This window comes from Mesoplodon mirus, assembly GCF_964341445.2.
Source record: "Mesoplodon mirus genome assembly, contig: SUPER_14_unloc_3, whole genome shotgun sequence".
NCBI classification, from domain to species: domain Eukaryota; kingdom Metazoa; phylum Chordata; class Mammalia; order Artiodactyla; family Ziphiidae; genus Mesoplodon; species Mesoplodon mirus.
The window spans coordinates 315925-388013 of NW_028295758.1; the positions used below are offsets into that span (position 1 = coordinate 315925).

The 72089-nt window shown below is 43.1% G+C and overlaps 1 protein-coding gene and 1 pseudogene across 2 annotated transcripts; both read left to right on the top strand.

Annotated features, from left to right (window-relative positions):
- Positions 1-2034: 2034 nt before the first annotated feature.
- Positions 2035-33970, top strand: LOC309816149 (protein FAM170A-like; the record flags this gene model as incomplete). Its single annotated transcript, XM_082646807.1, has 3 exons — positions 2035-2104; positions 5395-6163; positions 33952-33970. 3 exons carry the CDS (start codon positions 2035-2037, stop codon positions 33968-33970), a joined length of 858 nt encoding a protein of 285 aa, XP_082502933.1.
- Positions 33971-37772: 3802 nt separating this feature from the next.
- On the top strand, positions 37773-46380 carry LOC309816150 (protein FAM170A-like; annotated as a pseudogene). The gene is made up of 3 exons: positions 37773-37842; positions 41136-41824; positions 46376-46380. The product of its transcript is annotated as a protein FAM170A-like (transcript).
- Positions 46381-72089: the final 25709 nt, after the last annotated feature.

Consider the following 72089-nt stretch of genomic DNA (forward strand, 5'->3'; position numbering starts at 1 on the left):
CCATCCCCTGGCGACTGTGGTTCACATCAGTGGAGTACCAAAGGCAATAACCAAGTAACAGACACAAGAGTGTATGAAGAAGAAGAGATTCTGATAAGGCTTTCTGTGACAGTGTGGGCCAAGTCGGCTCTATATGGCTGGTATCACGTGAATTATGAGCAGCCTTAGGGGAGAAGTGCTCAGAAGGCAGAGCCTGGCTCTCGAGAGGCTCTGCGTGCTCACAGCCCACTCCAAGGCCTCAGTTACAGCTTCGACCCCCAATATCTCTCCCTCTGCCTGCTCACAGTTTTTGAAGTCTTCTTTCCTCCACATTTCTCTTGAGAGGTGGAGGAGGAAGATGAGCTTCAGGCCAGCTCAGACTCCCCTGGGATCCCAGCAGGATGCCTATCATTAACCTCCCACCTTCTAGGAAGCTCCTAAGATTTTCACATTTGGGGCAGTTCTCATTTCAGCTGTGCTTCAAATTGCTGGCTGGAGACGGCCTGTTGGAAGGTGGCTAAAAGCAAGTAGCAATCCTTCGGGCAGCCTGGCCCTTCTCGACTGTCAGTCATCTTCAGGGATATTCTGGGAAATGTTGTTTGTTCTAGAGAAGGGAGGGAAACAATCCAATTGTCCAATAATGCTTGAATGGAAAATAAATGATGCTATATGCATGTGATCACATAATATCAAACAGTCAAAAATCAAAGACCTAGATCTCTATGGATTCACGTGGATAAATCTTGAAAACATAATATTGATTGAAAGAAAATAAGATAAAGAATGTTAGATTGTGATAACAGGTATGTAAGTGTTAAAATATTTAAATCAATTCAACATATTGCTTCTATATATATAGATGCAAGAAAATAAACTTTATCCAAAGAACACATTATTTACATTTAATATGCTCATTTATCTAGGAGACCCAAAAGAACCCACAGATAAACTAGCAGGAACTAATAAGACGGTTCAACAAGGCACACACATACAAGATCAATAAATTTTAAAAGCCAATCAGGCTCCTCTACACTGGCGATAACAAATTAGAAACTATAAAAGAAAATAAGAAAAAAAGATCTAAAAATTGTCACAAGAGCCGTATAAATTATTTAGAGCTAAGCATACATAGAAGGCAATATAACTAACAAACTGAGTACGAACAGTTAAACTCTGCCCAACCCAAGGTTAGGAAAAGACTGTTGTTACTTTATGAGAACAGACCCTCTTCTTAAGGAGCAGATCAGTAAGTGAGAGTGAATCAAAGAAACACAGCATTTGAAAAGTCAGCTAGTCCAAGCCTCTTGATCGCACATACAGAAGCTGAAGCCCAGATAGGTTGAGTTACTTGCTAAAGGGCCCAATGTCCTGACTCAAGGACTAGCATTTTTCACTCAGTCACAAGACACAATCAAATGCAGTACCTTGGAAAGAGATGGGGAAAAAATGAAGAAATCAATTATATAGTTCCTCATCTTTAAGTACAGAAATAGCCGTGACAAAATTACACGTATTGAGGGAAAATTGAAGTGCAGAGTTTAAAATGTCAATAATCCACAGGGAAACTGGAGACCATTTAAAACATTCATATTAAATCTCTCTAGAAAAGACATTAAAAGATCTCCAATCAAAATGTGAATTTTATAATAGACATGGTATGATACAATTTATAATAGATATGGTAGGAACCTTTCCCTTTCACGGGAAAGCTTCGGCTGGGAAAAAGGAATTGTTCTTGAAAATGGGGCCTGTGCTATTGCAGACACTGTGCTCAACCTAGGTCCACCGAATGCTCTGATGTCATCACTGAGGTCACAGAATTCCACTGTGAGCCTGGCAACCTTGCAAACATAACAGCCCTGGTGAGCACTAGGCACTACTGCTGGTTCACCAAGTGGTACAAGTTTTTCAGCCATTTAGGAGACTTGACTATTTTTGTTTGTATTGAATCATTTCAACGGATTGCCCAAGAGCCAAGAAGGGCCAACCTGTAGGGAAGAGGAGGAGTTGGACATCTCTTGAGGCATCTTCTAAGGGAGACTTCTAGTTGGTACGATGGAACGGCGACAAAAGAGGAAACATCTGGAAAATGAAGAGTCCCAGGAAACTGCCGAGAACGGAGGAGGTATGTGGGGGGCAACTTGTCTGGGGCACATGGGTTTCTGCCAAACTGAAGCTTCTCTAGGAAGCGGGGGACTGAGAACGTGTCACCTGTGAAGCAGGGAGCGAGAGACCTTGTCTCACTGATGCTGCCGTATCTATCCGGAGGGTCCCTGTGGTGTGAGACGGCACAGAACGGCCAGATGCCCCCTGGGAGATGGGAGGTCAGCTCCGCTGGTCTGAGGACTCTCTCCTGGGGCAGCCGGGCCTGGAGCTTTGTCGGACTCACAGCAGGCTGCATCCTGCTTGCACAGACCTAGAGGTGCAGCTTTTCTCAGTCCCCGATTTCTCTCTTATGCTCTTGGATCTTTCCTAGGGGTCATGAGGTGGGGGATGTGAAGGATGCAAGGATGCTGAGAGAGACCCATGAGTTGCTTGGCCTCTTTTACCAAAGTGGAAAGAGAAGCCCCATGAGTTGAAGGCCCTGTTGAAAAATATCTTGACAAGTGGAATGTACTTTGAAAGAAGATTGTTTGTCTAGGGATGGTGTCATATTGAAAGCAAGGAGGTTTTATTCTTTCAACAGGAAGAATTTCCCAAAGGAGATCAAGGGAAGGGAAGGGTTTTCCAGAGACTGAGACCGCGTGAGCGGGGGTGAGAAATGGCCTCAGTGTCCTGCGGGGAGCTCTGAGAGCCACGGGCCACGTGGTGCCTGCGTGCATTAAATGTAGGCGAGTAGCTTGCCCTGGGAGAGGGGTGGTCACCCCAGAGCTCCAGCTAGAGGCCTCTGCCCCAGATTAGAGCCCAGTAGCTCCTACCAGGCCCAGGGCCCTGGAGACTGTAGGATGGGCCCTGGGAATGGAGCTCTAGACAGCAGGCAGATTTCCAGGCAGTGGCTGGGACAGGCTGGGGAAGGCAATGACTGCCCCTGACCATTCAGAATATTTTGCCCTATGTTCCTGTGTGTGTGTGTGTGTGTGTGTGTGTGTGTGTGTGTGTGTGTGTGTGGTAGTTCAGAGAAGAGCGAGATGAATGGGGGTAGAGAGCTTACCAGATATAAAGTCTGCGTGGTAAAGTTCTTGTCACCCTGCCTGGACCTGGCTGACACTCGGTGTACGTAAGAGTGTATACAGAATTCTTGTTAGGGTTGTTTTATGAGACAGTAACTCATACACCCATGTACACTCTGATGCAGCAAAAATATCACACACCCCACATATAACTTCCTTAGTAAACCACACACAGCACATGGAGGTATATACACGCATCCCTCCTATACTACGTTCTCATACAACCCACCTGTATCACAATCCTCTCCTCCAACACCAAACGCTGGAGATGAGATATGTATATAGACACACACACTATATATATAGGACACACACACACACGCACACACACAGAGTATATACATGTATCTCCTCAACTCTTGCACAAACACAACTAACTTCAGCCATCACTAAATACCTCTATAAGAACCTGTCACGTGTCATACACACCACACTTATAACACATTCTTGAGTAATGCCAGACCCGCTTTGTACAAACCACAGTAAACCACAGTCTCAGTAACCCATGTCAGGATTGCCAGAGAAAATATGGGCTATCCAGTTCAATTTGAATTCCAGATAAACAACAAGTAATTTTTCAGTATCCGTATGTCCCACATATTGTATGGGCTATACTTACACTAAAACTAAGTCAGGCCACATACTGCATGGGAATACTTACACTAAAAGATTATTCTGGGTTTATCTGAAACTGAAATTTAACTGGGTGCCTTGTATTCTTGTTCGCTAAGTCTGGCAACCCTTATATACTTACCACCAGCTGATGTATTATATATTTATTGTAGTTTTGTTTAGTGTGTGTCTTCCCCTACTAGAATGTGCAGCATTACCAAAGACTACAACAATGGAAGAGTGCCGGATACACAGGAGTAGCTGCTTACTGAATCTTGGTGAATGAATGAATGAACACACACCATAAATACAAGCCACACCATGTAATGAGGAAACGTTACATGTCCCAGAATTCCTGACTTGTGAACAGAAACCATGCACACAAAGGCCACAGACACAGATAGACACGTCTGCACTGTGCTTCCCATGCCAACCCCACACTTACCACAGACTTAACTGATACACATCACTCACTCTTCCCACACACTCACAGTCACCACCGAGGCCTACATTACCAACTAGACAGTGAGAGAATAAGTATTGATTGGAATTAAATCCTGGAGGATCCACTGGGAACCACACTCTCAACTGTGTGTATTCACTGCACCTGACACGTGTCACACACTCAGTAAATATTTGTGGACAGAGGAATGATGAACCCACCCTGAGCCTTTCATTCCTCCCTCAGGAATCTCGAAGTCACAAGAGGATCCCCCTCGGCTTGGATCCACTGTGGTGGCCCAAGGCTGCAGCCCAGGGGCAGTGGAGGTCTCCTCTGCCTCTAAATACTTCTTCTGTACTTCTACTCTGCGCAAGCTCAGCTACGCTGGTAAGGGCGTGGGGCTCCTCAGGTGACGGGGTGCTTGGCTGTGAAGCAGGAGGCACACAGATCCCAGGGAGGCTGAGAGGAAATCCAGGGTCATCAGAGGTGATGAGGGCTCTGTGGAGGAGCCTGGGCAGGATGGCTGAGCTGTTCCGAGGGCGTGGATGCCAGCTGAGTCTGGGGGTGTGTGTGTGAATACTGCTACTACCATGGTGGGGAAGTCAAGGAGCAGGGGCCGGAAAGGTCTGGGCTTGAGGTGGAGGGAAGAGGGACCAGATTAAGCATCTTCAGAGGAAAATGTAGGCTTTGTCTTTGCCTTTGCTTCCAGAGAAGGACAGAGTTCTGCATCATACACCTCCAGCCTGAGAGCAGGACCATCCAGCTCAGGTGCACACAGCTCACACATACACGCGCCCTCCAGGCACAGCCCTTCTCAGTGCACATCAACCCCAAGCACGTGCTCCACAGTACTCTCCTGCACCACAGCCCCATTCCACAAGGAATGCACCACCGATATTCCCAAACTCACACTCCTCATCGTACACGCATCCAGCCGCATCCCTCACATACTACAGCCCTCACCACCATACTCCACACCCCTGTGTACAGACACCGCTCCAGTATACCCCCCCACGCACATGAAAAGCCCACAGATGACACCACATACACCACTCCGTCCTACGGCCAACGGACACCAAGCTCACGACATTGCTATGTCGTGCCAATGTCCCTCTCTCGTCTACCACACCTGCTCCCTCAGCTTCCGGCATGGCCCATGCATGTTATTATGATTTTAATTTCCTTTTTCAGGAATCCGGAGATTTCATCGAGACACTGCCCAGCCTAGACCACCCCTAGCCCAGGATCAGGAAGAAGGAGAGACCGCTTCCCCATCACACTGTGTCTCCTCCTCACCCTCTTCACCCTGTAAGAACTATCTGCACCCAGACAAAGAGGAAAGGGGCATGAAAATATACTACATGCAGGTACAAGTGAACAAGGGTGTCGCTGTCTCCTGGAAGACAAAGAAACCCTTGGAGTTGCCTGAAAAGCAGCTGAGGATAGAAGAATTGACCCTTCCTGAGGATGTGTGCACAGTAGCCACGGACACTTCTTCTGATGTGTCCACCGAAAGCCTCCTGTCTGACAGTGAGCCCACTGGGGAGGAGAAAGAGTATGAGGAAAGGGCAGAGCCAGGCAGCCCATCAGGGCCACCTGCCGTCGAGGAGAGACCCAGCGCCAAGACAGCGGACTGGATGCTGACCATGGAGACCGGCTTCAGGTGCATGGCCTGCTGCCGGGTCTTCCCCACCTTGGGGATCCTCCAGCAGCACGTGAAGGGCGGCGTCCTGCAGGGCTTCAGCTGCCGTGCCTTTCATCTCACCATGGCCCAGCGGATGGGCAATGTGGAATCCGAGAGCACCCCTGAGGAAGAGGACGAGGAGGAGGAGGAGGAGAACGAGGAGGAGGAGGAGGAGGAGGAGGAGGAGGAGGAGAAGGAGGTAGAGAAGCAAGAAGAAAAGGAGAATGAGGGAGAGCAGCCCACGGGGGAAGGCCCCAGCCCAAAGAGACCCCGCAGGCAGGGTCTTTTCTCTCCTTTGAGTTCCAAACAGCAACTGAGATTCATGGGACAGAAGATCCTGGAAGACGGTGTGGCCGTCCCTTGGAAGAGGTAAGGCTTGAGGCTGGCAGTCTTCTGAGCCTATGTCACGAGGGCCCAGAGGAGTCTAAGGGAAGGGGCCGCACACATGTGCTGGTTTACCTAATGGCTCTGCAGTTGCATCAAATGGGACACACCCAGCACTAACAAAGGCATTGACCTCTGTTGACGTAAACAAGAAGGTGGAGCCTTTTCCTAGGAGTTTTCTCAGGGTCTGCACGATGGACCTCAACTCTTAGAGGACGTACTGCCAGCAGCTCCTTCTCGGCAGAGAGAGCCAGGAGTGGTCTCAAGAGAGGACAGGGGCCCTTGCAGGACCAGAACTTTGAGGTCTGAGAGCCTTGGGCCTGAGCCGAGATCTCACCCGGACCACTGGACCTAGCCTTCTGTGACAAAGGGGAATATGAAAGAGAGTCACGTGGAAATGAGGTTCCCCGAGATATGGAAGTCTTCCAGAACCTTCGTTGCGTGGTAGTAGATCTGGAGCCAAGCTCACTGTGGTGTGTGTGGCTCTGAGCATTAAGGCAATGCTGGAGTGTAACCCTGACCAGCAGAGCTTGGAGTGCTTCTTGTCTCTTCCTGTTCTACCTCATTTGTTTTATCCCTTCCAGGGAGAAGAAAGGACCCTCGGGAGAGTAGCAGACAGAATGCCGTGGTCTGAAGGAGGATGAAGGGACCGGCACTCAGTCTAACATCATATGACAATAGAAGCGTCCTATGCAATAAAGGGCATTTTCCAAACCTTTCCTGGAGCTTTTATTTAAGGACATTTTTCTATCTATGCATCTATCTGTCATCTACATCTGTATCTTTCAAGGTTTGTGAACAAGCTTTCACATAAGCACTAGAGACGTCCGCCAGCATTTTCCAGAAGAGGCCTGCAAATTGCTGGGGACTCCTCACAAATAGGGAACGGCCACAACCCCTGCCACACAGACTATGCGCGTGGCCCTCCTGACGTACTCCCACTCTCTCTCTGAATTTCCCAACGTCTGAGATGAGGGTGCTGGCTGGAGGCAATGATCACGTGCAGGCTGAATCTTCTCCAGATTCTGATTCTCTTCCTGGGCATATCGTCCTCAAGCACAGTCTCCATGTCCCTGGCCACACTGATCTCTCTCCTTCAGTCCTTCCCTCCCTCCCTCTCCTGCCTCCCAGTGCAGAGAATACTTTTTTGCATTTGAGACGACATTTATTTTTGGTTCACAGAATTCTCACCTGTTCTACTGTGGCCTCCGTTGTGAACATTCCAAAGCTGAGACTTTTCTGTTTTTCTCCCTCATTTCTGCTGAGTCTTTACCTTCCTAATGCAGTGAACTCACAGTGCCTAGCTGACTGGATGGGGAAAAAGATCCAGGGAGCAAAGAGAAATAATAAAAGAATATATCAGTTAATTTTTCATAGTGTTATCCAACTACATATTTTTAAAATTTTGGAATAATATTAGGAATCTTCTCTTTATAAAAAACTGAATTATCGGGCTTCCCTGGTGGAGCAGTGGTTAAGAATATGCCTGCGAATGCAGGGGTCATGGGTTCGAGCCCTGGTCTGGGAACATCCCACGTGCCACGGAGTAACTAAGCCCGCGTGCCACAACTACTGAGCCTGCGCTCTAGAGCCCGTGTGCCACATCAACCGAGCCCACGTGCCACAACTACGGAAGCCTGCGTGCCTAGAGCCCATGCTCCGCAACAAGAGAAGCCACTGCAATGAGAAGCCCGTGCACCACAGCCAAGAGGAGCCCCCGCTCACTGCAACTAGAGAACGCCCGCTAGCAGCAACAGAGACCCAATGCAGCCCCAAATAAACTAATTAATTTTTAAAAATTGAATTAGTTTCAAGGGTACAATGTATAAAAGTACAATAAAAGCCCCCCTTCATAACCCCCCAACCCCACTCTCAAGATGGAATCGATATGCTGTGATACAAGTTATAGTCGTAGTACTACTCCTCCTCCCACCACATCCGAAATCCTCTGAGCCAGGTGCAGCAGCTTCCTTTCACAATGCTAGGACCCGCCACAAGACACATGATAATCCCTTTGGACATTTCAAGGAGCGGCACCAAGGGAACAGTACCGGGGAAATGCCACTGACAGCTCAGAATATCCATGGCATTTCTAGAGCCTCGGCACTGCTCTCACTCTGGTAATCAAGGTCCAAAAAGCACGTCAGAGAGTGTTCATATTTGTAAACAAGCTCCACCTTTGAAACACAATCTGCATAGAACCACATATACAAGCCTGCACATTGGATGAAGCCAACGTCTCCTCCATGATTGACCTTCTGACCACCTTATTGTCTCCTCAACCATAAAAGGTCAACTTCAGACTCACGACCTTGCCTTGTCACCAGAAACATCCAAGCTTGGATCAGTCTTTGTAAGAGCAGATATTTGCTCTCTGAACTATTAGAGACTTGTCACATACACAGAAGTAAAACAGGATTGTTTCTATCTACCTGGGGACCTGGAGTCTTTCACATTGCTCCTGTTAAAACTCTCAGAGCACCAAAACTTTACCTACAAAGGGTTCAAGCTATGACACTCCCAATTTTCACAAACCTCCTCATCTCTTGTGAGTCACCTGCAGCCAATTCCAGGAATTGGAAACATGGTTGTGAGGATGAAACTGACTTTGGGGCTCCCCTTGGATATGGTCTTCCAGACTTACCAAAAGGCCATTAAGAGGACGGTTTACCCCACCTCAGGGAAACCCGAGGCAGTACTTGCAGTCAAGGGCTGGCCATGGCTTCTGAGCTACATCCAAAAAGAATTTCATACTGTACCTGGATCTGCTGATGCCATTTCTGACTGTCCGAGAGCCAGCATGTACCGTTCCTGAACTGCCTTCATTGTGGATCATCAGTAGGGCTGTCACCTTTACTAAATTAAAATACAGGATACCCAGTTAAACTTGAATTTCACATGAATAATAAGTCATCACCTTTAGTATAAGTAGATCCTATGTACTATTTGGGGCATACTTACGTTAAAAATGTACTCGTTGTTTTTCTGACATTCATATTTAACTGAAGAGCCTATATTTTATCTGTCAACCCTACTCAGCAGAAATGATGGAGGCTTATAGATATCCAAGAGATGCCTCAGAGCATCCTCAGCTTTTATTTCTATGTCCTGGACAGTGAGCCCGAGCTTCCCACTCCCATTAATTGGCTATAATGGAGTATAGTCTCCATTTTAGAGGGTTTGCTACTTGTCATTGTTATTATCTTCCTCTCACAGCAGTGAGAGGCCCGCATATTGCAAAACAAACAAACAAACAAACAAACAAAAAGGAATAAGCTTGAATAATTCCTCCAAATCTCAGTGGTTTAAAACAACAAAGGTTCATTTCCCACTCGTTGTACATGCCCATCATGGGCTGCCTAGGAGTTCTGCTCTTCGTTTTCCTTATTCCTGCCCCCTGCTTGACAAAGCCACCTCTCTCAGTCATCTTTGTAGAGAGAAAGAATTCTGGAGCCTCACACTGGCAGTGTGAGTTCTCGCCCAAAAGTAACACACATTACTTCCACCCAAAATTGTTGACCACAATCTTATTTTTAGGGAAACCACTGCCCAAAACTGCCTGCCCTGACCAGGCCCGACAGTAACCACTTTCACGAGTTATCTTAAAACAGGAGGTCCTGGTAAGGAACGCGGAACTAACCAACTACCACCAACCGGAAGAATTAGGGAAAGGTCAAAAGGAGAGAGGAGACTCCTGTCCATATGTCCTACCAACCTCCCAGAATCCTTCTCTCTGGAACCTATCTTAGCTGAGCAATGTGTGCACCACCAGAAAGGATCCTGAGTCAGAATGACTGGCCGGAGACAACCCAGAAACTAACCCCATCACCATAAAACCTGAGACTGCGAGCCACATGGCAGAGCAGTTCTCCTGGGTTCCCTTCCCCTCCTGCTCTGCACCCGGACACCCCTTCCCAATAAAGTCTGTTGATTTGTCAGCACGTGTGTCTCCTCAGAAAATTCTTTTCTGAGTGGTAGGCAAGAGCCCACTCTTGGGCCCTGGAAGAGGTCCCTCTTCCTGCAACATTATCATGTGTCTCTCCATTTTCTAAACTCCTTAGGCGAAAGTAATTGTGAACAATACTACTGAATAGTACAGAAACCATACAGAAAAATTCTAATCCCTCCCTGTTAAATAGGAGACTTGACAAAACCACCAAGCTATGCATTCACAAAACTGGGTCTAGAACTCACATCTCTTAGGTCATGATTCAGAACCTTTTCCCACTATGCTATATGTTAGGATTTTTACACCAAGACAATGTAGTTGGGTTAATAATGCCTTTCATTTTTTGTTTTTGTTTTTTTTTTCATAAATGGATTCAGGAGGGAGGCTTTGGAAGCCCCTAAAACACTTGCCTTAACCTGAAAAGCAACTGGAAAATAATCCCACTGCCTTTTGAAATGTTTGACCTAGTAAAGATTAGATGTCTGCGAGGCTTTTATGTTCTGAATATAAGGAATAAAAAGGAAACAATCTTCCTAAGACTTTAGGAAACAGGCGGAAAAACTCTTGACTCCCACTTTGCTATTTTGATTAGCTCGTTGACACTTCAGTTCTTTGACTAATAGCAGTGGCAACAGCTGGAGTTTAGCCAAGATATAAGTATATATAATAGGGTGGCGGCCCCTGCAGAACCACATACCACTGTAAATGCTTTAGCTCAATCCTACTTGCTCATAGGTCTGTGCAAAGTAACAAATGGTTCTGAAACATTTATTCCAAATAGCTTTCTTATTATTACTTTAAAGATAACTTGGCTGCCAAATACTTGCTCCCTGGTGAAAAAGAATGCATATATGGGAGGAGGATTTATGTATCAAGATATGCTGCTTATTTCCCTCCTGCTGATACAATGCACATCTAATGAATTAGAGGTAATCTTCCTCTCTTCCCCAAATTGTAGATAAATGAGTATGTCGTTTCTCCCTCCCTTCAATTCATCCTGGTCATAGTTATTTTCTTTAAGAATATTATTCCCCTGCTTAAATCTTAAATGGCTTCCCAATGCGAGAAGAATAAAACCGAAAAGAGTCAACCGAACGTTCAAAGCCCCGTAGGGTTGAAGACCCTGCCGAGTTTTCCAGACTAAGCGTAACACTCACCTTCCCGCCTCCACTCAACTAGGCCAGACTTCCCTCCCTCCATCAGAGGACAGGCGCTTGCTCAACTCATTTCTTTCAAGAGTATAATTTTTCAAAGTACAAATTGTTTTTAAGTTCAATTAAAATCCCACTTTCTACAGGAAGCCCTTCCAGATATCCCAGTGAGAATGGACCACACATTTTCCCAGCATGTTAGTTGTACCTCTGTGATAACTCTTTTCACATCCTTCAATCGGCAGACTCTTAATGAATGCGTCTGATTTCCCCCACAACATAGAGTAGGAGCCCTTGGCAAGTAAGAGGCCATGATTCCTTATCTCTGGATTTTCCACATCTCCTTGCACTGAGTATGATCCCTAGCAGGACCCTGTGGGCTCCTGGGCACAAAGCCTGTATCGGTGTCCCCCATTTCTTGATTACAGGAAATGGCTTCATTCAGCCTCCATGACCTTCCCTGAGTTCCAAGGAGCAGGTTCAAACAGTTGCTAATTAGAGAAGGGAGGGGATGCGAGGCAAGGGAGGAATAGTCAAAAGAAACACTAGTGCAGCCTTCGGGCAGGGTCTTGGCTCCCCCTTAAGGGATACACATAACAATATCTTTGAGCTGTTTTGCAGATACTGAAACCCCCACTAGGTGGGAGAAGTTAATGGTGTGCTACCCACAAACACACAGACCCCAGAACCAGTTGGAACCGTAAGGTTGATGATGCTGACACCCACTTACCTCACCACCAACCAATCAGAGAAATGTCCATGAGCTGATCATGCTCTCCTCTTTGAACGATTACTATAAAACTCCTCACTACCCTCTCCAGGTCAGGGACACAGAGTTTTGAGGGCAATCGCCTGCTCTAGCCCCCTTTGCCTGGCAAAGCAATAAAGCTATTCTTTTCTACTTCACCCACAACTCTGTCTTGAGATTTAATTCAGTGTCAGGGTACGGAGGCCGGATTCGGCTTCAAGTATGAGCTCCCCTACTTGTTCCTCTATCCCGCAAAAAAAAAAAACAAAAGCTTAAATAAATTACCAAAGTACTGGATCTTCTTCCTCCCTAGGCAAAACAATGTCCTGACCAGTGGCCTCTCTTCCTTTTCCCCATACCAGCACAGGAATGCCATCTCTGCATTTATGCTTGCCTGTCACCATGTTCATGTAACTGAACAGAAGTGACAGCCCTCGGGCTTCCCTGGTGGCGCAGTGGTTGGGAGTCCGCCTGCCGATGCAGGGGACACGGGTTTGTGCCCCGGTCCGGGAGCATCCCGCATGCTGCGGAGCCGCTGGGCCCGTGAGCCATGGCCGCTGGGCCTGCACGTCCGGAGCCTGTGCTCCGCAAAGGGAGAGGCCACAACAGTGAGAGGCCCACATACCGCAAAAAAAAAAAAAAAAAAAAAAAAAAAAAAAATACTATACACCATGCCCAAATGAAATGAAGTGATGATGAAACATATGAAAATCAATCATTGTAATACAGCAAAATTAACAGAAGGAAAGACAAAACCACGTGATTATATCAACTGATGTAGAAAAAACATTTGACAAAAGTCTAATACCCTTTCCTGATAAAAACACAGTGAACTATTAATAGAAGGAAAGTACTTCAACATAATAAAAGCCATATATGAAAAACCAACAGCTAACATCATACTCGGCAGTGAAAGACTTAAAGCTTTTCCTCTAAGACCAGGAAGACGGAAAAGATACCCACTCTCATCACTACTATTCAACATAGTACTAAATGTCCTAGCCAGAGAAATCAGACACACAAAAAAATAAAATAAAAGGCATCCAAATTTGAAAGGAAGAAGTAAAATGATCTCTGTTTACAGATGACATATTAGGCACAAAAATTCCTAAAGATTACACACACACACACACACACACACACACACAAACAAACCTGCTGAACCCAAGAAATAATTTTAGCAAAGTTGCAGAATACAAAATTAACAAACACAATGCAGTTGCATTTTTATACATTAACAATGATCCATCTGAAAGAGAATTAAGAAAATAATCTCACTTACAGCAGCATCAAGAAGGAGAAAATGCTTAGGTATAAAATTAGCCAAGAAGGTGAAGAACTTGTACATTGAAAACTACAACACACTGCTTAAAGATATCAAGGAAGATTGTATTTGTATATAAATGGAAAGACATCCCATGCTCAAGGATTGGAATATCGTTAAAATGGCCACGCTACCCAAAGAAATCTACAAATTGAATGCAATTCCGATCAAAATCCCAGTAGCAGAAAAATATCTTATGATTCTTATGGAGCCTCAAGTAGCCATAACAATCTTGTAAAAGAACAAAGTTAGAAGCCTCACACTTCCTGATTTCACAACACAGTACAAAGCAACAGCAATCAAAGTGGTATGGTACTTGTAGAAAAACATTTAGACCAGTTTAACAGAGTAGAGAGCCTAGAAATTAACCCTTGCTTATATGGCCAAACGATATTTGACAAAGGTGCCAAAAATACACAATGGGGAAAACACAATCTCTTAAACAAATGATATTGGAAAACTGGATATCTACTTGCAAAAGAATAAATTAAAGAACGAAGTACAGGGGTTCCCTGTGGCGCAGTGGTTGAGAGTCCACCTGCCGATGCAGGGGACATGGGTTCGTTCCCCTGGTCCGGGACGATCCCACATGCCACGGAGCGGCTAGGCCCGTGAGCCATGGCCGCTGAGCCTGCGCGTGCGGAGCCTGTGCTCCACAACAGGACAGGCCACAACAATGAGAGGCCCGCGTACCGCAAAAAAAAAAAAAAAAAAAAAAAAGAAAGAAAGAAGTACAGGACCAAAACTATAAAACTCCTAGAAGCAAGCATAGGGTAAAAATTTTAGGACATTACATTTGGCAATAATTTCTGGGATACGATACTAAAAGCACATACAACAATGCAAAAGTAGACAAATAGGACTACATCAAATTTTAAAACTTCCATGCAGGTAAGGAAACAATCAACAGAATGACAAGGCAACCTATTGGAATGGGAAAAATATTTGAAAATCTTATGTCTAATGTGGGATTAATATCCAAAATATCTGAGGAACTTCCACAACTCAACAAAAAAACCCACAAATAACTGATTTTTTAAGTGCAAAGAACTTGAACAGACAAGTCTCCAGTGAAGATATACAAATGGCCAACAAGCACATGAAAAGATGCTCAACATCACTAAACTTAAGAGAAATGCAAATCAAGGCCACAATGAGACATTATCTCACACCCATTGGGATGGCCACTGTCAAAAGAACAGAAATAACAAGTGTTGGAGAGGACACGGAGAGGTTAGAACCCTGTGCCCTCTTGCTGGGAATGAGAAATGGTGCAGCCACTAGAGAAAATAGTACAGAAGTTCCTCAAAAAATTAAAAATAAAATTACCATATGATCCAGCAATCCCACTTCTGGGTTTATATGCAAAATAATTCAAAGCAGGATCTCAGAAATAAATCTGCACACTCTGCAACATTATTCACAATAGTCAGGAGGTGGAAGCAAACAAAATATTCCTTCACAGATGAATGGACATACAAACAATGAAATATTATACAGCCTTAAAAAAAAAGAAGGGAATCCTGTCAAATGCTACAACATGGATAAATCCTGAGGACATGATGCTAAGCAAAATAAGCCAGTCACAAAAGGACAAATACTGTATGATTCCTCTCATATGAAGTATGTAGAGTACTCAAAATCATAGAAACAGAAAGTAGAAAAGTGGTTGCCAAGGAAGGGCTGGAAGAAGGAGGGTGGGGGAATTAGTGTTTAATGGGTATCGAGTTTCAGTTCTGCAAGATGAAAAAGTTCTAGAAGTCTGTTGCACAACAATGTGAATACACTTAAAACACTAAACTGTATGCTTAAAATGACTTAGATGATAATCACTGTCATGTGTTTTTAGTACAATTTTTTAAATATATACTGACGTCTGAGTGCTAACCACAGAGAATATCATTTAATTTGTCTGGGATGCAGACTGGACACTGGGATTTTATTTTATTTTTTTTAATTTTTTTTTGCGGTACGCGGGCCTCTCGCTGTTGTGGCCTCTCCCGTTGCGGAGCACAGGCTCCAGAGGCACAGGCTCAGCGGCCATGGCTCACGGGCCCAGCCGCTCCATGGCATGTGGGATCTTCCCGGACCGGGGCACGAACCCGTGTCCCCTGCATCGGCAGGCGGACTCTCAACCACTGCGCCACCAAGGAAGCCCGACACTGGGAGTTTTTAAAGGCCTCCTGTAATTCATCAGTGCCATACAGGACCATGGGCCTAGTGTCACATGTTATGATTTTTCCAAGACAGGCTAAAATCAAGATTTTTATCTTTATTTGTAATGTTTATATAAACACTGCTGTTTTTTTTTTTAATGCTGGCAACTAATTTTTTAAATTCTGTGCAAACCAAACACACCACTCTTGCTGCCTCTTGGGCTACCGATCTCCAAGTTCCTTTCTAGCTTACAATGTCTGTGGATCAAAATTAAGTTTCCTGTGTCTCAGTAGGTGGCCTCCTTACCAGGGGACTCTCCTCTGGCTTTTGAATCTTCCTATGTGAAATACTCATCAATAAAATGGGTCACTATGCATAATGGGGTGTCCCAAGAAGTGTATCATGTATCATGGTTACAAGTCCTTGGCATGTGTGGGTTATCGTTTTGGTCAGTAAAGTCGATTGGAGGTTTCTGAACAACAATTTCAGGCAGAGAAACCTGGTTCTTTTGAGGGGGTGGGGGATGTTTGTTTATTTGATTTCCAGTTTGAGAGAACCCTGTAGTTTAAGCTGAATAGTACATGGATTCCTAAATACACTTACCATACAAAAGTTGAATTGCTTTCATGTAAGTAGGACTGGAGAAGTGGGAAGTGAATGACTGTAATTCATCTCCTGCCTTATAAACAGGCTTTTCTTTTTTTTTTCTTTTTGCGGTACGCGGGCCTCTCACTGTTGTGGCCTCTCCCGTTGCGGAGCACAGGCTCCGGACGCGCAGGCCCAGCGGCCATGGCTCACGGGCCCAGCCGCTCCGCGGCATATGGGATCCTCCCAGACCGGGGCACGAACCCGTATCCCCTGCATCGGCAGGCGGACTCTCAACCACTGCGCCACCAGGGAGGCCCAACAGGCTTTTCTGTCCTGAGCAAACTCGGCTCCACAGAGCCTCCATCCAGGTTCAAAGGGAAAGGTTCAAGGGCTGGAGGAGGGAAAGCAGTGAGCTGAACATCTTCATTCCCTGCTCCTGAGTAACCACTGCTCTTACCCACTGTACTGAGCTTCTACTTAAGCTTTTGTTAGAAAAGGGGTTCAAGTGCTTTAAAGAAAGAAGTTAAAAAAACCCTGACCTAGATGAGGCTATCTAGAATACTCATTAATTTTTCAGATAACACTAATAGAAAAGTAACTGCACAAATAGAAAATACAAGCACCAATGAACAGTGAATACATGGATGGAAAAGAAAGTGGAATTCTGAGGCTATCCAACAAACCAAATCATACGTTATTGTTTATAACACAACTTCAACCTAGAGAAAGCCTAAGTAAAAGCATGGGGATGTAAGGTCCCTTGCAGCCTGCCCACTCACCTTCCGCGTGGAGCAACACTCCAGGCTAGATTTTAGTGTCTGTGAGAGTGAAAAGCATGCTTAGCAGTGAGGTTAAGTAAAGGTCTATAACATGAATCTTGAGGAAAGAGTAAAATAACCAAGATTATTCTTTCAAGATAAAAACACTGTAAAAGATTGAATCTAAAAAGACAAAGGCTGCAGAAGCAGCCAAAGAAAAAAATAGGTAAATTGGACTATATCAAAATTTAAAACTTTTATGCATCCAACTTTTGTACTATCAACAAAGTGAAAAGGCAGCTCTTGGAATGAAACAAAATATTTGCAAATTATATGTCTGACAAAGGGTTAATATCAAGAATATAAACAGAACTCCTACAACTCAACAACAAAACAAACAAACAACTCAATTTAAAAATGGGCAAAGGACTTGAATAGGAATTTCTTCAAAGAAAATATACAAATATCTAATAAGCGCATGAAGAGATGGCTTTACATCTCTAATATTAGGGAAATACAAATCAAAACCACAGTGAGACACCACTTCCCATTCGTCAGAATGGTTATTATCCAAAAAACAGAAAATAACTATTGGTGAAGATGCGGAGAAATCGGAACACTTGTGCGCTGCTGGTGGGAATATAAAACAGTGCAACACTGTGGAAAGTAGTATGGCAGTTCCTCAAAAAATTAAAAATAGGATTACTATCTGATCCAACAATTCCACTTTTGGATATATACCCAAAAGAATTGAAAGCAAGGATGTGAAAAGATATTTGCCCAACCACATTCATAGCAGTAGTATTCACAATAGCCCAAAGGAGGAAACAACCCAATTGTGCATCAACGCACGCATGGATAAAGAAAATGTGGTGTACACCTAGCGTGAAGTATTATGCAACCTTAAAAAGGAAAGAAATTCTGACACATGCTACAACGTGGATGAACCTTGAAGATAGTATGTGAAGTGAAATAAGCCAGTCACAAAAGGACAAATACTGTATATTACCTCACCTATATACGATACCTAGAATAGTCAAATTCATAGAGACAGAAAGTAGAATGATAGTTGCCAGGGGCTGGGGGAAGGGAGGAAAGAGGAGTTATTGTTTAATGAGTACCGGGTTCCCATCTTACGAGATGAAAAATGTCCTCGAAGTGGACAGTAGTGATGGTTGCACAACAGTGTGAATGCCACTGAAGTGTATACCTTTTTATAAAATGGTTAAAATGGTAAATTACATGTTATGTATATTTTACCACAATGTTTTCAAACATTTTTTAAAAACAAAGACTATAAAATCATGAAAGCATGTTAGCCCACATGCCAAGTGAGTTTCATGAGATGCCAGCCACACGGACTTAATGTATTTCTTCTTTACAATATCATCCCACTTCATTTGATAGACATGAGAAGCTGTGATCCATCAGGGTGAACTCTGAGTGCACCTGCAATGGCAGGACTGGTCATAGGGACTGTGACTTAGGAAGGAAATCAATGGAAACATTAAAGAAAGCTTAGAAGGGCTGGTTGAACACAATGAGGTGAGCAGGAATACTGAAAACATTTCAGCCCAAAGGGATTTTAGTGAACCTGATGATTCTCGAACATTACTGGCAAGGCTACTTATAACAGACATCAAACTACTTATTATAACAGGGGAGATAAAAGTCAACTGGTACAGTTTGTGAGAATGAAGTCTTTAGACTACTAACAGGACAAAAGTGTAGACAGTAGGGATTGTTTATCAGACACTAAATGTAATACAGAGAGAAACTAAAGGATCTCATTCCAAAAACACATAAACTTGCCTCATGGATGCTGAAACAATCTTGCGGTTGGAGACAGCAATGATTTCACACATTTTACAATATTAGAAGGTCTGGCCCCCCTTCCTCTGGAAAAGTGAAGATGCTGATTTTTTTTTTCATCCTCTCTGCTTCAGATGGATCTGAGAAACTCAGACGTGTTTGGCATGACGTGTACCACCATTAAATATGCTTCAAGGAGTTACAATATCAACGGATAATGAATAACGTAAAATTAACCATGAATAAAAGACAGACCAAATTTGATACTTCCACGAATTGAGAACTAAGAGCAAATTCACAGCAAGTAAGAGAAAACTCCAACAAAGGAACCTGGAAAAAGCTCCAAAAGATTGAGTTATAACGTAAAAAAGAATTTTCAAGAAAACGTGTCAATTAAGCTTTTGGCAAGATTTAAGAGCAGAGGCAAAGCTCTCAAGTTCATGGTGGTGTTAGAGGATCCAATCCCCCTGCTGTGCCTGAGGTAGGCAGTGAAGGAAGAAGATAAAGACATGATGCTTCGTGGGAGCAGGAAGATACACAAAGAGCTGCCAATGAGCTCCATCAGCAAGTGGCCCCCCAGCCCACTGGCAGCACAATGGGAACCAGACACCTGCGCACAATGCCTGAAGCACACACCAGAAGGATGCTCTGCGTCCAGAGACATGCCAAGCTTCAGCGGCAAAGACCTCTCCAGGTGGGAAAAATGTAATTGACCTATGTGCTTTTCTTCTTTTTATTCCTCTTTTTATTGATGTCAGGTCACTGAATATTCATATCATAAAAGCTATGTTCCATTTCATAGAGATAGCCATTTCAGGGTTTGGGATTTAGACAAATGATCTACTTCACAACAACCATCCATAAGACCCACATCACTTTACTTCTCAGTATTCAACCTTCCTAAATCCTCCCAGATGGCTACATTTTACCAAAAGACGTCTCTCCATTCACAGGAGCAGGGCTTCATGGGGGAGCAATTGCTCACACTTTCTGTGACTCGCCAACCACGTTTCTTGTGAGTAAAGGTCACCACGGCTTAATAACACTTTCTGTGTAGAATACGGAGAGGAACACAATTGCATTTTATAATCAGATCTACGTTTGTCCTTGTGACATAGCAACAGAGGAGAATAAAACATTCACTGACTGTCAAGCCTCGAAAGATGACTTTAAATCACCCAGCTTTATGTTTCAGTGGCCTTTTTTATTGAAACATAATCAACTCATATTTGATGAAACAGACACAAGACTATGGGAAGAACAACGATTCCAAATGTGGAGAAGGTCTGGACTTCTTACTGTTTGTTATTTCAGTAATTTAAGCATTTTGAGATTCAGGTCTATGAAACTCCTTTCTAACCCAAGTCAAGGACTTGGTCTCTCTCCAAAGTTTTTTAAAGAAAACACGGATTGAAAGTCAATGCACATCAGTCATGTGGGGGAAAGGCGGCTTTTGTAGTGAGATATGGATCTGAATCTCAGCCTTATCACTTATTAGTTACATGACCTGACATTCGTGTCGTTACCTCTCTGAGCCTCAATTTTCTGTCTGTAACATGGTGCTGATAATGCTTACTTCTGCTGCTTGCTGAGGATATTAAATGGGGTAATGAATCAACATTACCTGGCACAGAGCCAGGGGCATGGTCAATGTTTTAAAAATTGAAGGTAAAAAGAGGTTAGGACATTTCTGGCTTCTATATGTGCTGAGGAGAAGGAAGAAGGTGGGGAGAGAAGGAAAGAAAAGAAGGAGTATCACAGCACAATGCACTGATACCCCTAAGATACGTCACTATCCTAACATCCTTTCTAACAGAAACACAGAATAGAATCGAAGACCCATCTTATGCAGCCAACTCATAAAGCAGGTATAGGACTCCCACCATAACATCAGGAGTCCAACGGGTTCCACTGTAATTAACTTGGATTTGTACTCAGACCATTCAGATGTGAGGATAAAATCATTTCTTAAATAAACTAAAGGGAACTTAAAGCTATCCCTCTACCCCCAGTCTCTACTGCAAGGGCTAAAGAATTTCCATATTCGTCTCCCTTTCCCACTCACTTCAGACATGCCATGTCCCATCAAGATGCAGTTATCCTACTTCCCTCTCTTCCGTCTCTGTTTGGGTGAAAAAAATCATCCATTCCTGTATTGGTTCAGTCTTTTGGACCATTTCTAACCGATTTTCTTCATATCTCATCACAGAATGATAACTTTAGGCAAGGCTTGAAGAGTAAACTGCAGCCAGCTAGCAAATTCAAAACAAGCCCAAGGTCAGCAGCACACCAGTGAGACCAGGGTTCATTACTTAAACGTTAGAATCATTTCACATGAAAATGAAAAGGGGGGTTAATCAGTTAATGAATCTGGCACAGCAGCATCCAGAGCGGCAGGGGAGGACAAAACACTGAATGAGTTCAGAAACCAAGGAGACATTATAAACAAAGAGGGCCATTGCCTACATGTCCCTGCTTCTCTCCTTAAGATCTGAATGTCCTTTGAATCCTAACATTTAAGAGTGCAACCCTTTCCAGCTCTGGGAGGCTTGAATGCCTCTAGTGAAATGCCAGCGTTAATGAGAGTCTAATATACCTTTCCACCTGCAGCACCTGTGCAGACAAATTGTACCAGGCTTCAGACAAGCTGAAAAGCCTCCGTGTGCTGTAGATGGAACAGCTGGTAGAGTCAGTGTTCATTTGCTGAATGGTTCCTGTAGTCCCAGCTTGAGCTGGATAGGAAACTCTACAAAGGTAGCTAACTCGGAGCTTCCACGCAAGAAACATCTGTCAACTCAACAACTTTGTGTGAGACGCCTGCCTTCTCGGCTGTGGCGAATGACGACAAAGACTGCCACCAGATAGACTGACAATGGTAGTCAACACGTCCTTTCTGAAGTGACACAGCAAGACTCCATCGCCACTAGCTCCAGTTTTGAAACAACATCTGGCACAGAACCAGGGTCATTTACCCACCCCCCTCCTTGGAATAAAATGAACACTTGGTTATTCACAATGCATTTGGTCCCCTTCCATTGAGAGGTATTTTAGCTACCTATTTGTTCTATCTATTGAGTTTATTCTGCATCATTGTATCTACTCTACAAAGCCTGTAAGCATTATTATCAAAAAGAAAGATGAAAAACACCTTTTCAGGAACAGAGTGGTAGAAACCTTCAAACCACCCAACTAACTTCAAAGCATTATCTAACTCCCAGAATTACCCCAGTGGGTACAAGCACATACTATGGAGAGAGTGTATTTTTCAATAAAATATTCCCTTTGTGGGCTGAAACATGCCCTATCTTCTTATGAAATTATTAGTTCGTTATTAAAATTCTTCAATTGAACTATTTCTTGAGATCTGTTCCTCTGCTGACTCATACCCGCTATCACTGATCCTAATCCCACCCTGTACCAGAGATTCTCAGTAAAAGGAAACGAGAAGATTGTACATACACAAAGCCTACGTTCACACCTTCTCTCCAAAACTAATACACCAATAAAGCCAATAAACCAGTTGAAAATCAACAAAGAGAAAAAGAGATCCTTCCATGCTCCATGCCCACCTGATCTCACATTGTCCTACTTCTACTCTCAGCTTTGTCTTCCATTTCTAGATCTTTTCCTACCTTTTGGGAAAATCTGAACTTATCTTCTGAATGAGAAAACTAAATGCCTTTAGTGAATACTCACCCCTACATCTTCCTTCACTACACAAACTTCATCATGCATTTTCAAGGCAAGCACCTTATCTGAGCTCCCCCTGACTCTCCACAATGAGGGAAGGGGACTGTCCAAAATTTCCCATCAGAATCAAGTTGGATGCAAACAAAGAGCCATCCGAACTTTAAGGCTACAATAGGTTGTTCTGAATTTCACTCTTTGAGGAAAAGCATTTCTTTAAATGATGGTCCTTTAAAATGTTAATCTATTGCCAATGTGCTTCAGCATCACTTTAGGGAAAATCAAATGACACTCTGTTTCCTATAGACACTTTACAGTCTACAAGCTGAGGTGATTAACGCTTGATATTCAGTACAACATGGTGGCCCAAAAGCTAATAAGAAGCTTATTATGAATGACTTCACAGCCTAAGACAGTAGCCTACAATTCCTTCCCATTACTGGTTCTGTCCTCCAAGTCTAATGAGTATTCCTGCACATAACTTTACACTTTGATTTTTTATCATTACCAAGCCATCAGACATGGATTAGGAGCAAAGTCAAAGTAATAGGAGGTTATATCCCAATATTATTTTTGAGCAACTAACAGTTCTCACTTGAATGAAATGAATTTTATTTTACACCAAACTCAATGATATAGCTGTCGTCTGGAACTTCAGTGCTATACTCTACTTCCTGGAAGTTTAGCTCATTGGATTCCTGGATTTCAGCACAGAAACCCTGAGTTCCACTCTTCAGGCCTGCCATTGAGTTACTATGTAATCATGCCTAAGTCATTTTTTGATTTGTTTGCTTTTTCTCCATTGGTAAAATGGCAATAATCCAAATTCTCCAAGCCAGGGACCTCATTTTAGGATTTATTTTTAAGCTATGTTTCTAGAAGCCCTAAAATTCTGCATAGTTGTTTCAGGTGTTACATACAAATAATTTAGTCCAAATTTTTTATTTTTAATGTATATTTTAACACTGTGGGAATATTCTAGGAGTCACTGACTCACAAGTGATATATATTAGGTTTTAACACATTTTGGTGAACCCCCTTGCAAGGCATGTCTGGTTAACTCATTCTTGTCTGCAAATCTCAGTGTAAGACTCCTACCAAATTTGTGTATATAAATGACCTTACTTTAAATATGTTAGTTATTAGTAAGTGTGTAGATTGGCCCTGGTCATTTTTTTAAAACAGCAGTACCTGCTTTGCTCTCATTTCTAAACATGTGTAATCAAGTCCTCATGTCTGTGAAAGCCTTTGTCAAAGCCTACATGCTAAACCAGTCCATATTGGGCATGTGCAGTACCTAGTCTTAGCATGCAACCTTTGGGCAATGAGGCAAGATGGTGCTAGTGGTATAGTGAGAAACTGCTAGAGCCAGGTTACAAGGGCTGCTTGATTAATGGCAGATTTTGCAATCATGTTGGGGAATCATGCTGGATTTTCAGGGTGACAAACAGTTTTCAGGATCCCAAAGGGTTAGATGAGACACCATTCTGGGTTTCATGCAACTGGATAGGACCTCAGAGAATGGAAAATCCATGTTCCTTGAACATCGCACAGACTGGCCTATTGGTACAATTGGCTAAGTACATATCATCTAAGTTTATCACGGTAAACTGTCCCTTCTCTAAGATTTATATAATAAGAGAATTCCGTTTTCCCCTATCAGTAACCCACTTCTACAATAACATGCCCCTCCAATTTCTATACCATGTAAAATTCAGACTCATCTACCTGGAACCCAGTCTTATCACATAATAGTCAATTACTCAATAACTAATTTCTAACAGATAATGTTTTAATATTACTTAGTTATAAATCTTTTAGTACTTATTAGAAGTTTTGTGTGCTTCTTCCCTGACTTTGATGCTTATGATAAGAAATACGAGGGCTTCCCTGGTGGCGCAGTGGTTGAGAGTCCACCTGCCGATGCAGGGGATGCGCATTTGTGCCCCAGTCTGGGAAGATCCCACATGCCGCAGAGCGGCTAGGCCCGTGAGCCATGGCCGCTGAGCCTGCGCGTCCAGAGCCTGTGCTCCGCAAAGGGAGAGGCCACAGCAGTGAGAGGCCCGTGTACCGCAAAATATAAAAATTAAAAAAAAAAAAATACAAGCAGTAGTTAGGCATTGTTGGTGATGCAATTTTGAAATGGGATTTCTTACTATACCTCCCATGGGTTTCTGGGTAAATAATAACTGCAGAGTGTCCTGAGAGCACACAGCAGTCCATTACCATTTTCAGCTACCTGCCTGTCAAATCAGTATTTTCATAATATAGTTTATACTTTGGAGTTCTAGAGAAAATTATATTTGTAAAAGGAATCAATCACTGGGGGGAAAAAAGTTTGAAAGCTGATATTTTGACGACACAACCGCTGGCGTCATTTGTAAATCAACCTGATAGATAAAACCAAAACATCCAACGTGTATTCCATGCTGTATTTTGTCTGAGTTATGAGTAGGCATACCCCCTGAGAGGGAGACTGCTTACTTCAGCCCAACTCAAAACACAGATGGAACAGCTCTCCAAAATCAATTATGCAGTCAATGCATGAAAATAGAAAAAGTAAGTTTTGTGGGGAGACAGAAAATTTGGGTTTCATCTGAATCAGAAAGAATACACAGAGGTCTCATGATGATACTATCATGTCACTGATATTTATTATAAATATTGGATGCCTCTGGCCTGGTTGTATATTTATGATAAGGAATTAAACCAGTTGTTAAATGCCGAGCTGTGATTACACATGGGTTCTGGTCCGATTCAATCTTTTCTTTTCTTTTCTTTTTTAACATCTTTATTGGGTTATACTTACTTTAAAATGGAGTGTTAGTTCATGCTTTATTAAAAAGTGAATCAGCTATATATATACATATATCACCATATCTCCTCCCTCTTGTGTCTCCCTCCCACTCTCCCTATCCCACCCCTCTAGGTGGTAACAAAGCACCGAGCTGATCTCCCTGTGCTATGCGGCCGCTTCCCACTAGCTATCTATTTCACATTTGGTAGTGTATATATGTCCATGCCACTCTCTCACTTCATCCCAGCTTACCCTTCCCACTCCCCGTGTCCTCAAGTCCATTCTCTACACCTGTGTCTTTATTCCTATCCTGCCCCTAGGTTCTTCAGAACCTTTGTTTTTTTTTAGATACCATATATACGTGTTAGCATAGGGTATTTATTTTTCTCTTTCAGACTTACTTCACTCTGTATAGCAGTCTCTAGCTCCATTCACCTCACTACAAATAACTCAATTTTGTTTCTTTTTATGGCTGAGTAGTATTCCATTGTATATATGTGCCACATCTTCTTTATCCATTCATCTATCGATGGACACATAGGTTGCTTCCATACCCTGGCTGTTGTAAATAGAGCTGCAATGAACATTGTGGCACATGACTCTTTTTGAATTATGGTTTTCTCAGGGTATATGCCCAGTAGTGGGATTGCTGAGTCGTATGGTAGCTCTATTTTTAGTTTTTTAAGGAACCTCCATACTGACCTCCATAGTGGCTGTATCAAGTTACATTCCCAACAACAGTGCAAGAGGCTTCCCTTTTCTCCACAGCCTCTGCAGCATTTACGGTTTGTAGATTTTTTGATGATGGCCATTCTGACTGGTGTGAGGTGATACCTCATTGTAGCTTTGATTTGCATTTCTCTAATGATTAGTGATGTTGAGCATTCTTTCATGTGTTTGTGGGCAATCTCTATATCTTCTTTGGAGAAATGTCTATTTAGGCCTTCTGCCCATTTTTGGATTGGGTTCTTTGTTTTTTTGATATTGAGTTGCATGAGATGTTTGTGAATTTTGGAGATTGATCCTTTGTCAGTTGCTTCGTTTGCAAATATTTCCTCCCATTCTGAGGGTGGTCTTTTCATCTTGTTTAGGGTTTCTTTTGATGTGCAAAAGCTTTTACGTTTCATTAGGTCCCATTTGTTTATTTTTATTTCCATTTCTCTAGGAGGTGGGTCAAAAAGGATCTTGCTGTGATTTATGTCATAGACTGTTCTGCCTATGTTTTCCTTGAAGAGTTTTATAGTGTCTGGCTGTATATTTAGGTCATTAATCCATTTTGACTTTCTTTTTCGTATGGTGTTAGGGAGTGTTCTAATTTCATTCTTTAACATGTAGCTGTCCAGTTTTCTCAGCACCACTTATAGAAGAGGCTCTCTTCTTTCCATTGTGTATTCTTGCCTCCTTTCTCAAAAATAAGGTGACCAAATGTGCGTGGCTTTATCTCCGGGCTTTCTGTCCTGTTCCACTGATCTATATTTCTGTTTTTGTGCCAGTACCATACTGTCTTGATTACTGTAGCTTTGTAGTATAGTATGAAGTCTGGGAGCCTGATTCCTCCAGCTCGTTTTTCTTTCTCAACATTGCTTTGGCTATTCAGGGTCTTTTGTGTTTCCATACAAATTGTGAAAATTTTTGTTCTAGTTCTGTGAAAAATGCCATTGCTAGTTTGATGGGAATTGCACTGAATCTGTAGATTGCTTTGGGTCGTATAGTCATTTTCACAATGTTGATTCTTCCAATCCAAGAACATGGTATTCCTCTCCATCTATTTGAATCATATTTCATTTCTTTCATCAGTGTCTTACACTTTTCTGCATACAGGTCTTTTGTCTCCTTAGGTAGGTTTATTCCTAGGTATTTTATTCTTTTTGTTGCCATGGTAAATGGGAGTGTTTCCTTCATTTCTCTTTCAGATTTTTCATCATTAGTGTACAGGAATGCAAGAGGTTTCTGCCCATTTTGTATCCTGCTACTTTACCAAATTCATTGATTAGCTCTAGTAGTTTTCTGGTAGCATCTTTAGGATTCTCTATGTAAAGTAGCATGTCATCTGCAAACAGTGACAGCTTTACTTCTTTTCCAATTTGGATTCCTTTTATTTCTTTTTCTCCTCTGATTGCTGCGGCTAAAACTTCCAAAACTATGTTGAATAATAGTGGTGAGAGTGGACAACCTTGTCTTGTTCCTGATCTTAGAGGAAAGGGTTTCAGTTTCTCACCATTGAGAACGATGTTAGCTATGGGTTTGTCATACATGGCCTTTATTATACTGAGGTAAGTTCCCTCTATGCCTAGTTTCTGGATGCTTTTTATCATAAATGGGTGTTGAATTTTGTCAAAAGCTTTTTCTGCATCTCTTGAGATGATCATATTGTTTTACTCCTTCAATTTGTTAATATGGTTTATCACAATGATTGATTTGCGTATATTAAAGAATCCTTGCATCCTGGGATAAACCCCACTTGATCGTGGTGTATGATCCTTTTAATGTGCTGCTGGATTCTGTTTGCTAGTATTTTGTTGAGGATTTTTTCATCTCTGTTCATCAATGATATTGGCCTGTAGTTTTCTATCAATGTGACATATTTGTCTGGTTTTGGTATCAGGGTGATGGTGGCCTTGTAGAATGAGTTTGGAAGTGTTGCTCCATCTGCTACATTTTGGGAGAGCTTGACAAGGAGACGTGTTAGCTCTTCTCTAAATGTTTGATAGAATTTGCCTGTGAAGCCATCTGGTCCTGGGCTTTTGTTTCTTGGAAGATTTTTAATCACAGTCTCAATTTCAGCACTTGTGATTGGTCTGTTTATATTTTCTATTCCTTCCTGGTTCGGTCTCGGAAGGTTATGCTTTTCTAATAATTTGTCCATTTCTTCCAGGTTGTCCATTTTATTGGCATAGAGTTGCTTGTAGTCATCTCTCACGATCCTTTGTATTTCTGCAGTGTCAGTTGTTACTTCTTCTTCATTTCTAACTGTTGATTTGCATCTTCTCCCTTTTTTTCCTGATGAGTCTGACTAATGGTTTATCAATTTGGCTTCTCTTCTCAAAGAACCGGCTTTTAGTTTTATTGATCTTTGCTACTGTTTCCTTCATTTCTTTTTTGTTTATTTCTGATGTGATCTTAATGATTTCTTTCCTTTTGCTAACTTTGGGTCTTTTTTTGTTTTTCTTTCTCTAATTGCTTTAGGTGTGAGGTTAGGTTGTTTATTTGAGATTTTTCCTGTTTCTTGAGGTAGGATTGTATTGCTATAAACTTCCCTCTTAGAACTGCAGTTGCTGCATCCCATAGGTTTTGGGTCATCATGTTTTCATTTCACATAACTGATGTGTCTTAGATGCTTAACATGAAAACAAATATTCTAAAATCAGCAGTGTCCTTTTGCTTTTTGTATCACTTCTATATTATATCATTATTTAAACAATACTGTAGCCAATTAATGTGCATAGGGAAAAATCAATCGACCATAAAGAAAGCTTAAGTTTTTCTATTATTTTATATCTTTTCATAGAAGGCAACTTGACAACTGTTTTCTCTCAAGAAAATGACTTCCTAGGGGTTCTCCCAGAATCAAACCCAGTCATAAACATTCCAGTTCAAATAGTTAATATGAGAAATGGAAGAAACGCCAATAGGAAAGTGAGATAGGGAAGAGAAGGCAAGCATTAAATACTGTGTTATAGCCAGGTAAGAGTGTGGAAAAGTGGAGGTAATCCACAGAGAAACTCTGGGAAACACAAGCTTCCAACTTGAAGGGCCAGGGAGCTGGGGCATTTAGATACCCACTCCCATCAGTCCTTGGTTGAGGACTGCTGCTGGGAAGCTATTAATTCCCCTCACTTCCTTCCTGCCATCTACACAGACAGAGCAGACTTCAACAGCTTCAGAAGTTCCTGGGCTGGAAAATGCCAAATAATGGCAATTGAAAGTTTGCCACATGCACAAAATGGTAGGGTCTAAGAAATATAGGAGGGACATTGAACAAATTGCCAATAGCAGGCAACCGGCAAATGCAAATTCAGAGGGCTTCACAAGTCATCTTAGCAATTAGAATAGATAATAAGAAACCTCTCTCAACAAGAGCCTGAGATGCACTATTCTTATCATTTGAATAATGAGTGCTGGTTTCCATTTATTAAACAGTTCTTATGTGCCAGGTACTGTACCAATGGCCCAACGTCCATGATCTCATTTAATGCCCACAACAATCTTATTAGTACATCACCAGTTTATAGAGGAGGAAGCTGGACTCAAAGGCATTAAGTAATTTACTGAAGTAACAGACACCAGCCCAGGTCTCTCAGTTGCCAAAATATTTTCTCTTTCTGCCTCCCACTGTTTTCAGCGTCCCTAGATGGACAGATATATTTTCTTTAGCTTGAGTATGTCATTAGCTCTGGAAATTCTATCTAAAAAACGTCACAGTCCGCCCCTTTCAGAGAAAGACCTGTGTCTTCATATCTTGGAAATTCCAGCCTGTGTACCAAACATGGAGAGACTTCCCACCTGGTGCCCCTGTCATCTCTGCCACGTGGACTTTTACGAGAGGCTCTCATTTGGTGCTCTGCACCTGCCCCATGGTGGTTAGCACTTTCAAAGAGCTGCAGGCTCCAGGAATCACAAAACCATCTCTGCTTCTATGTCCTTTCCCACCTGATTTCCATTTGCTCTGCCTGGTCATGATGGGAAGTTTCTTTTTTTGTAGCATCATTCCAGTCTGACTTTTCTTTCACCTCTTCACATTCCACATTCCATCAAGTGGCAATTTTATTCTACGATCACCAGTTAGAACTTTAAAATAGATTTTCAAAGAATATCTGACTGTTAGAACTTCAAATAGCTCAAATATAACCATTTTCTTCAATAAACCTAAATTGTAATCTCTTTTAAATAGTATTTTGAGCAAAATAATAATTCATGCTCACTTGTATTAGTCCCTTTTCACTCCTGAGTCTCCAAGTCATTCTTAAAACCTTCAAACTTTAAGTCCTCTAATGCTATCACAGCACACTTTTAATTACTGGTATCAAAAGAAAGGGACTATCATAGGGGAAAAGCCTTCTATGTTATTTTACCAGCTTAATTTCTACACAAAAGCTTTCAAGTAATCAACAAAAAGAAGAAATGCGAATCCAAATAAGCCACAAACTAGGAAGACAGTCCAAGAATGAACAATGAAGGTCAAATCCAAGTACAACAAACCCCATGGAGAATACTGATGTTTTGCTGCAGTGACATTTCATGGTTAATTGGTGGTTTGTTAAAGATTACATTTCCAAGATCAAAAAGAATAATGATAAAACACACTCAGACATGGAAAGCAAGGGCTCTATAAACAGTAGCTCTTTGGAAATTATAAATGGTACTAAATGACTAATGAGGAAGATAGAGAGCTTACCAATTCTCAGGGAATTTTGTAACTTTCAAACCACAGACTGTTGTGGGCAGGATTTGATCAAAGGTCTCTAGAGTACACTTTCATCCTCATGAGGTTGGGGTCAGGAAGAGGAGAAGGTAAAGAGGACCAGGAGCTATAAGGCTGTGACTTGGAAAGGCCTTTTGCAGTCATCTACTTCCAGCATCCTGCCCCAGAATTCCTCAAATTCCATGTTTTCCCATAAGCTGTTATTTCCATCCAGGTGTTACATGTACCAGACCCCTTTTCTACAGCAATGGCCCTTTCAGGTCTTGAGGGAATTTAAAATCATACAAAGAAAAATCTGCCTTGCAGAATCTTAGGAGATTTCACTGATTTCACATTGCTCTTAATGGAACGAAGGCATGGCATCATCTGCCTAGCCTCATATAAAAAAGGAGGAAAAAACCAAAAAACATTCATTGCCCCATTGAATCTGGTGCCCTACATAGTCCCATGTGTGACACTGGTCCCACACAGAAAAATTTGAGCTTACTGTCCACGCTGGTGCTCAGTTAAACCCACCCTATACACAGTCACCTAAGTGGCTTTTCTAGGACACAGTCTGATGGAGGCACTCCTCTGCCTTCACCTTCAATGAATCCCCATTGCTTACAGAACAAAGTCTAAATGACAGAGCCATGGCTCTCGTTCCAGCCATATCTCCTATCAACCCCCTTTCTCAGAGTTCATGCCCCAGCCATGCTGAAGAACATACAATATTCTCTTTATCTTAAGGATTTTGTACAGAGTGGTCCCTCTGCCTGAAACTTCCTTCCTTCCTTCCATCTTTGCCTGGGAAGGTCCTGGAAAATTGCTACTCACCCTGCTCATCTCCACTATCACTTCGTTCAAGAAGTCCCTCTGGGTCTCCCATTCCCAACCACCACAACTGGACTTAGTTAAATTTACCCTCCTGTTTACACCCACAAACACCTACTTCCTCTATCAAATGACTTATTTCCGATGTTGTAATTACCTATTTCTTTATCAGTCTCTCTGACTGAACTATACACTCCTTAAAGACCGAGAAGTTGTTTCCTTCACTATCGTATCACAAAACCTAACAGACTAACTGACACATGATAGGAACTCAGTAAATACGTGTTGGATGAATAAATGAATGAATGAACGAATGAACAACACACTAACCAGCTGTATGAGCTCAATCTCTAGTCCATGCCTCTGTCTCTTACCTGCAACCTAAAACAATCCCAGTACTTCTGGTTGTCTTCCTTGGTCCTGGAACATTTGTGAACTTGCAACATCATTCCCATCCCAGACAACGCCACTTCCAATAATTTGTTGTCCTTATCTATAGTAACACCAGTTACCAAATTTGGCCCATCTACTCCAACCACATCCCAAATCCTCTGAGCCAGGTGCAGCAGCTTCCTTTCACAATGCTAGGACCCACCACAAAACAGATGATAATCCCTTTGCACATTTCAAGGAGCAGCACCAAGGGAACAGTACCTGGGAAAGGCCATTGACAGCTCAGAATATCCAGGGCATTTCTAGAACCTCGGCACTGCTCTCGCTCTAGGAATGAAGGTCCAAAAAGCATCTCAGAGAATGTTCATAATTGTAAACAAGCTCCACCTTTGAAACACAATCTAGATAGAACCAAATATACAAGCCTGCACAATGGATGAAGCCAACGACTCCTCCATGATTGCCCTTCTGACAACCTTATAGTCTCCTCAACCATAAAAGGTGAACTTCAAACTCACGACCTTGCCTTGTCACCAGAAACATCCAAGCTTGGATCAGTCTTTCCAAGACCAGATATTTGTTCTGTGAGCTACTAGAGACTTGTCACATACACAGAAGTATAAGAGGATTATTTCTATCTACCTGGGGACCTGGATTCTTTCACATTGCTCCTGTTAAAACTCTCAGAACACCAAAACTTTACCTACAAAGGGTTCAAGCTATGACACTCCCAATTTTCACAAACCTCCTCATCTCTTGTGAGTCACATGCAGCCAATTCCAGGAATTGAAAACATGGTTGTGAGGATGAAACTGACTTTGGGGCTCCCCTTGGATATGGTCTTCCAGACTTACCAAAAGGCCATTAAGAGGAAGGTTTACCCCACCTCAGGGAAACCCGAGGCAGTACTTGCAGTCAAGGGCTGGCCATGGCTTCTGAGCTACATCCAAAAAGAAATTCATACTGTACCTGGATATGCTGGAGCCATTTCTGACTGTCCGAGAGCCAGCATGTACCGTTCCTGAACTGCCTCCATTGTGGATCATCAGTAGGGCTGTCAGATTTACTAAATAAAAATACAGGATACCCAGTTAAACTTGAACTTCACATGAATAGTAAGTCATCACTTTTAGTATAAGTAGATCCTATGTAGTATTTGGGGCATACTTATCTTAAAAATGTACTCGTTGTTTTTCAGACATTCATATTTAACTGAACAGCTTATATTTTACCTGTCAACCCTACTCATCAGAAATGATGGAGGCTTATAGAGATCCAAGAGATGCCTCAGAGCATCCTCAGCTTTTACTTCTATGTCCTGGACAGTGAGCACGAGCTTCCCACTCCCATTAATTGCCTGTAATGGCATATATTCTCCATTTTAGAGTCTTTTCTACTTGTAATTGTAATTATCTTCCTTATTTTAAAGAGATGTATATTTTTTTCCAAACTTAATAGCTCATCCAAAAGTATTTGGAAGTTCATTCGACAAGGGAAAAACAACATGATTCTGACAAGCGAAGGAAGCCGCCTGGTGCTTAGTAAAGAAGTATTAGGGAGATTGAAAAAGCCAAACTTAATAAGCAAATCTCTCCAAGGGTATTTTCAGAGCTTGATACCCTCCCACACCCTGAAAATATTATTACATCAAGAAGGTAGAACCTGCTAACCAAATGTAAGACTCCCATATGATTCTATCAAACTGAGGATGCTTCTTTACTAAGCAGTGTGCACACGTGCTGCCCCAGGTACCTTGGCAGTTGCAACACAGAGCTCTTCCCTTTGGGATGGAAACAGCAAGTTTTCCTGTGGTCTTCACACTGGCCCCAAAAATACTACACTCCCAATACTTGTCAACTTTAAGTATTTTTCTGCATATCTTCATTTTTCTGTTACTATTTGGACTACATCTTAGCCTTGACATTACATAAATTGCATTCAAGAAGCTATTTTTAAAAGTTGGTAGGAAACCTTAAATCTATGGCTTGCAGTCCCTGGCTTACTTTCATCCAGGTGCATAAGGGTTTTCAAAAGTACTCAGGTTAGTTACCCCGTATCACAGTCCCACGCTTCTGTCACAGATATGAAAATGGAACATGATATTTAAGGTTTTAGTTGCCAAATCATCAAGCTTCCCAGGCAGAGGCAATAGATCAAAATGATTACAGAGGTATGGATTTTGATTTGCTCCAGTGTCTTGGGAAAGTCACTTGGCCTCTGTATTTATTTGTACTTATCTGCACTTATCTGTCACTTGGGGGTTACCATTGTACCTAGTCCATGGGTATGTTGTACAAATTAACTGTAACGTAGTTAGAAGAAACCGACACAGAGTAAGCACTCCACAGACATTGGCTATTAGCTATTGGAAATATTTCTCCATGAAACACATGACTTTATCAGTGGATGACCCGGTGGGAGACAGTGAATCACAGAATCACAGCATGTTGAAAGTGACCTAGTTCACACTCTTATGTGAAAAAAAGAAAAGTGTGCATGTGTAGAAAATCTCTGAAACTTTACATAACAAATAGTACATCATGTTAACTTTGAGGATTAGAATAAATCAGGAAAGGAGGAAAGCAAAACTTGAGTGTAATTCAATTTCTACATCATTTGTGTTTCTACACAGAGACTCTGAATACACTGGAAGTGCAATTTTTTTTAATGTGGCGGGATAAAGGTTTTCAAGTTTTCCTGATCCATCCGTATTATTATTTCAGAATTGCTGGCATTTCTTGCCATCTTCAGATCTACACCCATTTGAGTCAGTGGGCCCTTCTGGATGGAGGAGATAATAGAGCAGAAGTGAAGTGAGAGAAAAGGAGAGACAAGATTTTCTCTTTTCTCTTCAAAGAGGAAAGGTCTTTGGAATGGGAACAACTCACAACCAAACTTTGGGGAAAGGATGTGATGGAAAATGAGACAAACATCCTACCCCTGTGATGAGAAGGTTTCCCTGGGCTGGATGGAGGGAGGTCACAGGTGGATGGACAAGGAAACCAACTAGGGAGAAACACACACAAGTGCAGAGCAAGCACCCCGAGGCCACTCAGCCTGACTCCATGCAAACATGTGTCCAGCAGACAGCCCTTCACCTGTGGCTCCCCAGCAAGACAGGTACCTCGGGGGTGCCAACTCATTCTGAGTCCATTATGCCTGGCCATTCATAAACCGCTGTCTAACTTGTGAGGAATAAATTCTAAATGTTTATGAGGAAGTTGGGGAAGGAGATTGAAAGGTTACTTAAACGGAAAAAAAAGAAGTTCAGGAAGGCAGGATGGTAGAGAGACAAGAAAAAGACCTTAAAAGATAGAAAGGATTTGCCAAAGAAGAGAAAGAAAAAGAAATGATTCCAAATGGGTTAACCTGCAGCTAGGAAGTTAAGGAAGATTATTGATGGGTGAAGACTATGGAATAAAGTGAATAAAATTTCTCAGAAGTTGCTGAGACTATGGTAAGAAGCATGATTATCAAATTATGAATTGTCTGCAGTAGCATTCTAGGGGGACACTAGGAAGGGGAAGCAAATGTTCATGAGATGACAGTGGCAGGTGGAAAGTTGTTTCAGGGGAAGATCAGTCGTGCAGAGTGTGTATCAGAGGAGGGCAAGTGTGAGCAAGCAAGGAAATACTAAGTGTATACGATTCCTTCACTGAGTGCACCCAGCCCCGTGGTCAGCCTTGAGAACAAGCAGGACTTCAGGTACTGGAGCTACATTTCAGTCATCAAGACTTGAGAAGACACCCTTAACTCAGGTCTTCTCTTCAAACTCCATCTTTCCTACTTGACCTTCATTTGGCCTCTTCCCTTACCCTCAAGCTGTGGACTGAGGCCACAGAGCAAGATGGGTCACTAGTGTCCTCCATCCCCTGGTGACTGTGGTTCACATCAGTGGAGTACCAAAGGCAATAACCAAGTAACAGACACAAGAGTGTATGAAGAAGAAGAGATTCTGATAAGGCTTTCTGTGACAGTGTGGGCCGAGTTGGCTGTATATGCCTGCTATCACCTGAATGATGAGCAAACTTAGGGGAGAAGTGCTCAGAAGGCAGAGCCTGGCTCTCTATAGGCTCTGCGTCCTCACAACCCACTCCAAGACCTCAGTTGCAGCTTCAGCCCCCAATCTCTCTCCCTCTGCCTACTCACAGTTTTTGAAGTCTTCTTTCCTCCACATTTCTCTTGAGAGGTGGAGGAGGAAGATGAGCTTCAGGCCAGCTCAGACTCCCCTGGGATCCCAGCAGGATGCCTCTCATTAACCTCCCACATTCTAGGAAGCTCCTAAGATCTCCACACTTGGGGGAGTTTTCATTTCATCAGTGCTTCAAATTGCTGGCTGGAGATGGCCTGTTGAAAGGTGGCTAAAAGCAAGTAGGAACCTTTGGGCAGCCTGGCCCTTCTCGACTGTCAGACATCTTCAGGGATATTCTAGGAAACATTGCTTGTTTTAGAGAAGGGAGGGAAACAATCCAATTGTCCAATAATGCTTGAATGGAAAATAAATGATGCTATACGAATGTGACGAAATAATACCAAACAGTCAAAAATCAAAGACCTAGATCTATATGGACTGATGTCACTAAATCTTGAAAACATAATATTGTTTGAAAGAAAATGAGATAAAGAATCTTAGATTATGATAACAGGTATGTAAGTATTTAAATATTTAAATCAATTCAACATATTGCTTCTATATATATAGATGCAAGAAAATAAACTTTATCCAAAGAACACATTATTTACATTTAATATGCTCATTTATCTAGGAGACCCAAAATAACCCACAGATAAACTAGCAGGAACTAATAAGACGGTTCAACAAGGCACACACATACAAGATCAATAAATTTTAAAAGTCAATCACGCTCCTCTATACTGGTGATAGCAAATTAGAAACTGTAAAAGAAAATAAGAAAAAAAGAAGATCTAAAAATTGTCACAAGAGCCATATAAATTACTTAGAACTAAGCATACATAAAAGTAAATAAAACTGACAAACTGAGTACGACCACTTAAACTCCGCCCAACCCAAGGATTAGAAAACGACTGTTCTTACTTTATGAGAACACGCCCTCTTCCTAAGTAGCAGATCAGTACGTGAGAGTGAATCAAAGAAACACAGCATTTGAAAAGTCAACTAGGCCAAGCCTCTCGATCGCACAGACAGAAGCTGAAGCCCAGATAGGTTGAGTTACTTGCTAAAGGGCCCAATGTCCTGACTCAAGGACTCGCATTTTTCACTCATTCGTAAGACACAATCAAATTCAGTACCTTGGAAAGAGATGGGAAATAAATGAAGAAATCAATTATATAGTTCCTCATCTTTAAGTACAGAAATAGCCGTGACAAAATTACATGTATTGAGGGAAAATTGAAGTGCAGAGTTTAAAATGTCAATAATCCACAGGGAAACTGGAGACCATTTAAAATATTCATATTAAATCTCTCTAGAAAAGGCATTAAAAGATCTCCAATCAAAATGTTCATTTTATAATAGATATGGTATGATACAACTTATAATAGATATGGTATGAACCTTTCCCTTTCACGGGAAAGCTTCGGCTGGGAAACAGGAATTGTTCTTGAAAATGGGGCCTGTGCTATTGCAGACACAGTGCTGAACTTAGGTCCACAGAATGCTCTGATGTCATCATTGAGGTCACAGAATCCTGCTGTGCGCCTGGCAACCTTGTAAACTGAACAGCCCTGGTGAGCACTAGGCAGTACTGCTGGTTCACTAAGTGATACAAGTTTTTCAGCCATTTAGGAGACTTGACTATTTTTGTTTGTATTGAATCATTTCAACAGATTGCCCAAGAGGCAACAAGGGCCAACCTGTAGGGAAGAGGAGGAGTTGGACATCTCTTGAGGCATCTTCTAAGGGAGACTTCTAGTTGGTACCATGAAACGGCGACAGAAGAGGAAACATCTGGAAAATGTAGAGTCCCAGGAAACTGCCGAGAACGGAGGAGGTATGTGGGGGGCAACTTGCTGGGGGACATGGGTTTCTGCCAAACTAAACCTTCTCTAGGATGGAGGGGACTGAGAACGTGTCACCTGTGAAGCAGGGAGCGAGACACCTCGTCTCACTGATGCTGCCGTAACCATCCGGAGGGTCCCTGTGGTGTGAGATGGCACAGAACGGCCAGATGCCCCCTGGGAGATGGGAGGTCAGCTCCGCTGGTCTGGGGACTCTCTCCTGGGGCTGCCGGGCCTGGAGCTTTGTCGGACTCACAGCAGGCTGCATCCTGCTTGCACAGACCTAGAGGTGCAGCTTTTCTCAGTCCCCGATTTCTCTCTTATGCTCTTGGATCTTTCCCTGGGGTCATGAGGTGGGGGATGTGAAGGATGCAAGGATGCTGAGAGAGACCCATGAGTTGCTTGGCCTCTTTTACCAAAGTGGAAAGAGAAGCCCCATGAGTTGAAGGCCCTGTTGAAAAGTATCTTGACAAGTGGAATGCAGTTCAAAAGAAGATTGTTTGTCTAGGGATGGTGTCATATTTAAAGCAAGGAGGTATTATTCCTTCAACAGGAAGAATTGCCCAAAGGAGATCAAGGGAAGGGAAGGGTTTTCCAGAGACTGATACCACGTGGGCGGGGGTGAGATATGTCCTTAGGGTCCTGCAGGGAGCTCTGAGAGCCACGGGCCACGGGGTGCCTGCATGCATTAAATGTAGGCGAGTAGCTTGCCCTGGGCGGGGGTGGTCACCCCAGAGTTCCAGCTAGACGTCTCTGCCCCAGATTAGAGCCCAGTAGCTCCTACCAAGCCCAGGACACTGGAGACTGTAGGGTGGGCCGTGGCAATGGAGGTCTAGAGAGAAGGTAGATTTTCAGGCAGTGGCTGGGACAGGCTGGGGAAGGCAATGACTGCCCCTAACCATTCAGAATATTTTTCTCTATGTTCCTGTGTGTCTGTGTGTGTGTGTGAGTGTGTGTGTGTGTGTGTGTGTGTCGTAGTGCAGAGATGAGCAGGATGAATGGGGGTAGAGTGCTTATCAGATATAAAGTCTTCGTGGTAAAGTTCCTGTCACCCTGCCTGGACCTGGCTGACACTCGCTGTATGTAAGAGTGTATACAGAACTCTTGTTAGGGGTGTTTTATGAGACAGTAACTCATACACCCATGTACACTCTGATACAGCAAAAATATCACACACCCCACATATAACTTCCTTAGTAAACCACACACAGCACATGGAGGTATATACACGCATCCCTCCTGTACTACGTTCTCATACAACCCATCTGTACCACAATCCTGTCCTCCAACACCAAACGCTGGAGATGAGATATGTATATAGACACACACACTATATATATAGGACACACACACACACACACTATATATATATATATGTATCTGATCAACTCTCACACAAACACAGCTAACTTCAGCTATCGCTAAATACCTCTATAAGAACCAGTCACGTGTCATACACACAACACTTATAACACATTCTTGAGTAATGCCAGACCCGCTTTGTACAAACCACAGTAAACCACAGTCTCAGTAACCCATGTCAGGGTTTCCAGAGAAAATATGGGCTATCCAGTTCAATTTGAATTCCAGATAAGCAACAAGTAATTTTTCAGTATCCGTATGTCCCAAATATTGTACGGGCCATACTTACACTAAAAGTAAGTAAGACCAAATACTGCATGGGAATACTTACACTAAAAAATTATTCTGGCTTTATCTGAAACTGAAATTTAACTGGGTGCCCTGTATTTTTCTTCGTTTAGTTTGGCAACCCTTATATACTTACCACCAGCTCAGGTATTATATATTTATTGTAGTTTTGTTTAGTGTGTGTCTTCCACTACTAGAATGTGCAGGATTACCAGAGACTACAACAATGCAAGAGTGCCAGATACACAGGAGTAGCTGCTTACTGAATCTTGGTGAATGAATGAATGAACACACACCATAAATACAAGCCACACCATGTAATGAGGAAAAGTTACATGTCCCAGAATTCCAGACTTGTGAACAGAAACCATGCACACGAAGGCCACAGACACAGATAAGACACAGCTGCACCGTGCTCCCCATGCTAACCCCACACTTGCCACAGACTTAACTGATACACATCACTCACTCTTCCCACATACTCACAGTCACCACCGAGGCCTACATTACCAACAAGACAGTGACAGAGTAAGTACTGATTGGAATTAAATACTGGAGTATACACTGGGAACCACACTCTCAACTGTGTGTATTCACTGCACCTGACACGTGTCACACACTCAGTAAATATTTGTGGACAGAGGACTGATGAACCCACCCTGAGCCTTTCATTCCTCCCTCAGGAATCTCGAAGTCACAAGAGGATCCCCCTCGGCTTGGATCCACTGTGGTGGCCCAAGGCTGCAGCCCAGGGGTAGGGGAGGTCTCCTCTGCCCCTAAACACTTCTCCTGTGCTTCTTCTCCGCGCAAGCTCATCTACGCCGGTAAGGGCGCGGGGCTCCTCAGGTGAGGGGGTGCTTGGCTGTGAGGCAGGAGGCACACAGATCCCAGGGAGGCTGAGAGGAAACCCAGGGTCATCAGAGGTGATGAGGGCTCTGTGGAGGAGCCTGGGCAGGATGGCTGAGGTGTTACGAGGGCGTGGATCCCAGCTGAGTCAGGGGTGGGTGGCGGGTGTGAATCCTGGTACTACCATGGTGGGGAAGTCAAGGAGCAGGGGCCGGAAAGGTCTGGACTTGAGGTGGAGGGAAGAGGGACCAGATTAAGCATCTTCAGAGGAAAATGTAGGGTTTCTCTTTGCCTTTGCTTCCAGAGAAGGACAGAGTTCTGCATCACAGACCTCCAGCCTGAGAGCAGCACCATCCAGCTCAGGTCCACACAGCTCACACACTCATGCGCCCTCCAGGCACAGCCCTTCTCAGTGCACACATGAACCCCAAGCACGTGATCCACAGTACTCTCCTCCTGCACCACCGCCCCATTCCACAAGGTATGCACCACCGGTATTCCCAAACTCACACTCCTCGTCATACACGCATCCATCCGCATCCCTCACATACCACAGTCCTCACCACTGTACTCCACACCCGTGTATACAGACACCGCTCCAGTATCCCCCAACACGCAGAAAAAAGCCCACAGATGACACCAGATACACCACTGCCTCCTACGGCCAACAGACACCAAGCTCACGACATAGCTACATCATGCAAATGTCCCTCTCTCGTCTACCACACCAGCTCCCTCAGCTTCTGGCATGGCCCATGCATGTTATTATGTTTTTAATTTCCTTTTTCAGGAATCCGGAGATCACATCGAGACACTGCCCAGCCTACCGCACCCCTAGCCCAGGTTCAGGAAAAAGGGGAGACCACTCCCCCATCACACTGTGTCTCCTCCTCACCCTCTTCACCCTGTAAGAACGATCTGCACACAGACAAAGAGGAAAGGGGCATGAAAATATACTACATGCAGGTACAAGTGAACAAGGGTGTCGCTGTCTCCTGGAAGACAAACAAACCCTTGGAGTTGCCTGAAAAGCAGCTGAGGATAGAAGTGACCCTTCCTGAGGATGCGTGCACAGTAGACACTTACCCCTCTGATGTGTCCACCGAAAACCTCCTGTCTGACAGTGAGCCCACTGGGGAGGAGAAAGAGTATGAGGAAAGGGCAGAGCCAGGCAGCCCATCAGGGTCACCTGCCGTCGAGGAGACACCCAGGGCCAAGACACCGGACTGGATGGTGACCATGGAGACTGGCTTCAGGTGCATGGCCTGCTGCCGGGTCTTCCCCACCTTGGAGGTCCTCCAGCAGCACGTGAAGGGCGGCGTCCTGGAGGGCTTCAGCTGCCATATCTTTCATCTCAACATGGCCCAGTGGATGGGCAATGTGGAATCCGAAATCACCCCGAGGAGGAGGACAAGGAGGACGAGGAGGACGAGGAGGAGGAGGAAGAGAAACAAGAAGGCCCCAGCCCAAGGAGAACCCGTAGGCAAGCTCTTTCCTCTCTTTTGATTTCCACACAGCAACTGAGATTCATGGGACAGAAGATCCTGGAGACGGTGTGGTCTTGGAAGAGGTAAGGCTTGAGGCTGGCAGTCTTCTGAGCCTATGTCACGAGGGCCCAGAGGTGTCTAAGGGAAGGAGCCGCACACATGTGCTGGTTGACCTAATGGCTCTGAAGTTGCATCAACTTGGGACACACCCAGCACTTCCAAAGGAATTGAGCTCTGTTGACTTCAACAAGAATGTGGAGCCTTTTCCTAGGAGTTTTCTCAGGGTCTGCACGATGGACCTCAACTCTTAGAGGACGTACTGCCAGCAGCTCCTTCTCGGCAGAGAGAGCCAGGAGTGGTCTCAAGAGAGGACAGGGGCCCTTGCAGGACCAGAACTTTGAGGTCTGAGAGCCTTGGGCCTGAGCCGAGATCTCACCCGGACTACTGGACCTAGCCTTCTGTGACAAAGGGGAATATGAAAGAGAGTCACGTGGAAATGAGGTCCCCCGAGATATGGAAATGTTCCAGAACCTTCGTTGCGTGGTAGTTGATCTGGAGCCAAGCTCACTGTGGTGTGTGTGGCTCTGAGCATTAAGGCAATGCTGGAGGGTAACCCTGACCAGCAGAGCTTGGAGTGCTTCTTGTCTCTTCCTGTTCTACCTCAGTTGTTTTATCCCTTCCAGGGAGAAGAAAGCACCCTCGGGATAGTTGGTAGTAAACCAGGGTATATCCTCCCTCAAGGGGACCCGGCCTGCCCTTCATTCAAGATGCTCTGGAAATGGGAACTGACTCATGTTATCGAATTGGCTGAGGGAGCACAATTCCCATGTTGATTCCGGTCAGACATATTCATCAGACCTAGAGCTTTTCTCCTGATTCAAATCAAGTAGGGTATTAGTAGACTTCCCATTTATTTCAGCCCTAGAGATAGCACATGAGCAAATATAAAAACTCTCTGTGTATCAAAGCATTCTAATGAGCCCTTTCATTTTGCTGTTCATTGTGAAAAACACGCTCACTTTATCTCTGCCAATGAAGTGTTTCCACTTGACCCATGATGCCCCACGATCCCATTAGCCTCACTGAATTTAGGGAGCCCATTATGATGACATAATTTCCCTCTCATTCCTGGCCTGCAGAGAAGAGCAGCTATAGAGCATTCCAAGACTCCTAACGCTCCCCTCACCAATACGTTTCTTAAACCTCTGGCAAAGCAAGTGTCCTCTGAGCCCTCCCAGGGCACATAGGGGGTTTGGGTGAGCAGATCTTATGTGATAAATCCACTCCAGTGGTCTGGCATTCCTATGCCTTTGTAAACCTTCTACAGTGGTGGTTCTCAGCTGGGGACACTTTTGGTCCCCCCTCCCAGGAAATATGTGGCAGTGTCTTGAGACTTTTTTTTTTTTTTTTTTTGTGGTACGCGGGGCTCTCACTGTTGTGGCCTCTCCCGTTGTGGAGCACAAGCTCCACACTGGCTCCGCACAGGCTCAGTGGCCATGGCTCACGGGCCTAGCTGCTCCACGGCATGTGGGATCTTCCCGGGCCCTGGCACGGACCCATGTCCCCTGCATCGGCAGGCGGACTCTCAACCACTGTGCCACCAGGGATGCCCCTTGAGACTTTTTTCTTTAAGGAGCTGTGTTATGAATGAGCCCCACGTGGCTGGTGCACACGGATGTATCAAGGCACTTTTTTTTTTTTTTTTTTGCTACGCGGGCCTCTCACTGTTGTGGTCTCTCCCGTTGCGGAGCACAGGCTCCAGACGCGCAGGCTCAGCGGCCATGGCTCACGGGCCCAGCTGCCCCGCGGCATGTGGGATCTTCCCGGACTGGGGCACGAACCCGTGTCCCCTGCATCGGCAGGCGGACTCTCAACCACTGCGCCACCAAGGAAGCCCTCAAGGCACTTTTGATTGTTACAACTAGGGTGGCAGGGAAGAGTATGTGCCACTGGCCCATCTTACAGTGCACAGGACAGCTCCCAACAACAAAGAGCTATCCAGTTCAAAATGTCAGTCATGCCAACGCCAAGAAATTTTGCTACAACATACTTAGAAAGTCCTGGCATTTTGACTTTAGCATACACTCACTTTGGGTACAGGTTTCAGTCATTTGAGCAAACTGTTGAAGGCATTCCCAGGTAGCCAAGCTAACACGCTGAGTCTGGAATGGGTGTTGAATGCACTCGTATCAACAAATCCAGCCTAACCCAATATTACATTACTCCCACCTGCTTCAATACCTACAAAATCCACACACATTATTTCTCAGGTTTCTATTGATATAAATTATAAAATTCCATATTTTAGAAGATAGTGTCTCCTCATGGTCATCCTTTATACCCGGTGGGTACCCACCCCTTCCCTGCTCCCGTCCCCATTTCAAGGACTCTAGTCTGATTACTAGGTCTGGAAAAACGAGAGGTAGTGGAGGCAAGTCTTGAGGATCCACAGACCCCTGCAAGGAAACTATCTCAGAGTAGAGGCAGACTTCCTTCTAATAGCACAGCAGGCTCAACTAAGAGGTCACAGGTCAGAGGTCACAGGCCTCAGCTTTGTTGGAATCTGCCCATATATTTCCACCTCAAATTTCCAGGATTCTACTCCTTCCCACTGATGCCCTAGGACATAAGAGAATCTACAAGGTTGTGAATCAATGTGTTGTCATTCAGCCACTGACTGAATTTGACTTTGGATCCCCTTAAAAAAATAAATAAATAAAAAGGAAGGAAAGAAAGATAGAAATGCTGATTATAACAAGTCCCCCAAAGTGTTGCTATGTAGCCAAGCTCAAAGCTAAGACAGAAAATCCCCAACGCTAAAAATAGATTTCGAGCTCAAGCTATCAACTGGGAGTTGAAACTGAAGGCCCTACAAAGGCCAATGGAACCGGATACAAAGCTAAAGATTTAGTCTTTAGCATAGGTGGGAGTCAAGGTTAGAGGAAGCCATGCACTGGGAGTGAGTTGTGAACTACTCAACACTAAGAATGGAAGAGCAGCTCTTTCATTGAATGTGAAGAAAGAAACAGGTAGTCCCTAGTTGCTACCACTGTCTTTGAACCAAACTAAAGAACAAGGTCAACCAGAAGGGCAGATATGAGAATCAAAAAGGAAACCTCTCTGGAATCCTCACTGAACCAAGTCTAAGTTCTGCTCTACTTGTGGTCTTTCACTTACAGAGACAAACCTTTTGGGCTTACAACAGGGATCAACAGACTTTTTCTCTCAAGGGCCAGAAAGTAAATATTTTAGGTTTTGTGGGCCATCAGTGCTCGTCACAACCACTGAACACTGTCAGCACAATGGGAAACACTCAAAGATGGTAAATAAATGGATGGGCCAATAAAGAGCTTTTATGTTCCAATAAAGCTTTAAAGGCAACGAGCCAGGTTGGGCTCACAGGAGGTAGTTTTCCAGCCCTTGACTTAACTCACTAAACTACAAATTACCTTGAGAGTTGGTGGTTTGATAGCTACCAAACCAAACCAAACAAGAAAGCCCTAGGATTTCTGACATCTAATGCAATGCAATTTGAGGTAGCATGGACTTCACATACACATGTGAAGGTGTGGTCTAGGAAACCGATCTTGGAAACCTGCCTCTCACATTAAATACATCTTTTGCTGAGTAAAGCCCTTTAACCAAGTAAGTGTTAAACATCAGTGAAATGACTAAGAAGTAGGAAATGGTATGCAAACCTCCTCCTTAACAACTTGTTCCCATCAGTCGAGGTTTCTTCCCTATGCACATTTTTCCTTAGGGAATCGTTGATAAATTTTACCTCTAAAACTTACCTATTTCCACTCTCTATCTTCAGGATTTGCCCAATCACTGTTACTTTGTAAACAATTTAAAAAAGTTTTTTGGGGGGTAAATTCCTTTTTTCCCACAGCTAATGGTTCTCTGTGTCATAGTGTCTGGAACGACCCAGCTACTTCTCCAGTCAGACCAAGCACTTGAAAGGACAAGCCGGTACCCCGAGCTATCCATCCATTCACCCAGTAAGGAAGCCTGATGAGGAGAACTAGGATGTGTAAATTTCTACTGTTGGAATTAAAACAGAATATTCTGGGCTGCATGGATTTATCCTAAACTTCAAATGCATTAATTATAAATATACCGTTACACTACTATTCTGTATCTTTGAATAACCATATACATTTTTTCTTTTTATAACTGATTTCTAGAGGTCTATTCCTTAATTTTGGCCATATATATGTATACCTCATGATGATAGGATTTCTTACTGTGAGGGATTAATATGTTCTTAGTAATTTTTAATATTATATTTTACATTATTTTACTACCTATGTTACTATAAAAATAACAGTATTTTACTGGAAAATTGATGCTCAATGAAAAATTTAAAATATGGAAGTTACATGTGGAAAAAATCCCTGAAAATCTTGCCACTGTTTACATAAGGGTGAATATCCCTTTACAGATGACAGGATGCATTAACACACACACATACATGTTTGATTAAGGTATGTGATGTACCTACCTAAAATACATTAAACTGTTACATGCTTCTGTCATTAAGTTTAAGCCATCATTTTAACGGACCTGTTATTACGTAACTATCTTAAAATATAAAGACATTCCTATTGAATATTTCACTTTTACAAAATTTAGTAACATTGACATGCTACTCACCTTTTCTATTTGAATTTCCTAATTATAAGGTCCTATTCTGTGATTTCTATATCAAAGGGACGCACGTTCTATGTTTTGATATGTACTCAGCAACTTCACTTTGAAAATCAATTTTTCAATCCACCGCTAGGAAAAAGTGTGCAAGTCAGTCGTTGAATAAATATGTTTGATGAAATTACCAAATTTCAACAAATAATTTTTTTCTTTTTATCTCAGGCCAGAGAGGAGTAAGGAGATAGAGAACTTGACAAAAGTAATCTACTTCAAACAGCCTCTTTTCTCTACTTAAGAAGTCTTGATGAAAGTAATGCTAAAACCCTTGGGAGACAATCACATCAAAACCTAGATGGAAATGTGGTGAATAAGAAACCAACGATCAGTTCATTTACTAAGAAATGTTTGTCCTCTGTCACTGTCATTAGTAACTCTTTCTGACACTTAAACCTCTGCCTTGACATTCTTGAAAAAAGGGTCAACAGTATGTTTTCTGTATTGCAAGATGAACAATCCATTTTCAGTAAGTCTATACTGTCACAAAAGATAACTACATTTGTACTGTATAAGATTCACAGAATATTAGATAGACAAAGTCCAAGATAAGATCCAACTTGAAGCGAGGCTGGGGGGAGACAAAAGGAGCTCAGCGTAACAGGACGATGCCACATTAATATTACAAATTGCAATACTGAGTGGTTTTCTAACACTTCAAATTTTTGTCTCCCTGAATTACTTTTAAGGCCAGATTTAGGTTAACTGCTCTGAATACAAATTTTTATGAAATTTTGGAGGGGATTGCAACATAATTTTCAAAAAGTTTTTCCTCATTCATTAACTGAACAAATATCGAGCACCTACAAAGTAGCTGACAATGTTCAGACTGTAGATTCAGAACAAACGTCGCTGCGTTCGTGGAATTTACGTTGTAATGGGCATACATTTTGGCATGTTCATCATACTTTTGTACAAGGCCTGCTGAAACTCACACTAAGGCTTCTCCCCTAATATTTAATAGAGGTCAAGGTTCAAACTTACTACACCATTTACCAGAGTTCTCTGCCGTGTGGCCTCCTGACTACTGGGACATGTTGAGCTATGGCTGAAACACCGAATTTAATGAAACAAATGATTTTTTTTTCTTTTGAACTTGATGACTGGAAGAATTCACATGACACCTGAGTTGTTTTTGGTTTTGTTTTAATCATTTTATGGAACTTTCTTCGTGTGTGGGCTCTCTGATGGTCTTACCACTCCTATCACTTTTATAGGATTTATCAGCAGCATGGATTCTGTGATGAACTGTTAGACTGGAGCGCCAACTGAAGCTCTTACCACAGGTCTCACACTTGTAAGGCTTCTCCCCGGTGTGCACTCTTTGATGAGACTGTAGCTGTGAAGGCCGACTGAAGACCTTACTGCATCTGTCACATCTGTACGGCTTCTCTCCAGTGTGGACGCTTTGATGAAGCTGAAGACTTGAGGCCTGAATGAAGTGCTTCCCACACTCCCCACACTTATATGGTTTCTCTCCTGTGTGGACCCTCTGATGCATGTCGAGGTTCAGGCTCCACTTGAAGCCCTTCCCACACTCCTCACATTTGTATGGCTTTTCTCCAGTGTGGACTTTTTGATGAGCTTGAAGGTGTGAACTCCGACCAAAGCTCTTCCCACACTCTTCACATTTGAATGGTTTTTCTCTGCTGTGGACTCTCTCATGGGCCAGAAGATTTGAGGCCTGCCTGAAGACTTTCCCACACTCCTCACAATTATACGGTTTCTCTCCGGTGTGGATTCTGCAATGAATTTTAAGATCTGCTCTACGACTGAATCCCTTCCCACACTCTTCACATTTGTATGGTTTCTCACCGGTATGGATCAGCTGGTGGATCTGAAGTCGTGAACTCTGATTGAAGCCCTGCCCACACTCCTCACACTTGTAAGGTTTCTCTACACTGTGGGCCTTCTGATGGATTTGAAGATATGAACTCTGACGGAAGCCCTTCCCACATACCTCACAGTTATAGGGCTTCTCCCCTGTGTGGACAACCAGATGAACTTGATAATGGGAGTTCCTCCTGAAGCTCTTCCCACACTCCTTACATTTGTATGGTTTCTCTCCTGTATGGACTCTTTGATGTGCCTGAAGGTTTGAACTCAGAGTAAAGCCTTTACCACACACATTACGTATGTATGATTTCTCTCCAGTGTGGACTCCCTGATGGGCCTGAAGACTTGAAGGCCGACTAAAGCCTTTCCCACATTCCTCACATTTGTAGGGTTTTTCTCCTGTGTGGACCCTCTGATGAATGTATAGATTTGAGCTACAAATGAAGCCTTTCCCACACTCCTCACATTTGTACGGTTTCTCTCCCGTATGGACTCTCTGATGGGACTGAAGGTGTGAATTCCGACTGAAGCTCTTATCACATGTGTCACATTTGAATGCTTTCTCCCCAGTGTGGACTCTCTGATGGTCCTGAAGGTGAGAGGCCTGACTGAAGGCCCTCCCACACTCCTCACAATTATAAGGTTTCTCTCCCGTGTGGACTTTACAATGAATAGTTAAGTGCTGACCTACGACTGAAGCCTTTCCCACATTCCCCACATTTGAATGGTTTCTCTACAGTGTGGACTTTCTGAGGAGTCTGCAGCTGGGAGCTCTGACTGAACTCCTTGCCACACTCATCACACTCACTGTGTTCTCCTCCCACGTGAACTCTCTGATGAATATGAAGAACCGAGCTGTAACGGAAGCCTTTTCCACACTCACTGCACGTATGAGACTTCTCTTTTGAGTGTAATTGCTGGTGAAGATCAAAGGTGGAGAGATCGGTGAAGGTTTCTTTACATTCATTACACTGGTAAGGTTTTTGTCCCGTGTGAATCATAGTATTCTGATCCAGTGTTGAAACCCTCGTGCTATCTTTTCTATAATCACTGTAGCCGTAAGGTTTTTGACCCTTGTGTACTCCATGAGCATCAAGGTGATGTGAAATCCAACTGATGGTGTCAACATCCTCTTTACACTGACACAGTTTATTTTTCATGGAAATTTGCTGGTGTCTATTCTGATAATTCTGTGACTCAGCCAATGAAGTTTTCCTCCAAGAATCCTGGGCTCTCAAAGTTGCAAACCTTGGATTTCCAGGACTACTGGGATCACCTGCTTTATCATTTAATATACGGTTCTCATCTTCAGAAATTTGAATAGAGTCCTGCCCCAATCTGGCAGGGGGAATCACCTTGTTTGTGGAACTGACAACTATTTATCATGGAGTCTTGGCATCTGGTTAAGTCATTTGCAATTTGTTGCCAGATTTGCCAGCAGGAAAGCTCTTCACGTGATCCTCTGTCTTGAACGGCCCTCAACTCACTTTGATTGTTTTCTTCTAGAGGGACAGAGAATTCAGAGATGTGGACACGTGAAAGCTTTGTTCAAAGATTCAAGATTTTACACTTAAGACACAGTATGGGACTTTAATGAACCTCAGGATGGTTCAGCTTATCTTTCGCACGACAAATGAAGTTCTCTGGTTTATATACTAACAGAAACCAAGAGATGGTCTGTTAAACTCCCAAATACTTAGCATTAATGAAACCCATTTAAAACCAAATGACTACTCGGACATACTATTTCAATCATCTTTCAAAAATTACATGTCATTCCTACCATAACACAGTATCAATAAAGACAAGCATTTTGCTGTGCTCACAGCTTTAACAGTGCCTAGCAGTTAGTCAGGGCTCAAGAAATGCATGCACAGGTGAACTCAGTTTGATTTCTAGGATTCTCTACAATTCTGAATCCCAGGTTAAGTTTGAACCAAGTCAGAGAAGCGAAACAGCTTTTACAAGTCAGGTATCAGATACAGGAAAAGGACTGGAAAGTACAGTTTGGCTTAAGTTGAAAGGCTGCACCCGAGGTGGCAGCACACCAAGGGGGTTAGTGCTGAGGAGGATATGAAAGGGGCTAAAAACCGGGACTGCCCCGGTGGCACAGTGGTTAATAATCTGCCTGCCAGTGCAGGGGACACAGGTTCGAGCCCTGGTCCGGGAAGATCCCACATGCCGCAGAGCAACTAAGCCCGTGAGCCACAACTACTGAGCCCACGTGCCACAACTACTGAAGCCCGCGTTCCTAGAGACCGTGCTCTGAAACAAGAGAAGCCACTGCAATGAGAAGCCTGCGCACCACAACGAAGAGCTGCTCCCACTCACCACAACGAGAGAAAAGCCCATATGCAGCAACCAAGACCCAATGCAACCAACAATTAATTAATTTTAAAAAAGGGTCGGCCTCCCTGGTGGCGCAGTGGTTGAGAGTCCGCCTGCTGATGCAGGGGATGCGGGTTCGTGCCCCGGTCTGGGAGGATCCCATATGCCGCGGAGCGGCTGGGCCCGTGAGCCATGGCCGCTGAGCCTGCGCGTCCGGAGCCTGTGCTCCGCAACGGGAGAGGCCACAACAGTGAGAGGCCCGCGTACGGAAAAAAAAAAAAAAGGGTCTAAGAATCAGTGGGGTTAAAAAAAAGCATGAAGACCTATGCACTGGATCCTTCTCAGGCATTTGTGCTGCCTAATATGTTCCTCCACTCCCCCTGCCAAGCAGGAGTCAAAATGTAGAGGCTAGGGAAGAATGCTGTCTCTTTAAAAACAGCATGGAAAATTTTTGGACACAGATACATTGGTCTTTAACAAGAATGAGTTCCAAAGTGAAGAATGGGCTTTATGAGTGAGCTGGGAATAAATTCCATAGCCTGTGATAAGTATTGAGAAGAAACAGACTAGAAACTATTAAAGAATGATCAAAGCACTCAAGGTGACATTATCTGAAATGCCTTCTACAAGATACATACAAATGCACACACACACACACACAAAATGTTTGTACAGCTAACAAAGATCGATTTCTTATTAGTGAGGTGGGCTTTGGAGGAGGCAAATGGGACGCAGCGGGGCAAATCTTTTAAGGGAAAGGCTAACTCACCAGCTGGCTGTTTTCTGAGACCTGTTCTCCCCTGGTATAAGGGATAAGGAAATAGAAATTTCTTTCCTTCTATGGGAGGGTTACCTAAGAAGTAGACATAAGAATCCTCATTCAAAACAGTATTTCCTCCCCAAATGAATTTGCTCTGCTACTGAGAGCTCAAGGAAAGTCACAGGGAAAGCATTTTACTCAGTTTGGTTATAATTACAGGTTCTGTACATATTTTTTGTGCAAGTTGATGAGGGCCAACTTGTACAGAAAGGCAAACACACACATACACACATCATGGGCACCTGAGAAGTTAGAATTAGGCTAGGAATTCATTTGAAGACAAAAAAACATTTAGCAATATCCCTTATTCACTCGGATTTGTTCACCGCCTACTAGCTATTTTCATGGAAGGCTAATTTCCCTATCCATTAACTCATTCGTTTATTCAAGAAATATTTAAGAGTTCCTGTCATGTACCAAGACTATGCTAAGCACTGAGGCTAGTGAGCAATAAACATATAACAGACCGAATTCCTCCTGCACTCCTGGATTACCCTCCAGTGGAAGAAAGAGAGGTGAGAAACAGGTGAACAAAATGTACATGAGTGAAACGCTTAGAGACAAAACAAGGCAGGGCAGAGAGAGTAAGAAAGAGAGGACTGTATTTTCCATAGGGTGGTCAGAGGACAGCCACCTCCTCATCTTTAAGGCGACTGACTGAAAGAAGTAGAGGCCTAAAAGATTACAGGTGAAAGAGTATTCCAGGCAGAGAGAAGGACCAGGAAAAGGCTCTGTGGCAGAAGCATCCTTTGCAGGTCTGGAAAAGATAGGGTAAGAGGGAGGAGAGGTGGTGTATTCAGGGAGGTGGTGGAGAACGAACAGCAGCCCACAGAAGGCTCTAGAAGCCACTTTAAGTGGTTTTTATTCTAAGTAAAAGAAGCCACAAGAGAATTCTGAAACAAGAACATAACCTGACTTAAAGTTACAAAAGATCACTTTGCCACCTAAAGAACAAACTGTGGGAGGAGAAGGGTGGCAACAGGTGACCAGTACAAAGACTATGCAATAATCCTGGAAAGAGATTTCCAACTGGGACCAGGTGATGGACAGCACAGGGCTGGTGAGAAGCAAAACAGATAGAGAGCTAACCACAGGAACTCACGGCTGCTTGGTTCTCACCTAAATTTCTATCTGGGTTGCTGAATTCATCAACCAAAGCCACTCTTCTCTTTCTATATGTTTTGTATCTCGTTTGAAGAATGAGAACATGCAAAGTCACAAGTTAACATGAACGGGCTAGAGCGAAAGTTTACTAGAAATTTGAGTTCCAACTGCATATTCAAGGTATTGAAAGCTGTGTTTTTCAAACTTTGTATCACGACCCACTGAAGAAACAGCATTTATTTCACAACCTAGATACACAGGTAGAAAAGTATACATTACTAAAACGAAGCTTGAATGACCTATATCTAACCAATGTCTCTTTTCATGAAATCTGTTCCCACTGGCTCTCACACCACTCATGCCATCGCCCAGAGTTTCTGCTGCAATGTGTTGTACTCTTCCTAAGAAACTCTGATATTTTCTATACTATTTTATTTCATTAAAAAGTCACACGTAGGGCTCAATAAATTGGCTTTATGATCCACTAATGGCAGGGAGGGAAATCTGAAGAAGAATACACAAGGTACAGCAAGATACTGCCGATTTACAGTTCTTTTACAAAATAATTGAAAAGGACCTGAAACACACTGTTTGGAAAGACCAGAGACATCCTCTCGTGTCCCACAGGAATTGCAAAAGTCTGGTCCCCAAACTCAGGGAACCACCTCAAGAGGCCCAAAGCCTTGAAACACCAAGGTCACAAAGACACTCGCAGAGAAAGGCTGTCCTCACCCACTGAGACCAGGTTCCCGAAGTGTTCCACCATCACATCCTGGTACAGCTTCCTCTGGGCCGAGTCCAGCAGCCCCAGCTCCTCCTCTGTGAAGGCCACGGCCACGTCCTTGAAGGTCACCGCCTCCTACGGCAAACAACACCACCTCAATCTTATACCCAGTGGCCAGTGGAAGAGGGGCAGCCCCGAGGAGACGAGGAGGATGGGAAGTTGCTCCGGCTCCTGTGAGGTGTGCAGACTTCCCAGCACCCCCTCCTTCCATCCTGCCAATGCCACACACTGACTTTCCTCAGCCTCACTGGACGTGCAGCTATGAAAGAGAAAGCTTTGTGTGTTTACCTGGGGCTCTCAGACAACTCATAAGTAAACTCCCTAGAATTCTAACCACTGCATCCTGAACTAAAAAGCTTTCACTGTTTAATTATTATTGCCAAGTGCCCCAGAAACAGTTACCAATTTAGTCCTGGCAGTATTTGATGGCACCTGCTTTCTCACTGAGGTGGGAACCAGCTGAGAAGGAGTGTTATATGTGGAAACTAACCAAAAGGCCATGCCAGGTCTCTGAATGAAAACTCTCTCTTTCCCCGTTTCTGTCTTTCGCTTGAATGCAATACTCTGACTCCAGACCCTTGGTTTTCTGGGTGAGTCTGAGTTGGTTCCTCCTTTTTTCACAACCCCGATTCTTTATATTTAAAACAAAGATGAAACCAAGCACCTCTTTATACAATTGTTCTGAGCTGTCTATGCAGTGACAAGTGCTTTAAGTACCACTGGACTTTTTAAACTAAGGTCATGCATTACTCTGATTAGAAAAAAATATAAGATGGAAAAAGAAACAAATCGGTAAATAAAATACACAAAGGGTCTGACTCAAGCATGGGGAAGACTGAATCTAACTCTGGTCGTGAGAAAACTTCCAACAATACATGATTTTTTCTGCGTGAAGCAGCAGTTTGATCCTGCTGTGCTCTGCCGTATTTGGATATTCTACCAAAAAACATCCAAGGCACCACATGTAAAACATACCTCTTAAATTCTGAATACCTAAACCTACTATGTTAAGGGCAAAAAGGGGCAATATTCTTCAGAACAGATATTTTGAGAAAAAGGTTAAATCAGGAACACTGTCACTGTAGTGCTCCTAAAACAGGAGAAGTCTTTAAACTAAATGTCTGTGCATAAAGAATAGTTTAAAGAATAGGTGCAGGGCTCCCCTGGTGGCGCAGTGGTTGAGAGTCCGCCTGCCGATGCAGGGGACACGGGTTCGTGCCCCGGTCCGGGAAGATCCCACATGCCGCGGAGAAGCTGGGCCCGTGAGCCATGGCCGCTGAGCCTGCGCGTCCGGAGCCTGTGCCCCGCAACGGGAGAGGCCACAACAGTGAGAGGCCCGCATACCAGGAAAAAAAAAAAATAGGTGCATAAGTTTGCAGGAACATGATAAAGCAATTAAAAGTGAATGTTAGCTAGTATTAAATGAAAAAAACAATTTAAAACTGTATCTATGTTATAAATACAAATACACATCCATGAATACATATGATGAAGAGATTACAGAAATATAAAAGCAGCTAATTTGTAAGCAGGTAAGCAGTAGACTGGAAGATGTCCTTCATTTCCCTTAATTTTTCTTTTACTTGTAAAATAAAAAAAAATGATGAAATAAAACAAAAATTAAAACCGAAACCAATTAAATTTAACAGGAATTTTAAAAAAAGCACACATGGCACACTCACGTCCTCATATGCTTAGACTCTCCTTGAAAGAGAAAACCCATATGGAACTATACCCAATATTTCGTAATAACCTATAAGGGAAAAGAATCTGAAAATATATGTATATATATATGTATAACTGAATCACTTTGCTGTACACCTGAAATTAATACATTGTAAATCAACTATACTCCAATCAAAAAAAAAAAAAGAAAAAGAAAAAAAAGAGGAAAACCTGTGTCCAACCTGAGTACAAAAATGGCGTTTTTAACAGCAAGAAAGGCAAGCTCTACTCACCTGGAATGTGCTCATGTTCTCTCTCCTTCTGGGGCAGTGCAGAGTCCTAGCAAGACAGACAGGGAAAGAAGAAGTCAAACTGGAAACTGGTTTAAAGAAAAAGAAGTCACTAACCCACGTGGTGCTCATTGTGAATTACCAAGGCTCCCAGTCCTCGGGGTGGCTACAGCTGATTATGCTTGATGAGCAGAGCCCCACGCAGATACCAGATGCCCCCGTGAACCCCCTCAGTGGCTGTGTGAGGAATGACCTGCCCAGCCATAAACAGTGGCCCCCTCACAGTGTGCCTGCAGCTTCCACAGGGGTCATTCTTATTCTGGGTATGGGGTAAACAGAGACCATGTAAGTCAGAGTAGGTTTTGGAGTCAATATGCATGGGCTCTGATCAGGCTACGCCATTCACTAGCAGTGTCACCCTGGGCAAATTATTCACATCTCTTCGCCTCAGTTCTGTCTTCTGCCAGTAGGGGAGAACACGGGCATCCACCTCGTGAGATCGTCATAAGGTAGGAAGCTCTGAGAACACCACTGTCAGGGTTTCTTATTTCTTAGCAACTGCGGAAAAGCAGATGATATTTTAGTTAGAAATTATCCTTAGAGATGTGATTTCTACCAACAGAAGACTGTCAGACATGTGGAGGTCGTACGTTGTTGCCCTGTTATGTGAGAGTCTTTATAGACTTCTGAAAATCTCTGCTTGTCTTCCTAAAGATTTTGTGACTGCAACAATAATATTTAAATTGACATGGACAACTTTTTACAAAAGGTATAAAAATACGTTAAGTTTCTTTTTAAACAGGAAGTACCCTTTTGACAATTATGCACAGAGGTAAAGAGAACTAATAAAAGCCAGGATTCTGCAACAACAATAAAAAATAGTTTGACAGTCCATACCTAATTCAAATGAAAAAAAGACAGGAATCTGAATTGTAATTATATCATTATAAATATAGGAAAGTTTAAGAAATAAATGGGAGACTTCCCTGGTGGTGCAGTGGATAAGACGCCACATTCCCAATGCAGGGGGCCCGGGTTCGATCTAGTACAAAAGATGGCAATGATTCCACTCCCCAAAGCTTGGGAGAGAGATATCTTCACAACTTCTAACGACCTCCATTTTGACTCTACACTTGCTAGCTGTCTTCTGCTCAATTCAGGATTCTGAAAGGGGCCCTGACAGTTGACAATAATTAGTGGGGGAATAAAATCATTGGACTAAGTAGGCCTTTGGTGAATCCAGCTCAGTTTTATCTGTGACATCCAGCAGGGTCAATTTCCTCGGCCTCAGTTTCCAGAAAAGACCCTCTCTTGAGCTTCTCGAATTTTCACGTGCATGTGAATTACTGCGGGATCTTGTTGGAATGCAGCCTCCTGGACCCCCTACGCAGAAATTATAAATCAGAAGGTCTCGAATGGGGCTCAAGGCTGGGCATTTCTATCCAAGTGATGCCAATGCCGCTGGTTTGTGGAACACAATTTGAGTAGCACTGCAGTGTAACATCAGTCCCACAAAAAAAACAGCCTCCACTACACAGAAACATACACAAAGAGTAACCAGACAAAAAGGCACTAAAACATTAACAACTGTTATCTTTACATCCTAAAGTTACAGATAATTAAAATTGTTCTTTATGTATATATCTGCATTTTTCCATAATGATTATGCTACTTCTATGATATACATATTATTTGAAATAAAATAAATGACCCAGTTGAGAAAACTATCTTAAACACTCATAAAATAGCCTAAACCTTGCTCTCAAGGTCCCCACAATTAAGTCCCAACCTCCTTTCATGATATGATTCTAGCCAGTACCCTATGCTCAAAGAGAATATACCAAAGGGATTAGCAAACTCAGCTGCTGGACTCAAACTGCCTGGGTCCCAACCCCAGCTCTGCCTCCTACCATCTGGGTGAGGATGGGCCAACAGGGTTGTGTTCCCTGCCTTAAAGTAGAGAAAACAGCAGTACCAATTCACAGAGCCACCGCCTGATGGAAATGTGTTCATTTGCATAAAGCTTTTAGAATGGAAATTAGTGACCAAGGCTCAGTTATCATCCTTACCCATGTCTCATACGTTCTACAATTTATAGGAATATCTTAAGTAGAAGAATGCCAAGTCCTACTCACGTGGGGCTCTGCTGCCTCTTCCTCCGTGCAGTGCTTTTTGAGAAGCCAGGGCTGGGGAAGGAAAGGAGACTGTGAAATACCAGGGCTGTGTTTCCATCCCCACTAATTCATACCGCACCCCCTTCCGCCCCCGTACCAGCTAGAAGTCCTCTCCTTCCAAAACAGGCCAGGAGTCCAGGACAATTCAGCTTCCTGGGCTCACAGAATCCCGCTGCGAAATGGGTGCCTCCCGAATTAGCGTAGTATTAATACCAACAATGTATCAGGCAGTTGTAGACCTTTTACTTGTGCTATCTCGTTTCTCCTCACAACACTATATTAACAAGGCATTCCTTTTTCCCCCCTTTTACCGAACAGCAACGGAGGCACAGAGGAGTTAAGCAACCCACCCAGTGTGACGCCGTATGAAGCGGTAGGGCTAGCTCATAGGTGGGGGACGGGGTCAGGTTAGGGGTGAAGAAAACCGGGGAGACCCTCAAACCCCAGGAGGCACGACCTGAGCCCACCCCATCCCGGCTACGTTACCAAACGCAAAGAAGCTCCGCCCGCGGGACGTACATCACCACTCCAGGCCCTCAAACCTCCGCTTTTAGCCGCTCCTCCTCTTTCTCCCCAAATGAAAGGTCTGCAAAGGGGAAGCTTGAATGGGTCGTGAAGAGCGGACCTGAAACACCGTCACCAGGCAGAACATGGCTGCTACGTGTCCTCCTGGGGCGGAAGTGCCTGCGACTAACCCGGAACTCCTGGACCATATTTCCCAGAATTCCGCGGGTAAACCTTTACAGCGAGGCGTTACTGTAGCTGCAGTATATGGGACTACACGAGTTTACGAGCTCTGGACTACATGTCCCAGAATGCAAGGGTGGGTGCGGGGGTGTCTACCGGCACGAGCTCTGGACTACATGTTTTCACTCTGGTTTTCACTCTCCGGAATCCCTGAGAAGGTCTCAGGCCGTCTTGCCGTTCTACTGTGTAGGCCTCAGAAGAGTGTAGATTCTGTTCATTGAAAGGCGTACAAACTCAGTCGAATTTTGGACGTCTTCAAGAGGCTAAGCGACATAAAAGCATTAACAGCCACGAAGGCTTCCTGGTAAACCCCAAAGAGTTTCACCATTGGAATAAGGGGAGAAGGAAACTGGGCTTTCTTTGGCAGGGACTGAAGCCAAACGCCAAAACACCTCATTCCCTGAAATTGTGTAAAGGTGAACGTGTTTTGTTAGCATCTTACAACCCGTGCAGAAGCAAGGGAAAATCCTTTCTAGAGACAGACATCAACATCCTAGGTCTCAAGTTATTTCTGTAATTATAAAATCTGTGACATTGCTATTTGACCAAGTGAACTTTAAGGGGAAGGAAAAAGCATTACTTGACATACGGAGGGACACTTCACAGTCATAAAAGTTTCAAATTCTCAGAAACTAATAACTTCAGCTGATACTTTATAAAGCAAACGTTGACAGAACCATGAAGAGAAACATTCAAATTCATAATTGGATCTGGAGATTGGAACACATACATAGAGGGAAATGTTGAGCCTTAAAAGCATATATTAAAGTAGAAAGGGGGGCTTCCCTGGTGGCGCAGTGGTTGAGAGTCCGCCTGCCGATGCAGGGGACATGGGTTCGTGCCCTGGTCCGGGAAGATCCCACATACCACGGAGCGGCTGGGCCCGTGAGCCATGGCCGCTGAGCCTGGGCGTCCGGAGCCTGTGCTCCGCAAAGGGAGAGGCCACAACAGTGAGAGGCCCGCGTACAGCAAGGACAACAAAAACAAAACAAAACAAAACAAATAAAGTAGAAAGGAAGTTGAAAATTGATTCAGAAAACATCCATTTCAGGAAATTAATAAATGAATAATAAAACTGAAGAAGGCAGATGGAAAAATATAAGATCAGATGAATGAAATACAAAAATAAAGTAGATCCCACACACACCCACAAAACAGAAATTAAAGAAAAAAACAAAACAAACAAAAAAAGATCATCCATAGTATAAACAAAGATTTTTTCAAAAATGTGTTCCAAATTCTTTCAGGAAAATATCCTCCAAGAACTATTCCTGACTTAAGCCAACATAGCACACAGGATTTCTTTCCACTACAAGGAAAGTGAAATCTTGGATATAGCATGATGAAATACGGTAACATGATTAAGTTTTATTTATTCACCTCCTGTTCCCTATGGCACCCTCCACTCCCTTCTCTACCCCGTAAGCTACCATTCTAATTTGTTTGATGTGTTTTCTTTTGGGTGTGTTCTTGTGCAAAATGTGCACTTGTGTATATTTTCAATTCATATAAATAATATTGTGTCATAAAATTCATTCTGGTGTTTATTTCCTTCATTCAGGAGTATATTTTTAAGATTCACCCATCCAGGCTTCCCTGGTGGCACAGTGGTTGAGAGTCTGCCTGCCGATGCAGGGGACGCGGGTTCATGCCCCAGTCTGGGAAAATCCCACATGCCGTGGAGCGGCTGGGCCCGTGAGCCATGGCTGCTGAGCCTGCACGTCCGGAGCCTGTGCTCCGCAGGGGGAGAGGCCACAACAGCGAGAGGCCCACGTACCGCAGAAAAACAAACAAACAAAAAAAACATTCACCCCTCTATCTAATTTGTTTCATAGAGTTCCATTTTCTGCACCCACATTTTACCTGTACTCTTCCAACTGCCATGCCAATGATAATAAAATAAACATCTTCTTACATTTGTTTATAGACGTATCTGAGAATTTCTTTGGAACACATACCCGAGTGAAATTATTTCATAGCAAATATGTATACTTTAATAATATAGCCAGATTGACTTCCTGAACGGCTACACCAGTCCAGATTACCAAAGAGTTGCACGTCAGGTTTTTGTGCAACCACTTACCTTCATTTGGACGACTCATCACCGTTTTGCTAGTGTATTAAATGTATAGTAGTATCTTGTTTTAGTTAAATTTCTCTGATTTCTAATAAGTTTGATCTTTTTTTCAAATGCTTGGTAGCTTCATCTATAAGTGTCTACTTAAAACTTTTGCCCCATTTTCTAATGTGGATGCTATCTTTTTCTTCCTCATTTCTATTACATATTCTGATTATTAATACCTTTTCAGTTTTACCAATTACAAGTATCCTTTCCTAATTGGGCACGTGTTTCTAAAATTTTTCTATTGTGTTCTTCATGGAATAGAAATCTTTAATTATAAGATAATAAACCAATAATTTCTTAACATCTGTGCTTCTGAAACTCCTCAGGTGAAAAAATATATTTCTACCTTTTAAAAATTAACTTTCTAGACTTATCTTTCACATGTAGGTCCTTTAAATATTTTGGAGTCTATTTATGTACATTTTATTACATGGGATCCACTTTTATTTTTCTCCAAGAGAAATTCTTAAAAATAGTGATATTCATGGCTTGAAGATTCAATATTACAAAGATATCAGTAATCCTCAAAATGATCTATAGGCTCAATCAAACCCCAATAAAAACATCAGCATTTTTTCCCTTGGAAATTGATGAGATGTTTACAAATATTATGTGGGAAAGCAAAGAGCTACAAGAAGAGCTGGGGGCTTCCCTGGTGGCGCAGTGGTTGAGAATCTGCCTGCTAATGCAGGGGACACGGGTTTGAGCCCTGGTCTGGGAAGATCCCACATGCCACGGAGCAACTAGGCCCGTGAGCCACGTACTGAGCCTGCGCGTCTGGAGCCTGTGCTCCCCAACAAGAGGCCGTGATAGTGAGGCCCACGCACCACGATGAGGAGTGGCCCCCGCTTGCCACAACTAAAGAAAGCCCTCGCACAGAAACGAAGACCCAACACAGCCAAAATAAGTAAATAAACTCCTACCCCCAACATCTAAAAAAACATAAAAATAAAAAATAAAAGAAGAGCTGGGGCAATCTGAAAGAAGAATGAAAAGAAAGATATTAGTCACATTAAACCTTACTATAAATCTACAATATAAGATAGTCTGGTGTTTGCTCAAGGATAGACAAGATAATAGACATCAAAATCCATGTTGAAACAGACATTATAACAACGTGTAAAAAGAAAACACTGCAGGGAGCTCCCTGGTGGTCTAGTGGTAAGGATTTGGCGCTTTCACTGTGGTGACCCTGGTTCAATCCCTGGTCAGGGAACTGAGATCCTGCAAGCCACGCAGCACGGCCAAAAGAAAAAAGAAAGAAAAGAAAACACTGCAGCAGAGAGGGGGAAGAACTCTTGTTAATACAGTTGATCCTTGAACTAGGGTTCAAGGGGGTTAGGGGTGCCAACCCTCTGCTAAGTTGAAAATCCAAGTATAACTTATAGCCAGTCCTCTGTACGTACATGGTTTCTCCATAATCGGCAATTCTGCATCTGAGGATTGAACCAACCTTGGATCGTGTAGTAGTGCAGTATTTACTATTCAAAAAAATCCTCGTATAAGTGCACTTGTGTAGTTTAAACCCATGTTGTCCAAGGGTCAACTATTGGTTCTCAGTCAGCTGGATATCCATATGGGAAAAATATTAATCATTACTGCATAGGATATAAAAATATAAATTCCAGAAGATCTGCAGACGTAAATTTGAAAAGTAAACAATGATGCTTTAGGAAAGAAACGTAAGATAACAGCCTTTTTGCCTTGGAGTAGGAAGAATTTCTTAAGACCAAAAAAATCACCAACTGTGAAAGAAAAAATTGAAAAATTGGACTATTTCAAAGTTAAGAAACACTGTAAACCCAAACGCAGCACTCTTGGGCCAAAAGTGGGAGAGATTTTAAAAACATCTATGGAATAAAAGACTCAGATGCATCCCTCATGCCCATGCATTCTTCAAGGGTCAACTGTATCTACCAAAGTTGAACATATACCCTATAACCCTTTGGTTCCACCCATAGAAATATCCCTCAAACAAGTGCACAAGGCACATTCTAGATTGCTCACATCACCACTAACTGTGATAGCCAAGAATGGGGAAGTACCCAATACCCACCAATAATGGGATTAATAAATAGATTTTGATATGTTTACACACTGCAATAATATCCACCAATGAAAATGAATCAACGGTATCCACTCCCATCAATATGGATAAATGTCATGGATATACTGTGGAGCAAATGAAGCCAACACAAAATAGCACCTATTACATGACTCCATTTATATCAAGTACAAAATAGGCTAAGTGAATCTACACCATTACAAATTAGTGGCTACCATATGGAAAGGAAGGTTACTAGAAAGAGCCAAAAAGGGATGCTTCTAGGGTTTGGGGTTTGTCCTGGTCCTCCAAGAACTAGACGGCAAAGTGCTGAGAAAGACTTTAATGAACAAATATTTCATTGGGGGAAACATCGGAGAGAAAATGGCAGGGAGCTCTGGAAGGCTGGCAGAACTATCAGCGCATAGTGCAAGTCTGACCCTGAGTGAAGATTTGGAAGAAAGATTTGGTAAATCATCCGAGACTGCCTTGTCATCTACGTAAAATCCTTCAAGGCTGTCAGAGTCCTTGAAAAAAGGTCACTGGACAGAGGAATCCTGGTCTCCAAGAAATGGCCTGCCTTAGGATCCCTGCTGTGCTGACCAGGAGCAATCAGGGGCAAGGCCGGCCTCCAGGCAAACGTGGTGATGGATTTAAGAGCAGCAGCTGGGACCTTTGGCCAGTTATGCTCCCTGTGGTCATAACTGTGAAACAGGAGACTCTCAACGTGGATGCTTCCTTGTGATAAGATCTGGTTGTTTATTTCTGTCAGAAATAATCCTGAAGCAACGTTGCGTCCTTCTCAGTATATCATACCCCAGAGATCTAAAACGTTCGTTTGTTCTGTTATTGATAATGTTCACCTCTTGGCTAAGGTAGTGTTCACCAAATTTATACCTACTGTATTTCTTGTTGTGATCAATACTTCGTGGAGAGATATTTGGGGTTTTGTAGCATCCTGCTCCTTGTAAACTTTCAACCAGTAGTTTTATAATTCATTGATTACTCTTGCCAGAACCTATCATTACTATGATGGTTGTAAATAATGATTTTTACATTACGTCATTCCTTCTATATGTTTATGGTTTGGCATTCTATTATGAGAGCCCTTCCTTCCCTCCCTTCCTCTTTTTTTATTCATATTCTGTATGATAATTATTTATTTTAGGGTCAAATTGCTCAGATTTACCCAGTGTGAGTCTCTTCAAGCTGGATCTTCTTACACGTCCCACCACTCTTTCCTACTTTCTGGCACAGTAAATTTTCTCCAGGATCATTCTACACTTTTCTTGCTCCAGCCCTGAAATAGAAACGTGGATATACATGCTTATATACATCACATATACATGTGTGTGTTTGTATATCCTCGCACTTCCATATCTACTTCTGTAAATACCTAGCACGTGCACTCACTCCCTCTCTCTCTCTACAGATGGGTGGACGGATGGATGGATGGGTAGACAGATCTGTATAAATAACTTATGGTCAGACTTCCATATCCGTGGTTCCTCTGTATCTGCAATTCTGCAACCATGGGTTCAACCAACCACAGATCATGTAGTACTGTAGTAATTACTATTAAAAAAAAAACCCTGCATATAAGTGGACCTGCCCAGTTCAAACCCATATTGTTCAAGGGTCAACTGTAACTTGCTAAATAAAGCCCTTTAACCAACTATATTAAAAATACCACCATTGGTCTGCGTATGGAATGCCATCCAAACCTGCTTTGTCCTTACTGGTTCCACATCCAGAGGGTCCTCTGCTATTATGCTCAGTTCTCTCCTCATGTGCATCTTTTCAACAAGAGAAACTTTTTTTTTTTAAACCTCCACAATGTAGGTATATCCACTTTTGTTTCTAGCTCCAGGATTTTCCCTCTCCCTATTATGGATCTGTAGTTAAAGCACAGCATAAATAATAAAGCTTCAACTGTTGAAACTCATGAATTTTTCTGTGTATGCAAAATAATCTGAGAACTGTTTTGTTTTTGAAATTGGCTTCCAGAGTTCATACCATAATTTTGATCTTATATGCCTTATGACAATATAGAACAATCATATGAGGTCTTAACTGCAAGGGATAATTATTTAATACTTTTTCAAATTCTATTAAAATAATTTCCTGCTTTGGCAATACCCACTATTCAATGAAAAAAATATAACATGAAGTTATAAAATGGAAAAATATCACAAAATGCTCCTTGCCTAGGAAAACCACTCTGGAAGAGTATCCCTTTACACATGATCTTATGCATGTACACATACATGTGTGCACATGCACACATACACAAACACTAACAAAGATTTATGGTTGATTATACTATGAAGGCTACAATCTGTGACCTCTCAAAGCCCATATTGTGTATCTCCTGCGATTATGATATGTCATAAATTTTTAAAATAAACTTTTTATTTAATTTATTTATTTTGGGCTGCATTGGGTCTTCGTTGCTGCGTGCGGGCTTTCTCTAGTTGCAGTGAGTGTGGGCTACTCTTCGTTGCGGTGCGCGGGCTTCTCATTGCAGTGGCTTCTCTTGTTGCGGAGCACAGGCTCTAAGCACGTAGGCTTCAGTTGTTGTGGCACACAGCCTCAGTAGTTGTGGCACACGGGCTTAGTTGCTCCACAGCATGTGGGATCTTCCTGGACCAGGGCTCGAACCCGTGTCCCCTGCATTGGCAGGCGAATTCTTAGCCACTGTACCACCAGGGAAGTCCCTGTCATCATTTCACCGGCTTCAGATTAATATAGGAATCTATCAAAACTCAAATTCTTACAGCTGTACACTAATTTCCATTAAAAAATTTAGTGACATCATTGATGTGGTGTTCATCTTTTTGGTATTTTAATCTCACAATCAATAACTTCCAATTATATGATTTCTAAATCAAAGAGATCTAATATATTCTGATATATATACTCCTTTCCTGAAACCATGCTTTACTGCAACCAATAGGGAAAAGCACATAAATGTCAGTCTTGTCTCAATAATACACTGGCTAATTTTATCAGATTCCTACAAGTTTTCTGGGTATTTGCCTCATGGATGTGGGGGAAGAATATGGCATAGCCCCTACCTGAGAAGTTTAGAAGAAATGCTACAATAATTAGAAGGCAAACATTCCAAAGTCTGGATGAAAATGCAGAGAATTAGAAATCAGTAAGTTCAAGGTCAACTAAAATTTTTTTTTCTAGGGACAAACAATTTTTGTGACACTTTCAAAGTGTTACAGTAAACCCTGCCTTAATATTGACAGACAAAAAATCAATTGTATACTATGCAGTTACTGTTGTTGCAAAGTTAATCATGTTTTTTCACTCTGTACCATCAGAAAAAAAAATCACAAGGTAGTTCAATTTCTACTGAACACAGTCCTTGGAAAACTAGACGGCGTCTCAAATAACCACCCAACTTGAGAACAGAGGCTGCGGGAGGCAAGGAGCCAGTTGCGATAGGCTAATAGCATATTAATATTGAAGATTGGGGGGCTTCCCTTCCCTGGTGGCGTAGTGGTTAAGAATCTGCCTGCCAATGCAGGGGACACGGGTTTGAGCCCTGGTCCAGGAAGATCCCACATGCTGCACAGCAGCTCAGCCGCGTGCCACAACTACTGAAGCCTGCACACCTAGAGCCCGTGCTCCACAAAGAGAAGCCACTGCAATGAGAAGCCCACACACTGCAATGAAAAGTAGCCCCCACTCACTGCAACTAGAGAAAGCCTGCGTGCAGCAATAAAGACCCAAGGCAGCCAAAAATAAATTAAAAAAAATATATATTGCAGATTGGTTTTCTGCAGTGGTTTTCAGTATTTCAACAAAAGTTCATGTCCTGAATTAATTTTATTTTGCAGGTTTCCCCATCTGGATACAACTTTCATATATTATACATTTCCCCCTTTTGGTTTATTTAAAACACAAGTACTGAGCACACCTAAAAGCACTAGTCAATGATAAGGTTGTGTACATTCAGCAGCCAAGTCCCTGCCCTCATGGAGCGCACATTCTCACGGACATCAATTTTGACTAGCTCATCCTTACACTTTTGTTAAAGCCCAGACCAAACTCTTTTCCTTTCTAAGTGCTATCTCCTAAGTGACATCTGATAAATGTCAAAGTTCTGAATGCAGCCCTTACTGCACCACTCAGAAGGGATCTCTGCTGTGTGCTCTGCTGAACACTAGGATCTGTTTAGCTACTGCTTCAACACCAACTAAGTTAAAATACTTTCTCTCCTATGAGACCTGACGCTTGCAAGAATTCACGTTGCACGTGAGTTTTTTGAAAACAACATTTTGTAGAACTTCTATCCTCTGACAGTTCCTTGATGTTCTTACCACTCTCGCTGCTTTCATAAAATGTGTCCCCAGTATGCATTTTGTGATGACTTATAAGATGGGAGCGCCAACTGAAGCTCTTACCACAGGTCTCACACTTGTAAGGCTTCTCCCCTGTGTGCACTCTTTGATGAGACTGTAGCTGTGAAGGCCGACTGAAGACCTTACTGCATCTGTCACATCTGTACGGCTTCTCTCCAGTGTGGACGCTTTGATGAAGCTGAAGACTTGAGGCCTGAATGAAGTGCTTCCCACACTCCCCACACTTATATGGTTTCTCTCCTGTGTGGACCCTCTGATGCATGTCGAGGTTCAGGCTCCACTTGAAGCCCTTCCCACACTCCTCACATTTGTATGGCTTTTCTCCAGTGTGGACTTTTTGATGGGCTTGAAGGTGTGAACTCCGACCAAAGCTCTTCCCACACTCTTCACATTTCAATGGTTTTTCTCTGCTGTGGACTCTCTCATGGGCCAGAAGATTTGAGGCCTGCCTGAAGACTTTCCCACACTCCTCACAATTATACGGTTTCTCTCCGGTGTGGATTCTGCAATGAACTTTAAGATCTGCTCTACGACTGAATCCCTTCCCACACTCTTCACATTTGTATGGTTTCTCACCGGTATGGATCAGCTGGTGGATCTGAAGTCGTGAACTCTGATTGAAGCCCTGCCCACACTCCTCACACTTGTAAGGTTTCTCTACACTGTGGGCCTTCTGATGGATTTGAAGATATGAACTCTGACGGAAGCCCTTCCCACATACCTCACATTTATAGGGCTTCTCCCCTGTGTGGACAACCAGATGAACTTGATAATGGGAGTTCCTCCTGAAGCTCTTCCCACACTCCTTACAGTTGTATGGTTTCTCTCCTGTATGGACTCTTTGATGTGCCTGAAGGTTTGAACTCAGAGTAAAGCCTTTACCACACACATTACGTATGTATGATTTCTCTCCAGTGTGGACTCCCTGATGGGCCTGAAGACTTGAAGGCCGACTAAAGCCTTTCCCACATTCCTCACATTTGTAGGGTTTTTCTCCTGTGTGGATCCTCTGATGAATGTATAGATTTGAGCTACAAATGAAGCCCTTCCCACACTCCTCACATTTGTACGGTTTCTCTCCCGTATGGACTCTCTGATGGGACTGAAGGTGTGAATTCCGACTGAAGCTCTTATCACATGTGTCACATTTGAATGCCTTCTCCCCAGTGTGGACTCTCTGATGGTCCTGAAGGTGAGAGGCCTGACTGAAGGCCCTCCCACACTCCTCACAATTATAAGGTTTCTCTCCCGTGTGGACTTTACAATGAATAGTTAAGTGCTGACCTACGACTGAAGCCTTTCCCACATTCCCCACATTTGAATGGTTTCTCTACAGTGTGGACTTTCTGAGGAGTCTGCAGCTGGGAGCTCTGACTGAACTCCTTGCCACACTCATCACACTCACTGTGTTCTCCTCCCACGTGAACTCTCTGATGAATATGAAGAACCGAGCTGTAACGGAAGCCTTTTCCACACTCACTGCACGTATGAGACTTCTCTTTTGAGTGTAATTGCTGGTGAAGATCAAAGGTGGAGAGATCGGTGAAGGTTTCTTTACATTCATTACACTGGTAAGGTTTTTGTCCCGTGTGAATCATAGTATTCTGATCCAGTGTTGAAACCCTCGTGCTATCTTTTCTATAATCACTGTAGCCGTAAGGTTTTTGACCCTTGTGTACTCCATGAGCATCAAGGTGATGTGAAATCCAACTGATGGTGTCAACATCCTCTTTACACTGACACAGTTTATTTTTCATGGAAATTTGCTGGTGTCTATTCTGATAATTCTGTGACTCAGCCAATGAAGTTTTCCTCCAAGAATCCTGGGCTCTCAAAGTTGCAAACCTTGGATTTCCAGGACTACTGGGATCACCTGCTTTATCATTTAATATACGGTTCTCATCTTCAGAAATTTGAATAGAGTCCTGCCCCAATCTGGCAGGGGGAATCACCTTGTTTGTGGAACTGACAACTATTTATCATGGAGTCTTGGCATCTGGTTAAGTCATTTGCAATTTGTTGCCAGATTTGCCAGCAGGAAAGCTCTTCACGTGATCCTCTGTCTTGAACGGCCCTCAACTCACTTTGATTGTTTTCTTCTAGAGGGACAGAGAATTCAGAGATGTGGACACGTGAAAGCTTTGTTCAAAGATTCAAGATTTTACACTTAAGACACAGTATGGGACTTTAATGAACCTCAGGATGGTTCAGCTTATCTTTCGCACGACAAATGAAGTTCTCTGGTTTATATACTAACAGAAACCAAGAGATGGTCTGTTAAACTCCCAAATACTTAGCATTAATGAAACCCATTTAAAACCAAATGACTACTCTGACATACTATTTCAATCATCCTTCAAAAATTACATGTCATTCCTACCATAACACAGTATCAATAAAGACAAGCATTTTGCTGTGCTCACAGCTTTAACAGTGCCTAGCAGTTAGTCAGGGCTCAAGAAATGCATGCACAGGTGAACTCAGTTTGATTTCTAGGATTCTCTACAATTCTGAATCCCAGGTTAAGTTTGAACCAAGTCAGAGAAGCGAAACAGCTTTTACAAGTCAGGTATCAGATACAGGAAAAGGACTGGAAAGTACAGTTTGGCTTAAGTTGAAAGGCTGCACCCGAGGCGGCAGCACACCAAGGGGGTTATTGCTGAGGAGGATATGAAAGGGGCTAAAAACCGGGACTGCCCCGGTGGCACAGTGGTTAATAATCTGCCTGCCAGTGCAGGGGACACAGGTTCGAGCCCTGGTCCGGGAAGATCCCACATGCCGCAGAGCAACTAAGCCCGTGAGCCACAACTACTGAGCCCACGTGCCACAACTACTGAAGCCCGCGTTCCTAGAGACCGTGCTCTGAAACAAGAGAAGCCACTGCAATGAGAAGCCTGCGCACCACAACGAAGAGCTGCTCCCACTCACCACAACGAGAGAAAAGCCCATATGCAGCAACCAAGACCCAATGCAACCAACAATTAATTAATTTTAAAAAAGGGTCGGCCTCCCTGGTGGCGCAGTGGTTGAGAGTCCGCCTGCCGATGCAGGGGATGCGGGTTCGTGCCCCGGTCTGGGAGGATCCCATATGCCGCGGAGCGGCTGGGCCCGTGAGCCATGGCCGCTGAGCCTGCGCGTCCGGAGCCTGTGCTCCGCAACGGGAGAGGCCACAACAGTGAGAGGCCCGCGTACGGAAAAAAAAAAAAAAGGGTCTAAGAATCAGTGGGGTTAAAAAAAAGCATGAAGACCTATGCACTGGATCCTTCTCAGGCATTTGTGCTGCCTAATATGTTCCTCCACTCCCCCTGCCAAGCAGGAGTCAAAATGTAGAGGCTAGGGAAGAATGCTGTCTCTTTAAAAACAGCATGGAAAATTTTTGGACACAGATACATTGGTCTTTAACAAGAATGAGTTCCAAAGTGAAGAATGGGCTTTATGAGTGAGCTGGGAATAAATTCCATAGCCTGTGATAAGTATTGAGAAGAAACAGACTAGAAACTATTAAAGAATGATCAAAGCACTCAAGGTGACATTATCTGAAATGCCTTCTACAAGATACATACAAATGCACACACACACACACACAAAATGTTTGTACAGCTAACAAAGATCGATTTCTTATTAGTGAGGTGGGCTTTGGAGGAGGCAAATGGGACGCAGCGGGGCAAATCTTTTAAGGGAAAGGCTAACTCACCAGCTGGCTGTTTTTTGAGACCTGTTCTCCCCTGGTATAAGGGATAAGGAAATAGAAATTTCTTTCCTTCTATGGGAGGGTTACCTAAGAAGTAGACATAAGAATCCTCATTCAAAACAGTATTTCCTCCCCAAATGAATTTGCTCTGCTACTGAGAGCTCAAGGAAAGTCACAGGGAAAGCATTTTACTCAGTTTGGTTATAATTACAGGTTCTGTACATATTTTTTGTGCAAGTTGATGAGGGCCAACTTGTACAGAAAGGCAAACACACACATACACACATCATGGGCACCTGAGAAGTTAGAATTAGGCTAGGAATTCATTTGAAGACAAAAAAACATTTAGCAATATCCCTTATTCACTCGGATTTGTTCACCGCCTACTAGCTATTTTCATGGAAGGCTAATTTCCCTATCCATTAACTCATTCGTTTATTCAAGAAATATTTAAGAGTTCCTGTCATGTACCAAGACTATGCTAAGCACTGAGGCTAGTGAGCAATAAACATATAACAGACCGAATTCCTCCTGCACTCCTGGATTACCCTCCAGTGGAAGAAAGAGAGGTGAGAAACAGGTGAACAAAATGTACATGAGTGAAACGCTTAGAGACAAAACAAGGCAGGGCAGAGAGAGTAAGAAAGAGAGGACTGTATTTTCCATAGGGTGGTCAGAGGACAGCCACCTCCTCATCTTTAAGGCGACTGACTGAAAGAAGTAGAGGCCTAAAAGATTACAGGTGAAAGAGTATTCCAGGCAGAGAGAAGGACCAGGAAAAGGCTCTGTGGCAGAAGCATCCTTTGCAGGTCTGGAAAAGATAGGGTAAGAGGGAGGAGAGGTGGTGTATTCAGGGAGGTGGTGGAGAACGAACAGCAGCCCACAGAAGGCTCTAGAAGCCACTTTAAGTGGTTTTTATTCTAAGTAAAAGAAGCCACAAGAGAATTCTGAAACAAGAACATAACCTGACTTAAAGTTACAAAAGATCACTTTGCCACCTAAAGAACAAACTGTGGGAGGAGAAGGGTGGCAACAGGTGACCAGTACAAAGACTATGCAATAATCCTGGAAAGAGATTTCCAGCTGGGACCAGGTGATGGACAGCACAGGGCTGGTGAGAAGCAAAACAGATAGAGAGCTAACCACAGGAACTCACGGCTGCTTGGTTCTCACCTAAATTTCTATCTGGGTTGCTGAATTCATCAACCAAAGCCTCTCTTCTCTTTCTATATGTTTTGTATCTCGTTTGAAGAATGAGAACATGCAAAGTCACAAGTTAACATGAACGGGCTAGAGCGAAAGTTTACTAGAAATTTGAGTTCCAACTGCATATTCAAGGTATTGAAAGCTGTGTTTTTCAAACTTTGTATCACGACCCACTGAAGAAACAGCATTTATTTCACAACCTAGATACACAGGTAGAAAAGTATACATTACTAAAACGAAGCTTGAATGACCTATATCTAACCAATGTCTCTTTTCATGAAATCTGTTCCCACTGGCTCTCACACCACTCATGCCATCGCCCAGTTTCTGCTGCAATGTGTTGTACTCTTCCTAAGAAACTCT